At 30.1% G+C, this 72,089-nt stretch overlaps 2 protein-coding genes and 1 long non-coding RNA gene across 3 annotated transcripts; 2 read left to right on the top strand and 1 right to left on the bottom strand.

Annotated features, from left to right (window-relative positions):
- The first annotated feature begins 26,365 nt into the window (after positions 1-26,365).
- Positions 26,366-28,291, top strand: LOC126896159 (uncharacterized). The gene is made up of 2 exons (XM_050668673.1): positions 26,366-27,158; positions 27,301-28,291. Exons 1-2 carry the CDS (start codon positions 27,117-27,119, stop codon positions 28,081-28,083), a joined length of 825 nt encoding a protein of 274 aa, XP_050524630.1. The 5' UTR covers positions 26,366-27,116; the 3' UTR covers positions 28,084-28,291.
- A 35-nt stretch (positions 28,292-28,326) lies between these two features.
- LOC126896179 (uncharacterized) lies at positions 28,327-36,350 on the bottom strand. Its single transcript, XR_007701792.1, has 5 exons — positions 36,117-36,350; positions 29,675-30,294; positions 28,784-28,912; positions 28,667-28,715; positions 28,327-28,439 (listed from the first exon to the last, which is right to left on the bottom strand). It is a non-coding gene; the product is annotated as an uncharacterized LOC126896179 (long non-coding RNA).
- On the top strand, positions 33,098-50,362 carry LOC126896141 (polycomb group protein Psc-like). Its single transcript, XM_050668638.1, has 8 exons — positions 33,098-33,376; positions 36,921-37,070; positions 39,992-40,079; positions 43,633-43,736; positions 43,816-43,912; positions 45,956-46,019; positions 46,372-46,491; positions 47,425-50,362. The coding sequence occupies exons 2-8, from the start codon at positions 36,938-36,940 to the stop codon at positions 49,942-49,944; spliced, it is 3,126 nt and encodes a 1,041-aa protein (XP_050524595.1). The 5' UTR covers positions 33,098-33,376; positions 36,921-36,937; the 3' UTR covers positions 49,945-50,362.
- The last annotated feature ends 21,727 nt before the right edge of the window (positions 50,363-72,089 follow it).

The following is a 72,089-nucleotide window of genomic DNA, read 5'->3' as shown; positions in this document are numbered from 1 at the left end:
GAAAATTCAAATACATTATTATTTAGTTTTTATTACATTCAGTTTAAGGTAAAAATTTTATTCCTAGTATTAATATATTTTATTTGTGTATTTTTTTACAGCGTATGACATTAAAAGAGAAATGTTTTTATGATAATTTATAGAGTTTATATTTAAAGACTGACTAACTGATTTGTCGTACCAATTTTTGAATATTAAAAATAGTTAACAAATTATGAGATTATTGTATGGTTTTTTCTTTTTAATGCAAACTATTTCTTATTCAATTTAAATTAAGCTAAAAGTCTATTATAGATATTTCATCACCGTAAATTTCTATTTTTAAGTGTAACAAATATTAATATATTATAAAATTACGTTTACATCATTAAAATAATTATGTGTTCATATTTGTAGATTTCTAATAAATTATTCATTATTATAATTAATAATGAATGAAAATGATGATATGTACGATTGACAAATATTAGACCGATAAACAGGAAGACTTAAATTAATAGAAATCAGTCCGTTTTTTTCACATTATAATTCAAGATCAATAAGAACTAAAAAAAAAAAAACTTTAGTAATTAATAACCAATGATAATTAGTACAACTACGATTTTTTTATTTTTAATAGGTTAATTTCATAAAATGTTATAGATTGTTTTTGTTAAATAGATTTACTGTTTTAATATCTTAAATATTGTATTATTATATCTAATAGTTTTATATTATTTATAATATTGTTATACATGTTCTGTTGTATAAATTGTCAAATTGAAAATGGAGTATTTGCCGTCAATATAAATAAACAAATGAAAAAATATTTCAATAAATCTGAATAATAAATTTTTAATTTACTAGCATGCGCAGTAAATAAGAGCAAAAATAATGTGTTAAACACTTAATACATTCAATATGAAACAAGTTAAATTAGAGTCATTGATTGTCTGTTTTAAGTTTAGTTGAAGTCTAATAATAGACATTTAATGAGTTAGTAGTATAATTTTTTTATTACTTTCTCACAAAGCTATTGTAAATTAATACTTCTCGATTATTGTAAAAATTGACGACCGACCTTGAGTGACACACATTTTATTGAAATTTTTTTTTAACCAGTCATAAATTTCATGTACTTAATTATAATAATGAGATACTTTAAGTATAAACACATTTTTATTTTTACTTCTATAATCGTTAAAGTTTAAAATGAATGAATTGTTTTATTATAAAATGAAACCTATTATACGTAGTAAAATATAATTACTCCATTAGTTTGATTATTATTTTATTGAATTGAATAAAGCAACTATAAATACATATACCCTCAATAATTTTGTACAAAAATCTACTAAGATTATAACAGTGAAACGCTAATTAATAAATATTCTTGACTTTTGTTTATTAATAATATTATTGTGTAATTTTCTAATAGTGTTATACTCTTATAATTATGATCTAAATTTTGTATTTAATACATTTTTTTTTAAATTATAAAAAAATAATAATTAATTATAATAGGATATTTAAAAATAAAAATACTATTTTTTTTAATAAAATATGACATCTATGAAAAATTGTCAGCTTAAAAATCGTGATAGCCTTATTTTAATGAATAAAAACTTGTGTAACATATTTAGAATTATAAAAAAAAATATAATTTTTTCGTTTCAAATGTTTATAATAACCCACGTATATAATTTCCAGATTATATTTCGGTTCTATTTCCTCTTTTTGCCCTTAAAATTTGATTAACTTTATTTTTGTAAATGTAAACTTATATGTATTTAACAAACTTACGGACTAGATAATTATTTATATAAAAAACTGACTGATCGATAACAACTTGTAGAATATTATTTAAAAAGATATTAGTATTTTTATAACAAGATAGGAGTAGTAGTGCGGTTCATAAATGTCTATAAATAAAAATTAATAGACCCGCATTTCACCTCCAGCCATGATAGGCTGTATACTTATGTATTAATAACTTAAAAATGTTGGTCCAGAAGTTGTTATCGACAAGTCATTTTTTAAGATAGATCATTATCTAGTTGATTAAACATACAAATTCATGTTTAAAAAACTAATATTGATAAAAATTTTATGGGAAAACAGAAGGGTAGAAAGAAACATTAGAAAACATACAAAGAAATCAAGGATATAAAGAACATAAGAAAAAAAAATTATATATAATAATTTTGAAGGTAATGCATAAGTCATAGTTAACTATCAATTTTCTATTTTTTCTTAGTTTTTTGTTTGAATCTTTTAAGTGTTTTACTTGTCCTTCATTTTTCATATGATATAAAAGTAAGTATCAGTTCATTAAAATATGATATATCATATATTTTTAATTGCATTAAGTGTATACATGTATACATACATTTATGAATATTTGCACACTCGAATTGTTTAGTTATGCGTAAATATTTAATTTGAAATGCTTTGTTATTTGACTCCCATATCCCTAATTGACCGTGAATAACTCCATTTTGAAGTATTAAAATGTATTTCGACCCATTACCGCGTGGTGCGCCAGCGGTCAATGCATCTACGCTCTTGTGCATTGTATCAATTTAAGAGTATACAAGAATAATTATATTATTAGGACTATTGTGTGTATGAACTACGCGTAGTCCCGGCCATTTTATGAGGGACCATTCACCCCAGGTCGCCAATCGATGCGTCATCGTGCGCACCCTCCATTTTATATTATATATCCACACGTCCCCTTTACGCACCGACCTATTTCCCGTGTGCTGGACACGACGTGAGCACTACTTTACCCCCTCCTACAGATCACCTCATCCCTGGTAAATATTCATACCATAACAATGTTCCGTCGTTACACCACCTCCATCCAATAGGGGGCATTAGTTGTACCGTTTATATGTGACTACTACAACTCCTTTTCTATTCGTGCCAATGGGGCAGGTGTTTTTCAATGCATTAAAGTGTATGCTGATTAAACTGTTTATCAATGTCAAATAAATGTCAGTGAAACTAAGACATTAAAGGGCGTAATTTTTTTTTTTTTAATTATACGTTTAAATGTTTTTATGAAGAAAGAATTCATTAAGCATTGGAAATTATAAACTTTTTTTGTAAGATTAATATTATTTGAAAAGGGCGATGTGAAACCCTTAAGTCTAGAATGACAATGCTATAAAGAAGCCCATTTATGAATTTTAAGTAATTTTTAATTTTTTTTATTATTAGATTCATTTAACAAAAACAAGCAAATTAATTTTTTCAATAAAAAAAAAATACTAGTCCATAATAAAAAACACGCTTTTTGCTGCTCAAAATTAAGAAATTTGAAAGTTAAAAAAAAAAAATAAAGGGCATTATTTTGACAACTTTCTGGCTACACAATGCTTGAAAATAGCGATTTTAAAGGACACAGGTGGTTGTGTTAGTTTATAACCCTGTAATCAGCATATCTACCGGAACATTGGAAAGCAGTAGAATAAAATGGATTTGGTGAGTAACTAGACTAATTGATCTAATAGTTGTATATAATAGTATAATAGTAGTATAATCACAGTTAAATTTATCCTGTACGATAGATTTTAGAGATATTTGGAATCATTGGTAATAAAAATTTGGATGTTATAACAAAAGATAGATATGAATAAAGATCTTTATTAATGTGACATTAAGACTACTACTAAGCAGAAAGAGAAAAGAAAATACTTCATTTTGAACACATTCACAACTCGGACTAAGTTAACTATTAAAAAGTTTATAATTTTTAATTGATTTCCTTTAAGAAGGCAGATTTTTTTATTTAAATATGTTATGTATCCAGATATGTAGTTGCAATTTTATTTGCATAACAAAAACAAGATGAATGATAAATAGACAATAAATAAATATATGTAAAGAAAAATTTACTTTGTGTTTACATTATGACAGTGACAAAATAAAAATTCATTTACGTAAATGATTCATAGTCAGGCAAATATATAAATCAACAAAGCTCAATGCTTAGAAAATATAAATAAACAAATATTAACATTTTAGGCATATGCCATTTTTTTTTACATTTTTCTTTAAAATATTAATAAACATTTTTAATGTTATTATCAGATGAAGCTTTATTATTTTTAAAGAGTATTAATAGTTGGTAGTGTTAAAACAATGTGATTGAGCAATTGAATAAAGACCTCATATTAATGAAATAGTATTTTAAAAGAAAAATAGTTTGCAAAATAATAAAACCGGGTAGCTTCTTTTTGCAATTGATTTTTGTATAATTAACTAATAGTTTAAATTTGTACAAAATGCTACACAAATTTCTAAAGGCATTTTTTGAACAAAAAAAAAAACTTTAGATTACTTTAGTTCAGTCTCTTAAAATTAATAATTGTTAACATGAAAAATATATGGAGATTTTGTTTTGGTATAGTGATTTTAATAAATCGGAACATCGTAACTAAAATTATGTGTCTTACAAACCTTATTTAAGTTAAATAGTACTAGGTGGGATTTTTAAATAATAATGAAAATATAAAAGTTGATTTTTTATTATAAAATTTTAATATATTATATAAATATACTTATTATTTAATATAGTATATTATAATATACATATAACTTTTCTTTTCTTATCAATTAATATTAATTAATGAGCATTTTCCAACTAATCATTACCTATCAAGTAGTTTTTTACTAAATTTTTAATTTTATGGAGAATAATATTTTTAAGAAATTCAATTAATGTTATAGTTGACAACTTACCACAACCTTTCCTCCAACATACTCTCTGTAACCCCATAAAAAAGATTAACTTTTTTAATTCATCAGTATATTTAAAATAAATTAAAACTGTATAATTTTCTGTTCTATTGTAAGTATATTTATTTGTAAATGTGTTAAAGCTTTTGTGAGTAGTTGTATTATTTATAATTTTCAGATTTATCCATGTTTTGAATTTTATGCTGACATTTCATATTTTTACATTTATTAATGTAATTGTTTTTAGTATAAAATAGCCATGTGCAGTAATTTATAATATAAAGTTATTACGATGAATCATATTCAATTAAGAATTATGTACATTAAAATTGTTTGCTAAATTACTTATTATGCAAATTATTACTGATATATAATTGAAGATTTCAAATTGTCACCAAAAGTTGATTTTTAGTTGTATATAATTCTCTGAAATCAAAAAAATCTTATTATATATCTATTATTATGCTTATATGTTAAAACTAATGGTATTTAATAAATAATAGATGGTATCATAAATAATATTAAAGTCTTCAACTTTAAACTATGCTAATGCATTATGAATTTGAATGTTAAATTTTAACATAGGTTTTTAATCATAATACAATATTTAATATTTTTTAGTCAGATAATTTTTATTTTTTTAAATTAAAACAATTTATAACAATATATTATTAAATTAATTTTGTTACCAAGTAATATGTTATTAAAAATTTAGTAAAATAAACATATCGTTTGTAAATTAAATAATTCCAGTTAGTTCTCTGACTTCGTTAGCTGAATAATTTACGCTCTCTGGAAAAATTAATGTTAAATATTTTCAATCATTTAAAAACTTTTTATAATTAAGTAATCATTTAAAAATACAAACCATTAACACAGTTATTGTAAATTTCGAGATGAATAAAATAATTTATCATCCGTACACCATGTCAAGAAGACAAAAAGGTTAGTAGATTTAAATAATTTTGAATATTAATAATTAAATGTATTTGAATTATTTAATGAAAACTACTATAAACCAATATTAATTAAGTTAAAACAATATTTCTTAAACGTGTAATTTATTTTTCGAGCATATTATAAGTAAAAAAAATGTTTTACACTTAATTAAATTTATTCAGGTCTAAGACACAATAAAACTGGCTCTTCTCATTTACCAGGCGTTTATAATCAGAAGGACTTAATAACAAAATTTCCCCGCGTTAGTCGCAAAAAGTATTTCGAATCATTTCAACAGAAAAATAATTCTGCCATTGAAAATTTAAAACTTATTTTGAAAGTTGTCTACGGAGATCATGTTCGTCGCCAACATTGTGTCTTTTATGAAAAAATGGAGTGTGATCCTCCGACATTGGTTGAAACTGATGAAGTTATTCCAATGGATGTGGTCACTGAAGAAAAAGAGATGGACTTTGAAATGACGTTTTATAATCATGACGCTCTTATTAATTCAAAGGAAAACTATATAATACCAAAAAAACCTATTTTACAGCCCGCCAGATTAATCTTACCTCCGGTTCGTTTTCAATGTAGTAAAAGTATTGAAGAGTTACACAAATCTTAATATTAAAAATTTTTTTTTTCGATTTAACATCACCAAAAACTTATATTTTAACTATTCTCATTACCCTAAAATATTGTTCCTCTCCCTATGTTGTAATAAAAAAAACTCTAAAATCAATGCTATAATTATATTGGTCTCGTATGCAACTAATTTTTTCTCCCATAAAACTGCAATCTGTTTTTACCACACATTATTTATTTAAAATTTTCCTTTGCACAATACTTTTTTGGTACTATCTATATAAACTGTCCTTAATTAACAATAATTTTTTAAGATAAACAATTTATTTATTTCTAAATATTAATTGCTCGTGTTGATTTTTAGTTACCAATGTTACTGCCCTCATAAAAATAAAAATAAATAGTTTATGACATTTTTAGCCATTTTTTTAGTATCATGTTATAATATTTCATGTATAATTTTAGACTATTATTTAATTTAATAGTATTGTAAAGTTTTCTATTTGTAACTACGAATAGTTTTATTCGTAGTTAAATTTTCTTTTATTTGAATAACATATTTTTTTTGTTCTTAATTTTTATTTTCTTAATTTTGTCTTAAAATTCTTAATTGTCTACGATTTTTTGTTAATAAATAAATATAATATTATTTATTATATTTTTCAGGAGTTTAATTTATTTTACATATAGTTATAATATAATATAAATTCAATAATTAAAATTTATCGAGAATAACTTGATACATTGTAAAATTTTCAATATTGCGAAATCGACAAATATTATTTAGAAATTCTTCGTGATATTGAAATTTAGAGGTTAAACTATACAGATTCATTTTATGTATAAAATAATTCCCTTTAATTTAAATTAGTAGAATTTGTTGTGTATATGAATTTCCACGTTCTAAAATATATAACTTACATATTAACACTTTTTATTTTATTTTAATGTTACTAGGTGGCTATTTTACCTAAAAAGTGTAAAAATTTCACATCGTAATACGAAATTAATATGATGCAACGAAATTATACTGTTTTGATTTATGAAAATTCAACACAATAAAATTGATGTTCATTTATTATTATACATATTGTATGTATTGTTTATTTGCGATAATACTATAAAACTAATTCTACTTATACGTTAAGACAGTGTCAACTCACAAAATGTATAAAGTACACTACTCTAGAAAATATTTTAGGACCGGCACTGCCATTAAATCTTTAGTTAATATAACAATTAGAATCAATTACTTTATTACATTATAAAAACAGCAGAATCGTTGGATTTGATTAGTGATATATTTTATGGTTAAACTTAATTTTTAAATATTTGAAGACTTAATTATGATAAAATTGCCTATACAAAACCCCTTGATTCATATATTTATTAAATTTGGATAGTTTTACTTATAACTATGTTATTCCTCATTTTGTTTAGTGAATAGATGACGGAAATAATATTTCCAATGTCATACAATACAAATTGAATTCTTGAATTGTTTTCCCCTAGAGCGCAGCTCGATGTTCAATACTGTCGTGACGCCGTACAACCACTCCCCTATTACAAACGAACCCACTTCCGGTGCGTAATTACTCGCAGTCGAGGGCGTTTTTTGTTTTCCTGCTGAGCGAGCTAGACGAAGCGTTAGAGGGTCATGTTCAGCAGCGGCTGTTGCGGGGCGCGGGTCCGTTATCCCCACTGATTGTGTCGCAGCCGTGCAATGCGTGACGGCAGCAACAAGGACAACAACAATGCAATCAACGGCGGCAACCAGCAGACGGTAGCAACGTAGGGAAGTAGCGCGTGGCCGGGTGCGGGCGACGTTGCCACGTTTTTGTTGCCTCATCGTCAACTTGTGCGCCTCAATTACGGACTATAAACACTCTAACCTCCACCACACCAAAAACGGATCGTCGGCCGGCAATCGACCTCGATGCGACGCCGCACGTACGCCATTTTGTGTTCAATAGTTATGAACCGTAAAATTAACGATTTACTCAAGACACGATTTGTTTACATGATATTTTTATCATTTTAATGATATTTTATTAACTTGATTGTGTTTCTTGAAAATTATTCTCGTACCATTTCAAGTTCGGCATGTGATATTGACCACATACCATAGGTCACTAGTTCCCAAATTTGGGCACATAGAAAGCATTTTTTATTTATAATTTAAACAATTTTTATTATCATTTTATTTATAATGTAATATTAAATGAATGATAATAATACGCAATAAGTGTTATTTTAATGATTTTCCCCCGTTTTTCACATAGTTTAGTTAGAGAAGTAGAACAATGAGTGCCTGATTTATAGGGTACAGAGTGTTTTGAACAAGGCAGCTAGACCGTATGACGGCTAGTTGTGCACCGCACTAGAATGTCGTTTTACCTCAAGTCTGTTTAAATCGCTATTATTGAAGCGGGAATGGGTCCCCTGGGGGATGACGGATAATGGTACATCATATAAGTAACGACAGTTGACAATAATTAAATAACTACATATACTAGAAGTTCTTCAAAGAGTATCTTAAATTTAAGGGGTAACGGGAGGCCCTTAAATGGACGGCGAAGCGACATAAAACAAAATAGTAAAACTCAATTAAAACAAATAATGAATAGCATTGAAAAATAATGTAAAACTTATCTGAATAGATGAGGTAGTTGATAGTGATGACTGGACTGTATGAGATCTTGTGTTAATGGTGTCGAACATCTGAGTATGACGAGTCAGAGTGTAGATCCATCACTTAATGGCAGATGAGAACAGACGGCGGAAAAGCGACTAAGGTAATGAATTTCTTTAGCGATGGTCAGAGCCCAATTACTGGTGGCGAGCAAGAGTACGAGAACTTTGAGCACAAGGGTGTAGTAAAAAAGTAAAATAATAACGGTGTACTATGGCCAACCGATTTACCAATCAAGTGAAGGCGCTCGCTACAGAAAACAAGATGACACATAAAACAATTGACTCACTGACTTACGACAATGGATTGTACACGGATAACAATTAACACGAAGATTGTAGATTTGTCGTGCTAGGTGTGCAAGGGGGCGAGTAAAGCAAAGACGCTAGAGATCAGACGTCACATGATATAATTTAATCAACGATGTTTGCAACACCTGGTCCACTAGATTTTTGCTAAAGGCGTTCTGTACCGAACAGAATGTTTTGAGATTTAAAAAAATGACTGGCACAAAAATAATATATTAATATTCATATTTATCAACTCGTCATATGCAGTGTAACCTGCCTAAAATTGATCTCAGATTTAGTTTCCATTTTATTATACCAAACATAAATTATAGGTCGTCTGACGGGATAAAAAAGATTTTCGATGAGGGCAGGTTTACGTTTTCTTTACCGAGTCTGTTTTAGACAGGTTTTACCATTTATACTCATTTATTAATTATTTAGTACAATGAAATCTCCATCACATACATTAAGAAATTTTACATGGAAATGTAAGTTATTACCTAAGTATTTTTTAAGGCATTCAATACTCATATTGAAAGGACTCTAAATAAAAGATTTGTGACTCAATAAATAATAATTTTCTCATCAGTTAACTTTAAAAATGGTCTGAAAAACATTTAAATTAAGTTTGTTAATATAAAGTTTCTTTATAACTAAAAATAATATCTAAGAGGATATATAAACAGCTATTAAGATACATTAATAAAATAATATTTATTTTTTTAAATTAAAACAATTTATAACAATATATTATTAAATTAATTTTGTTACCTAGTAATATGTTATTAAAAATTTAGTAAAATAAACATATCGTTTGTAAACTAAATAATTCAAGTTACTTCTCTGACTTCGTTAGCTGAATAATTTACGCTCTCTAGAAAAATTTAAGTTAAATATTTCCAATCATTTAAAAACTTTTTATAATTAAGTAATCTTTTAAAAATACACTTCATTAATACAGCTTTAGTGAATTTCAAGATGAATAAAATAATTTATCATCCGTACACGATGTCTAGAAGACAAAAAGGTTAGTAGATTTAAATCATTTTGGATATTAATATTTAGTATTAATAATTAAATATATTTGAATTATTTTATGAAAACTACTATAAACCAATATTAATTAAGTTGAAACAATATTTCTTAAACGTGTAATTTATTTTTCGAGCATATTATAAGTAAAAAAAATGTTTAACACTTGAAAACTTAAATTAATTAAATTTATTCAGGTCTAAGACACAATAACACTGTATCTTCTCATTTACCAGGCGTTTATAATCAGAAGGACTTACTAACAAAATTTCCTCGCGTTAGTCGTAAAAATTATTTCAAATCATTTCAACAAAAAAATTATTCTGCCATTGCAAATTTAAAACATATTTTGAAAGTTGTCTACGGAGATCATGTTCGTCGCCAACATTGTGTCTTTTATGAAAAAATGGAGTGTGATCCTCCGATATTGGTTGAAACTAATGAAGTTATACCAATGGATGTGGTCATTGAAGAAAATGAGATGGACTTTGACATAACGTTCTATAATCTTGATCATCTTACTATTTCAGAGGACAACAGAATGCTTAAAAATGTCTTAAAAAGCCCAAAGAAACCTATTTTACAGCCCGCCAGATTAATCTTACCTCCGGATCGTTTTTAATGTAGTAAAAGTATAGAAGAGTTATACAAATCTTAATATTAAAAATTTTTTTTTTCGAACATCACTAAAAACTTATATTTTAATTATTCTCAATACCCCAAAATATTGTTCCTCTCCCTATGTTAATATATCAATGCTATAATTATATTGGCCTCGTAGGCAACTAATTTTTTCTCCTATAAAACTGCAATCTGTGATGTTAATGTTTTTACCACACATTAATTATTTAAAATTTTCCTTTGCAAAATACTTTTTGGTACTATCTATATAAACTATCTTTTAATAACAATAATTTTTTAAGAAAAACAATTTATTCATTTCAAAATATTAATTGCTCATGTTGATTTTTAGTTACCAATGTTACTGCCCTCTCATAAATAAAAATAGAATAGATTATGACTTTATTAGCAATTTGTTTTTATAAATTATATTTTAATATTTTATATGTATTTTTACATTATTATTTAATTTAATAGAATTGTAAATTTTTTTTTTGATACTGCGAAACATTTTTATTTGTATTTTAATGTTGTTAAACTTAAATAAAATTTATTTTTGTTCTAAGTTACTACGTTTTTTCGTTAATAAATAAACATAATATGTTTTGTTATATTTTTCAGATGTTAAATTTATTTTACGTATAGTTATAATATAATATAAATTCAAAACTTAAGAGTTTTTGAGAGAAACTTGGTACATTTTTAATTTTTGAACTCGACAAATATTATTTAGCACTTTTTATTTTATTTTAATGGTAATAGTTGGCTATGTTACCTAAAAAGTGTAAAAATTATGCATCGTAATACGAAGTTAATGTGATGCAACGAAATTATATTAATAACTCTGCGCATTGTTTCTATTTCTAACGAATTAGCAAGAAGCCTTTTATGTTTTTCTATTTGAGGCCAAATTTGTATATTTATATCACAGCCAAAAATATTAGGAATGAAGAACTTGCTTTTGTACTGATTTGCGCAAAAAATCACATTTGTTTAAAAATAACAAAAATTATTTGCTGAACGAGTTGAACTTGCTTTTTTGATTCATTGAGCTTTTCAATTATTCAATTATATTGTTTTATTTTACCTTTTATCTCTTATTTGTTGATACAGGATAATTCCAATAACTTAGCTAATCTTTCACTCAGTAAAATTAGTAGTTTGTGATCGAAATTTGAATCCATGACAAGGCGCATCAGACATTATTGCGCAGCCGTCTCAGCCACATGCACCCAGAGAAAAACCTCGATCTATATAATAAATTCATTGTTCAATTTGATAAATATATCATTACTATTGAATCTATGATATATTTATCAATATGATAATTTTTTTTTCTTGCCTTGAACAATAATTATTTATAAGAATAATAATTTTGTTCGTATTAATAAAACATTATCATAAACCCTTGATAAAATTTCTCTATCAAAATTGATTGTGGTTTTTCTTTGGGTGTAAATTTCCGAGTACGGTTTACCACCTTCTGATTATGCGTTTTAGTGCAAATTTATCTATATTGAATAATTATCATAAAATTAAATGTGAAATGGCGCAATACTGCAGTTTATTAGTGTGTGTGTACTCATTATGTAAAAAATTATCATTGCATTGTGATATTTGAAAGTTGAGATGTTAATAGGAGAGCAAGTAGTATGACTTGAATGAAAACAAGTTTTTTCCGTGTATTTTAATTTCAATTATTTTATATTTATTAAAAATTAAAATAATTTAAGCCATGCTGGCATTAAGTTAGCAGCAACTTTATGCTGATTTTTTAGCACGTGCGTACCTGCTCTGTTAAATAACTTTTATATTGAACTTTTATATTTTATAACTTGTTTATTTGATCTTTAGTAAAACTTAGAAATTAATTAGTTATTATGTGTATAGTATAGTTATTTTTTATCTTTTGTACATTTACAAAAATCAACAGCTGTTTGTTATTTCAAAAGCTCATTCTAAATATATTATTGAAAAGTAACATCAGAGATTGTCTTGTACAAGACTTTAATGTACATGTATATATTTCATAAAATAACTGTATATCTAAACGATATACTTTGCACAGACGACTGCACCCCATTACACCGATAGTATTATAACTCTCCTCCTCCAGTCGTCAACATCCCTTTACAAGCAAACCTCCCTGACAACCACCTCCCCTCGCTGTCACCTTCAATAAGCCGGCAAAACGACTAACCACGCGTGTCAACAACACGCTCAAAAGAATATTACACTGTGCCGCAACGACGTTATGTGGTGTACACACTAAAACACACCCCAACTGCTATCCTATTTTTACCACAATGTTTATACTTACATAATTAAAATGGTCTCCGTATTAGGGTGAAGAGATTATTTTTATTGTACCATCATTTGTTTTCCGTTCCTACACAAACTTAAATGTTAATCCGTTATTTTTATAACCTGTAAAAACAAATATACTATAAAGGTTTTTATGTCTCACTAATTTTAGTAAAAGAGTTAGCTAAATGTATTATTGTAAACATATTGTAATCTACAGTATAAGTAAAATATAATCGAAAAACACAATACATTTTCCGGACCATCAAAAAGATCAAACGCCCTTTCTTACAAAGGGTAAAAATCATAATTTTTTTACTTAAAAAAATAATGTAAATCACTTTTAATACGAATTAATAATCATGTTAATTAAAATATTAAATCTATATAATAATTTTGATAATTATAAAAACCATTAAATATATATTATAATTAATCCTGAATGGTTTTTATAGATCCGACTTCGGAATAATAACTTGCCTTAAGGTAAAGAGACAACCTCTTTGGTAGAAGCAGAAATAACTCTTTCACGTCTTATAAATTCGAAATATATTACCATTGCAAAAGTTATTATTACTTTCAATAAGTTAGTAGGCTAACATACAAATGTATTTTTAAAATTGTGTATTAAGTCTATTAAGATTTAATACATATTATTTTTAAATATATATTATTTATATTAAATCTTAATAAATTTTAGTCAGCGATTTCAAGTCTATAAATGATTTTAGGGGTTTTGGATAGAAATTATTTAAATGCAAATAAATTTTATCGATATAATTCATCTTCAATAAAAGGTAATGTTATTTTAAATAACATTTTAAGATACTTTTAATCAATTTAATAATTAAAATGATTTTACATTGTTACACAAGGCATGTAACGCAAAATGTATTAGTACAGCAATAATTATTATCAAGAATATAATGATTTAAAGTGTAGGGTATAGATTATATTGTATAATCTATAAGTGTAATTTATTTATGCATGTTTTGTGTATAACATATCAAGTTATAAAAACGCGCAATAAGTGTAGTACATAAAAAGTATCTTATATGCATATCACCCTTTTAAAACGCAGATATACCGTTAGAAGAAATAATCCAATTAGAAAATGTCAAAAGGATTTTTATAAGGGTCGTTATTTAATACCCTCTTCAGTGTTTTTGTTCTGAATGAAATGGCTTGCAATCATTTGAAATAAATAAAACTTGTATTTATTGGGTTCTAAATTAATCATTTCAGTGAACATATGGGGTGACCCGCATTAAAATCTATTAATTTATTTGAAGTCTAACAAATGCAACTATAAACTTTTAGGAATTCGTGAAATATTATTTTTATATTAATAATCAATTGACAATTAGTAATTTTTATGATGTCATATGCAAATATCTAGTAACATATTTTTAGTTTTTGTAAACCCAGCGATAAATTTACAATATTACCAAATAAATTTAATTAGAAAATGTAGTCATGGATACATTCTTGTACGTATTTTTTTGCTTGTTGACTTAATGTTAAAAATACGAAAAATATTGGAAACACATATTTTGAGAATATATTCGCAGAAATATAGAAAAAATTGATTTTCTAATTATAATTTAATTTAATTTTTAATATTACAGTTCTTATTCATTAACTTACTCAGGTTAAAAATTAATTTGTGAATAATTCACTTAATTAAAGAAAAATCATTTTTATTTTTGGTTGGTTAGGTTTTTTTATATTTAACAACAAAATACCAATACGTCTATATGATGGCATTTTTATTGATTGACACTTAGATAGAAAATTTCTTTTATGAAAGTTGTTATTCTATTTGTTTTTTATGTTGTGGGTCGCATACAAACAAGATTTGTTATACACGCGCGGCGTTGTTTTCGTTTTCAAAATAAGATTAACTTAATTTATTAAAAACAATTATGTGATTTTAACAAATTTTATTGAGGGAGCTCCCATTACGAATTAATCCAATTTTTAGGATTTAAAAAATACTATCGAATCTTGAAAGTTTTCATAAAATAAACAAACAAATTTATTTATGGAAAATACTTAATAAAAAAATTTTAAATAATAACTTCTCAATTTATAAATTATAAAATATAGTCGCAATACATTTAAAATACACCATTAATAATTTTTAGACGGGTAGATGAAAGTATATAACAAACTGCAGTTCAATAATTTTAATAGTTTTATAATTGAACGGAATGTTCCTATTAACTACGTGTATCTATTAAAATGTCAAATCTTTGCAATTAATATTAAGTTATTTCACGCATTATAAATTATGTCATTGCTATATTTCACAATTTGTATAAATAAATTGCATATTGTATCTGTAAAAACTCAAGGAGTACATTAATGCACCGTTTGATTTTTTAAATAATATGTACCAGATTTTAATATTCATGAATATTATATATATATAGATTTATTTAATGTTCGTGGTATAAAAAATCTAGTTTATATAGTTTACCATACTTTATATTATTCAATTTCACTTGCTATCATGGGAAAAATTGAATATTTTTACTTGTCTGAATTAATAGCGAAGTACTAATGAGTCATAAATTATCTAACTCTAATAATAAACCAGGGTTGTCTACTTAATGAAATAAAGCTGAATATAAACGGGTTTGCGCATTTATTTAATTATGAAATCAAAATATAAATTTCATTAAGACGTATATGTAGAAGGTGTCAAAATCGTTAAAATCTTTGATGGTAAAAATAAATAATGATATACAACTTTTATATGCAGCTTATAGAAAACTACCGAATATCTTCTATAAAAAATTTAGTGATTATATGAGTCTTTTTAAATCTTTGGTAATTTTAAAAGTAAGAATGAACAAAAGCTGTTTGTAATGAAAATCGCCTTTGTCTTCCGAATCAAAGATCAAATATTCAACTTTTTCGATATTAATTGTTGGTTTTTGTAATATTAATATCTTTATTTTTTTATGATATAAGTTTTTCATTGACACGATTAAATTATTTGGATTTTATTCATTATTATTCCGTTCCGGTTTGATGACAACTAACGGTTGTCTTAGCTTTCTACTGGGAACCACTGATCGTTAGATGCTAATTGAAAACATGTATCAATTTGAAATCTTTTGATAACTTTCCAATTTAGCTGATATGCTCTAAGATTTTTGGCAACAAAAACAATTACCAATCAGAAAAGATTAAATGAAAAAAACGTTTTTATTTTAATACAATTTAAAACTTTTTTATTTTTTTTAGTAATATTTAACTAACTACACATAATACACTAAAGACATGTTGTATATGAAAGTATAAAATTACCTGTATAGTACCGCAGAGTTTAATGTTGTATACCCTTTTATTTTTTTTTATACATAATAGTTGACATTGATGGAATACTATAAGAACTTTACAAAAATTACTTTTGATTGAAAATGTAAAAATGACAGTCGATTTGCATTAGATTGATAATTAAAATCTTTTCACTTCCCATTGATTTATTCAAATAAATATATTTTAGTATATTGGATTCAGTCAAAATAAAAGAATTATGTATAGCTTACATAAATTTTATATTATTTTTGGTTTATTAATTACAACAAATCTATAATTTGAAATGCAATGTGTTATTTAAGTATTGAACAACTAAAACTAAAAATCATTATTTTGGTATATTGCCTGGTAGAACATATAAAAAAGGATTATGTTAATAATCGGTATTATCTTATTAGTTATTACAAATGACAGTAGTGACTCAATTTTTTAAAATGGATCGAAAATTAGTCGATATATAATAACAATTAAAATTTCATTAGTTGAGTTATTAATGTAAATTTAACGAACTGTACATAGTAAAGTAGTAGTAAAACAAGTTAATTTTTTCGACAGGAAGCTGTTCATTTGTTTTGTTGGAAATTATTTTGTTAAATAAATACAAAACTTCTGAATAAATAATTAAATTTCCGAATTGATTAAAAGTTGAGCGCAAAATTCAAGTGTTCAAATTATCTTGTAGCAAGTAGAAGGCCAATAGCGTAAGATAAAAAAAAAAATAAAAATCGTCAGTGTGCCTGTCAGTTGTCCCCAAGAGTTATTGCTCTCTGATTACAATGTCATTATTATTACTTCATCGTGGCTCCGTACAAATGATTTAACTATGCACAGCGTGTGCCGGTAGCGCTCGACGACGGCGGTAGTGGTAGTCGTTCCAAAAACAACTCAAGGTCGCCGCAATAATAATGATAGTAATAATAATATAATGCGGATTTCGTAGTATTGCTGCAGCTACCGGAACTATCGCAGTGTTGCCAACTTAACCTCGTCTGTCGGCTGCCTACATAGACATTGTAATGCGGCTATGCCCTACGTAATTAGGACAACTGCAAACGTGACATCTCGACACTGACGTCCAGTCAGAATATTTCTACCAGTTAACTGACAAATTGTTTTCTTTAACGTCTACATTGTGTCACTTTAAAATATAAAAATAATTAATTATTGGAATGTTGTTTGTAATTCAAAAAATGATATTTCAAGCATTGGAACAAATAGATTTTTTCGAACATATTTATTAGTATCTGAATTGATATTATTTAGTCGCGTAATTTGGGTTTCGTCTTGGGGAGGGTATACATAAAAAAAATTTCACGTTCCCTCCAAGCGAAAAAAATTGTATTAACACCTTATAATTTTTTCGGTTATGGCAGGATACGACACTCCCTGATAACACTTGTATTATTTTTAACGATTATTCAATTGTTAAACAATTAATTAATTGCACATTAATTAATACTAAGAATGTAAATGTTTTCAATTGCAATGTTTTTAGAATAAAAAATGTAACAATCGAATATTTATTTTATGGGAAATTAATAGTCAACGATCTTTGGGACTTGTATTTATAGATCATTAATCATTATTCGTGATAAATTATATATTGTTTTATATAATTATATATAAACTTCCATCTTTGATTTAGAAAAAATAAAACACAAACATATTTTTTTTAATTTGTAATCATCAAAATAGATACAAAGAATTTAATTTATTAAGCAGTAAAGTTATTTGATAGTTAGTAGGGTCGGGTCATACTCCACTGTTCATAAAGAATCGCATACATCTATAGTTCAAGTTTTAGGCTTTGACAATAATAATATCGTATTATTGATACGACAATCGTTATATATTGTTGTAATAATATTGTCACAAAACACTAAAAAAATTGCCAGTACATAGCTCACAAACATTATTGATACTACAAAAATGTCGATAAAAAAAAAATTTGGCAATCGTTACCGATAGTATTTTTTTGACTTTAAAGTATGTATTTACATAAATGTATAATAAAATTGTATTAAAATGATCAAGTGCATTTTATATGGTGATCTTACATTAAATAAATTGCTATTCGACAATAAAACAGGAACATGTGTAATTTTGCCTGTGAAAAAGACTAATTTATAGTTGTCATGGTTTTTTATAAATTGTATTTAAATATTTATCCTATGATAGACACATCTGTATATATTATTATATGGGTGGTTTTGAATATATAATCTTCCTCAATTATTTGGATCTATTTGATTATTTATAAAAAATAAAAATATATCTAACCCCTTAAATTCCTCTGTCTCTCCTTCCATACGCAAAAATTGCATTAGAGTCGGAAATATTGTATTGGGATATCGTTGAGTTTTAATTTTTATAATGTTTTTTTCAATCAGTTTAGCAATTATTTGCAAGAAAAAAAGTGAAATTGAGTGATGTACAAAATGTATAATTAAGGATGTATAAATATGTAAATGTATATTAAGCAATAGGCTTAATTGGGTTTCGTAGTAATGAACACTGTTGTTAAATGAATAATTTTGATATAGTAAAAATATATCAGGGGGCTTGATTTTACCCTACAAATTCTCTAGTTTATGTCGTCGATACAAATAGATGTTGTTCACTGTGTACTTAAATAATTATGTATTTGAAATTCATTTGAAAATTATGTTGTTAATTTAATTGGACGTTGTAACGCTTCTTATACGGATGCCTTTGTTTCGTACGAACAGAAGGACCGGCAACGTGTACTAAAAAATATATATAAAAATAAGGTATACCGTGTATTGTAAAGAGAAAGAGATAGAAAGAAAAATATCAAGTCTGCGTGCGGAGGGGATTAATGTATGATAGGAGGAGGGTGCGGGCTGTCATCTGCTAGAGCGGCTTGTCTTATTTCCGTTCACGGTTCACCCCGTGACAGTAGAAGCGCGTGTGCAAGGCACACGTCCTCTTATATATTGTGTCGCTACAACATATATTATTATATATGTGTGCGTATATAAATACACGAGTGTTATTATACTTTTCCCCGCCATTCAACTGTAATCGAGTGACCGAAAATCGATCGATCGACGCCCAAGAGTGTATAAAACGGTTGTCGATGCATGTGGGGTCGTTTTGGTAATATTTCACCGTATTAATATCCTAGCACGATCACGAGGGTCCGATGTGCCAATTTTGAAGACGTGCATCCTTCTAACAGTAAGAAAAAGAACTGTTGGAATGATAATAGTACGTGAGTCATAAATTGATAAGTACGAAATTCGGTGCAACACTACCAAATTTTACAAAACGTTTCACAGTGATGCTAACATTACGTGTTAAAATGTTTTATTTTGATGTTTCTGTTTTGTTCATCATTTTTAGTATTATTAAAATATTTTTTTTGCACATTAAACATTTATCTATATGATATTGAGACGGTATTTAGGGAATTCCAAAAGTCCTAGAATATCAACCTTCCGTAAGAGCCTCTACTTATAAGTTTATATCTCTTTTAAAATAACGATTGTTTGCATTGTGAGCGAAGGCGGGAAAAAAAGTTTTTAAAACTCTTCCTATACGTCTATGGAGGGCCATCCAATTTCTAGAACTGAGCATAGGGTTAATAAACTGCCAACGTTTTGATTTATTGTACTTAGATCATTCATTTTGAATTCTAATTGTTTAGTACTTCAAACTTACGTTTGATTATCCATATAAACATAAAAGATTCTTATACAAGTAGCATCTTCTAAAAGTCGTCCCAAAATTTAAAATAATTGTATGAAATTTAATATAACTTCGGTAAAAGTTAAATAATATCAAGCCATTATATTTTTCATTATTGATATTTATCTCCAATTATCTGTTATAAAATATTTTTTTCTCCTATGTCTTATAAGGGTAATAATTTTATTTTTTTATATGACAACATACATATTTAACTAGCTTTTAAAATAGAAAATAATCTAATTAAAAAAATACTGGTATAAACAACTAACGGGCCAATATTTCACAAGTTATTAACATTTTTATACTTTGGTGAACGAAATTTTAATGAGAACCCCTTTAACTTTATTATATACATTAACAAAGACATTTTGTGAAAATTGCTGTCAAATTTAATTCAAAATATGGACTAAAAATTAAATTACAATGGCATTTTACGTAAAAAAGTTAAATGTTATACCTAATATTATAATGACCACGAGAAATAAAATTATAGTTAAAAATTATTTAAATATAACTAATAAAATCAGGTAAATTTGTGACTTCCCATAGGTTTGTGGATTTTTCATAATTTTCAATTAAATTTATACGGTATAATTTTATAATAACATAAAATAGTATTCTTATATTCTTTATTATATTTAAAATAAATGAAATGTTTATTAAAAAATATATATTTGAAAAGTATTCAAAAATCAACCGTCATGTACTAATATTTTCAAGAATATCACATATTTTAATTTAATTTATAAAGGTATCAGTTTTTAAGATATAATATAATAAAGTTTAAAGGATTGTCTTTAAAATTTCGATGATCGACTTTGTGTGATCCACCCTAATGTACACATATAATGAACATGTAACTAATAAAAGTAAAAAAAAAATTACTATTTTAACAGAAATTGGATGGCTAGTTAAAAGAAATACTCTATATGCTGACATAATAACATCGTGAATTTTTAAAGCACCGTGTCTAATAACATTCAAAATTATAAATAAAAATTGTTTACTGTGACATCAACCGTTTTATATTTTGAAGATTAAGGTTGACTAGTGTTTATATCTTAGTAGAAAAAATATTAATAATTAATAATAAACACCGATCTCAGTTACGAAAATTCATATCGTAAATATGACACTTTGATCTCTTTGTGATTTTCAATAATTCAACATATGTATCAATTATCTACTTCGTATAGAATATAATACAGACGCTACATTATAATAAATGTGTATAATTCGTTTTTCTTTATAATGTAATCATATGTAAATACACCATGTAATTCGATTAGATTTTTTAAATGAAAAAAATAATAATAAATAATTGAGTATATTCCGAGTTGTACACATTTTGTATTAAAAAATATACATGTTTACTAGATGTTAACGATAAATTTGGTATACACATTTTGAAACTATAATTTTATTTCACTTAATATTACACAATTTGAGTAATTTAAAAATTCGTGTATACTGTAAAGAAACGTTTGTATTCGCATACATACGATTTTTGTCTTTTCAAAACCTGCTAATAGTTGTAGTTCATTTTGTCCTTCGGATGACGGCGACAAATCATTTGATAGATATTATCTCTTTAAAGAAATCACTGTATTTCATGGCGACATAATATTATCATCCTAATGCGCATCCAGGTGGTCTAAGCGTCACGTTTGGTCGATAAAATATGTTTTCAGACAATTCAATATACGTATTGTATAGATAATCTTACTCGTGTAATATTTAAATTTCCTGCATTATAAGATAAGTTACTAAACGGATGATTTTCCTGGTGTATAATCGTACGCTTTATTCTTGTTTATTAGCTGTGTTTACACTATCTACTTATGAATTGATGAATTTAAAAAGTAAACAGTTAGCATGAAACGCTGACGCGATTGTACATTTGTACTGCCATTATTTGATATTGAAAATAAATATAAGTAACTTTAAACGCACAAAATTAATCAAGGTCATTATTAGCATTTCATTCATTGACCATCAAAGGTGCTCTCAAGGTTTTGTCTTGGGGAATATGCATAAGACATTTATTACTACCTTCTCCAAAATGCATAAAATTATCATTTGTTTAATTTTTGTGGAGTAATGAAATGGACCAAAGAAATAGTCTTTGAATATTTAGACGGAAGTTTAGCGTTTTGCGCTTTTCTGCGTTGAGTGTTGAGACCAAGTTAAATGTTTGTCAAATATCAAATCCAAAAATTTTATTCGATATGATGGAGGAATGTGAACATTATTTATTAAAACGGGAGAAGAATTTAGAATGTATATTTTAAATGTGACATGTACTGATTTAATTTTATTTACTATAATTTTCTAATTTTTTAACCATATTTCAAGAGTGTCAAGGTGTTCCTGTAAGTATTGTCTTGCTGTTATTGATCAGGATTTTAGTGATGTTAAGATTGTGGTGTTTCCTGCATATGTCCTAATTTATGTTTGGAGTGTCATTAGTAAATTTGAGGTGAATATTATGTAGAAAATTGGAGTTATATCAACTTATACCTTATATAAGTTATATCAAGTTATACTTAGGAGAAAACCGACATGAATGAAACTTATTTTTGAAAAGTGGTAGTTGGACGTTGAAGGTTCGATCTTCTGAGTAGGACATTATTAAAATGTTGAATAGGTAAAATTATCTTTAATCTTCATTCAGTATAATATAATATAATAAAATACACGTATCAGACGGGACACAACTCACACACCCTTGGTGCCACCTCTGATGTTTAAATTTTTTATAATTAATATTTCATTTGTAACTTTAAAATAATTTATTTGTATAACTTAATTGCATTAAAATGTGTAATTTAGTCTCTTTCGGCGGTATTTAATTTTTTTTTCGGTAGATTTTATATAATTATCGTTTAACTAGATGTATGCGGTTTATAATACAAAAAATAAACATTATTATTATTAAGTAAAATTAAAACTATATTAAAAATATTATTAATTTAAAAAAACTAAAAAATATTAAACTTAAAAGCCACAAAAAATTTAAAATACACTTATGGTGATTNCTATCACCATTTTTAGCAGAACTTTTTATGAGTAGGTTTGAAACAAATTTAAAATACACTTATGGTGATTTTCCAAAAATTTGGGTTAGGTATGTCGATGATATTTTTGCAGTTATAAATAAAGATTTTAATATGGGGGTTTTCATACAACATTTAAATTCTTTTTACCCATCGATTAAATTTACATATGAACAAGAAATAGAGGGAAAATTGCCTTTTTTGGATTTATTAGTTAAAAGAACAGAGGGGGAACTAAATTTTGAAATTTATCGGAAAAACACACACACGTTCAGATACATTCCGAACACATCGAACCACACCTGGCAACACAAATTGTCAGCTTTTAATAGTATGGTTTACAGATTAATTAATATTCCGATGAATAAAATAGATTATGATAAAGAATTGGTGGTTATAAAAGAAATAGCTAAATTTAATGGGTATAACGAAAACATAATTTTGAAATTAGTCCGAAAACAAAAGTGGAAAAAAGAAAGGAGGGCAGCTAGTACACTCTCCAGCGAGGGGGAACAAAAAGTAATTAGATCACCAATTTTATTTTATCCGGGCATCTCAAATGGATTAACTAAAATATTTAAGAATTTTGGTATTACTTTGGTAACATCTAAGAGTAATAATTTAAGAGATTTATTAGGTAACCCTAAAGATAAGGTAGATGAAGGGGGGAAATCAGGCATTTATAAAATACAATGTGAAAGTTGTAATAAATGTTACGTAGGACAAACAAAAAGAAATATAGGGGTCAGGTTTAAAGAGCACTTAAGAAATATTAAAAATCAAGAAATTGAGAAATCTCCAGTGGCTGAACATTTATTGACACATAATCACTCTATTAAAACCATAAAACTAATTAAAAACGTAAATAATTACAAAGAACTTAATATCAGAGAAGCAATAGAAATGTTTAAAAATAAAAACAATTTAATTAATTGGGATCTTGGCCCACTGAAAAATTCATTATTAAACTTGTGTAAACTGGCAAAATGTGATAATATTACTTAGTGATAACGTCACTAGGTGATAAGGTCACTAGGGGTATATAAGGGAGTTTTTTCTAGTCGGGGTGTCAGTATGTGTTTAGCGTTGATAATGGTAACATTGTTTCCGAAATACGTATACGCGACTTTTCATTAATTTTTTTGTGGCTTTTGAGTTTAATATTTTTAATATTTTTTAGTTTTTTTAAATTAATAATATTTTTAATATAGTTTTAATTTTACTTAATTAACTAGCCACAAGTGATCAATTTTTATTATATTATTATTATTATTTGATAGCATGTAAATCATTTTTCCAGATCATTAAAACTAAACGTAATATTAATATAAATAATTATCCTTAATGGTGTATTTCTATAAACATAACTTAAGTAATAAAATTTCTTTATTTTCCTATAGAAAATATAATATCTAGTAACAATAAATTATATAATGGTTGTAAGAAGTTGCAGTATTTTAACAATTTTTCATCTATATTTGCTAAAAGTTGTCAGAAAAATTATTTCACAAGATATTCTTAATTGCTTACAAATAAGTAATAAGTCTAAACGTTTTTATTAAATTTAACTTTTATAATCGATAATAAATCTGTAAAATTATATTTTTTATTAGATATCAGGTTAGATTGAATTAAAGTTTAAGTTGCACAGATGTGCCTACATTTTTCAATTAATATTATGATTATTGAGTAAATATATTAATTTTTGTAAAATTGGGTCAAATTCTAGAGTAATGTAAAAAAAATAATGTTTGCTAGAAATTTTTTATTTTTATTTACAATTGTATGCAGAAAATAAAAATTAACAATCAAATAAAAAAGTAAATTTTACTTTTGCATTGAAGTTTAAGTGGGATTTAGATGTATTATGGTCTAACTAAACCTTGCGCTCATTTTTAGCTTTATGCTATTCCAATGTTTATTTCTCACACATAAAATGATGTAGAAATAAAAATCACAATTTTATCTTACACTTAAAATAAAAAAAAAAAAAGACTTATCACAAATATTACAAATGTATACAAATGATATACGTTTATCTTGTTTTTACTACAGTTATGTGTTTTCAGTATGATTATCATTTCTTGTAATATATACAGTAGCACAACCCTACGCTCTAGTACCTTCCCTAAATTTTTATACCTATAGCTTCAAAAAAGTACTTTTATTTATAAAAATTTACAATTTGTTTTTTTGCATTATATTACTATTATAACAAATCAAATCGTTATTTTGCGCGTACTGTGTTCAATATTATATCACACGATTAACTATAATTGTTAGTTCAGTTATACGGCTATCTATATTAATCTGGTGGATTGGGTTGTAAGGGACTCATGTTCACAACGGCTTTGTGATCCTTACACAATGTTAGTAATTCTTGAATTTTTTCTCTAGTTGTTTATGCCACTACTAAAATCTCTAATTTTTATAGCATAGAAAAAAAATGTTTAACCCCTGAAATAAAATACTTTTTACGTGCCTGCTTCTATTTCTTAAATAAACTTTGTCATTTTTAATTTTTTTTAGAAACGATCAGTAAGAACGTTTAGAAAAATCGTTTAATTCGTTATAAATTACTATTAAATTACATAAGTATAAAATGTTGGTTTGGAGAATAAAATTTAACAGAAAAATTAGTCGAATTTTTAACAAATGGATTTGATGTGGTATAATTGATTAAAAAAAATGTATAAGCTTATGATATTACTATGATTATAAAAAATATTCTTAGTATCAGTTTGTGTTTAATAAAATTATTTATCAATGTGATTTAAAACTAGGTCTTGGCGATTTATACACATGATATTTTTTTTCTTTCCCTAAATAAAATTTTATTTTATTATATTCAATAACTGTTGTATAATTGTTAAGCAAGATATTTTTCAAATATTATTAACAGATTTTGTATTAATTGTTTAAAAACTTATCACGTACAAAAAACACATAAATACATATATTTAACAGTAATTTTAATTAAATTTATGTGGATTCAATTTTCCTATGTCTTATCTATAGTTTTTCACTCTTGATTTATGTGTCAAATATAAAAGCTTAGCTATAGAAATTCGACACTCTGCTTCCGTAATTCAATCCATCGCCAGTCAAAACACTCCAAACGCTAATTAGACATTTTTATTTCTTTTGATTTTTCACCGTATGCTAAAATAGTACGCAGAGAAACTATCAATAGATCACTTATACGGTTTCTAACAAAATAAAAGCCAATAACTGTCATGGATCGAGTGGACAGCGTTAATGTTTCGTAGAATTCCAAGCGACCTACTTGGTGGTGATTTACTGCAGTGGACTGTACGAAACGCTATGATAGTAAGAAAAAAGTAAATCGGTTCGCCGTCATAGCGCGTTTGCTGTTAACACACATTCTATAATGCATACGAGACAACGTTGTTAATACCACATTCCAAGGAGAAATCGACTCGATGTACAAGCACTGTAGTCTCAATAGGTAGGTGTACCTACAACATAGTTTGTAAATTATATAAACATAATACGCATGCAGCGAAAGAACGATACGTTTTCCGTTGCACTGTTGATTACAGCAATTGCACAAAACTGTACCGACTCGAAATGCTAATAAATTGATCGTTGTCGTATTATGTCGGAAGTTCGCACACAAACGTGCGTTGTATGATACCTAATATTGTGTAATGTAAATTATTATTATTGAACACGAGTTATTATCGAGCCGATATGGCTTAATCGTAAGATGAAGATGCTTAGTCCGTGACGATACGTCAAAACACTAGCGAATTTTCTGAAGTATATAAACTATTGTCGCTACCGAAATATCATCAATCGTTCATCATGAATTCCTTCGGTTTTGTTATAGCTTTCATTGCCATTCAGGTACGTTATGAATAATTCAACGTTTAATCAAAGCAACAATAGTTATTTCTAATGATAGTTATTAATAGACAATTTTTATAACAAATCTTATGTTCACATTTTTTGTAATTATCAAACTGATAATCTATGATCTATTGTTTAGGTGTACGCCTCTTCGGCTTGTCTATCTTCAGAATGCCTTTTCCCAAAACCATTATGCAAACCGTACAAATGCACAATTCCAGTACCCGTTTTAAAATCTTATTATGATGATTCATCACTCGATTGCTGTCTTGAATCTAAACTGCAAAAACCAATAAAATATTCACCTTTATTACTTGCCAAATTGTTATATCCACTTCTTAAGAATGGCCCACTACCAGTTTCTATTCCTTTCCCAGTGCCAGCTCCATGCGAATCAGCTCCAGCACCAGCACCAGCTCCTTGCTCCCCAGCTCCAGCACCAGCCCCAGCACCAACACCAGCACCAGCTCCTTGCTCCCCAGCTCCAGCCCCAGCCCCAGCCCCAGCACCAGCACCAGCACCAGCACCAGCACCAGCACCAGCACCAGCACCAGCCCCATGCTCCCCAACACCAGCTCCAGCACTCCCTGCTAACCTGCCAGCAGAACTCCAATTGCTTTTAGCAAGTGGCTCTCCAATCGCTTTGCCTCCAGTATCTTTTGCAACAAATACACCAACCATTCCTCCAGCATTATTAATTGCTTTATTAAGTGCAGCTTGTCAACCGTGTGCTACTTCTTGCGCTACACCTTGTGCTACTGAATATGCTCCTTCTTGTTTTACCGATTGTGTTCCTGCTTGCCAACCAGCTCTTTGCACCTCACCATTTCCAGCTACCCTATCTTTGTCACCCAATGACTTGTTGAGTCTTCTATCCGCTGCTACCCTAGGTTGTGCTGCTCCTTGTGCCCCATGTTGTTAACTTTTAATGTTATACATACTGAGTATAATTTTACTAACAAATGTTAATAACATTATACTTATTTATAAAATATCAGACTAATATTTATTGTTAATTAGGGTATTGATATAAAAACACATGTATAGATTTTACCCAAAAACTGTACTCAAATATTATATACTATTAAACTGATAAATGAAAACTAAAAATATATTTTTTAATATTTTTATTTAAGAGTTTTTATTTAATATATTCTTATCTAAATCTTCTTTAAAAATCTTGGCCTACTCTCCTGAAAAAGTTAGAATGTTGCAACTCCTATAAGATGAAACTTATGATTATGTTTCTTTACTTAGCATGTATGGAATAAACAAAACCTAAAAATATTCATTAATATTAAATGTAAATTATATAAATCTAACATTATAAAAGAAGATAAATCTAAAAGATGTATAAGTAGGATTTATTACAAAGATAAGTCTAAACGGACGTGAAATTTGTTATATCTTATCTTATTATGCATTTCTTTAAATTTAATTTCTATCATTATCTTCTATTAAAATTATTTAGATCATCGTAATATTTATGATTAATTTAATATTACTTTTGGCTGTGTTTTGAGTATTGAGTATTGAGTTTTGAGATTGTGTCTTCTGCAAATATATTAAAAATAATGATTACCATTGTTATGATAATGTTTACCTCTTTCTCTTCATCTCACCTTAATTTCTACTACTTGGGGTCAGCGACCGATATCCTAAATTTTCCACTTTACACGATTATCTACGTAATCTATATGCAAATCATATGACACCCAATTACATCCAACCACTTTACTTACTAACTTTACCTGAAATATAAACTATTATGATGAATAGTAATGAGCAGCGATGTATTTTCCATCTTGGAAAACTATAATCATTTTATTGGTGCTATTAAAAACGCAAGCTCTAAGAAAAGTAATAAGCTCCCGATATAACTACAAAAAAAGTGGCAAAGAGCTAATTTTTTTATAGTTTACTATTGTTTTTGTAAATTAATCTTGTTGTACTTTTTTGGATACTACTTTTTCAGTATCGCTACTATAAGTAATGCGCTATTTTCAATCATTGCATATTATACATATAATTTACAAAAGTATATTTTTCTTATAACTATTATTTCATCTCATTGCAATCAGACGTGTGATTTTATATGTAACCAAATTCTTTTTCCTTGGATACATGTCAATAAAATATAATTTCTCCATATTATTTGGGATAAACTTCTCAAATACTATTTATTTAGTAATTATATAAAAAATTATTACATTGAATTGTATACTAATTTTTGAATTTACTTTCCGCAAATGGCATGACACGATAAAACAATTTTGTTGTTTAAAAATGTCAACTAGGCAGATTAGACCATATGCATATGTATTACATATACATTATTGTATTTTTTCTTTGACCTTTTATCATTATACAAACGATTTGTAATGAAATACTAAAACCATAGGAACGAAATAGTTGCATTAAACTAACAGATAATTTTCTCAGAAATATGAACAATTTACTAAATAGTGCTTCTTAAATAAGTTTAAGTTAATAGACTAAATACAAACGCTGACCAGTAACTATACTGACGCAGCCGGCGACGGGCCGGTAAATGGAATTAGTATGCCACACAACCGCATCCGTCGTATGCTAACTATTGTACACTGTCACGGCGCGGGAGATCGGCGGATTGGAATCGCACACATTTTGATGAGGAGGTCAGAACCAGCGGTCTTTGCAGCAGGAGGTCGATTTGGTTTTTTCAATGGATCCATGCCCGTGTTTGTTTGATGATTCGTCACCATTGGGTGGTTTCCATGTTCCATATTAAAAAAAATATTAATAAATATCTATTTCAAAAGATTAATACAATGGCTAAATAAAAAATTGCATTAAATTATCCAGTTAAAAATTTTCGGCTAAAAAAAATTAATGCTCTTATTTCTAATACACCATTTAATTTACCAAAACGTTTATCCAATTTTTACATCTAATAAGTTTATTTTCGAACTTTTACCATAAATTTGAAGTTAATTATATTGTTTTTCAAAATGCTTATAGTAATTCAATTAGAATATAGCCATGATAATGACTTTATTAAATCATTTTAATGGCGATTCATTATGAATTGTCTATAATACGGTTTATGAAACAATTTAGTCATGTTGATATATTTTTCCATACATACCTGTATCTGAAATAACAGATGCGATTTAGAAGACATTTTTAATACTTTAGTAATAAAATTATTTGATTTTTATACAAGTTTTGGTTTATTTATGTCAAAATGTTACTATTTGTTTGTAAATGTAACTAATATTCAAATGCCTTCTTTAACTTATTTACGCCTATCAGAATAGGAATGTTCAAATTATTTCATATAGTGTGGGTAAAATAAAAATAACGTCAAACCCATGTGACCAACCCATTTTTAATTTTATTTTCGATAGATAATAAAACATTTTGTTGAAATGATATGAAGTAACCGGATGTCATTATAGCGCACTAAGACTGTGTAACGGAGGCGTTAGTGGCGATAAAACTACGTCGAGAATGCATATTTTTATGATTTATTACAGAATAAAGCTTGGTATTAAAAAGAAAAAACCTGTTAAGCAAATTCGGTGAAATAACAAAATCTTATGAACAATTGACATGCGTTCATAAATGAGAAATTCAGTTTAGTATAGTAAACTGAATGCTATTTTGTTTTAATTTTTATGGATAAAATGCATTGTATAATAAAAAAGGGTATTATTAGTTCAAAACCCGTAAAACAAAACTAACAGTAGTTTTATAGATTAAAATATCTATTATACTGATATAACTCTTTATGTTACTGGTGTGCTCATATATATTTAGTACTTTTTGATTTGTTTTACTGGTTAACTAGCAGCTAAGGGGTCACAAAAAGTATAGCAGAATTGTGCGCTGTAAAAATAATAAATCAATAATGACAAAAACCCTTCAAAATTTTTTTTACAGCTTGACTATTTTGAACGTCAAAACAAAAAACATTGGTCTGGAAATTATAATAATTTAGCCTCCAATAATACTGTTACGCTAATAATATTCTATATGTATATGTACACGTGTTCTCCACGCGTAAAAAAAAAAATTAGTTTGTATTAAAATAAAAATAATTAATTAAAACACAGCTCATTACATAAATATAGTTAAATAAAACTGTTTGTTTCGCCGAAAAGACCTGGCCTTTCACAGTTGACGGCTCTATTGTCAAATGTATATAACAATGAAGGCTAAAACAAAAAGAAATACGTTTCCACTCAAACACGGGCAATGACAGAAAGAATGAAGAAGAGCCAACATTTATCTAACGGCGATTTTAAACTGATAATAGTCAATCTTTTGGGGAGGGATCAAAGCCAATAACAATTCGTTTTTTATTGTATTTATTCTCCCCTTTTGCTTTATAAACTAGTAATTTGCAAAATAATGAGTTGTTGACCTGTAGTGTCAAAAAAGTGGGCCCAAATCTTTCTGTACCGTTGCTTTCGGTGGTTGGGGGACCAAACCGGCCTCCCCAAAAAGCAAGAGGTTTGACACTTTTAAGATATTTATTTTCCCTGCTTGCCTTATATAGCGGTCAGTGACAGAAATAGTGAGTTGTTAATACTGTTATGTCAAAAAACGTTCACTTGCGCATTCTTTTGTATGATTAAAGAAAAATAACAAACATTATAGACATAACCCAACGGTCCACCTTAAAAATTGTGATAGTACAACATAAGTCAAAAATATAAGTAAAAATGACACGTTATATATACTTTTTTCTTTAAAGGGTACATTTATTTTACGTGTATCTCACAGGAAAGATTTTATATACGATATAGTGTTTATCATTGATCAATTGGTACTTAATACATGTCTTACATTGAAAATTTTAATTGGTGTAATTAGTACTTTTTCCTTCAGGATTCTTCAATTCATAAAAATATTACAACATAAAAAACATATGCAAGTCGAATTTTATTTGTAAAACTTGTAAGAATATTATAAACAATACATATAATTCTCTTTAGAAAGTAATAGTGTAACTTTGATTAACGGTTAATAAAATAATTACTTGTCTAAAAAAATCTTGTAATAATTTTATGTGATTAAATTTAATAACTCTTAGGATGTAAATTATATGTCCCTCCTCGCTTTAAGTTTGTATGTATCTTTTTAACCAGATAATTTTCCAATGCGAGCTTATAGTTATTCCCATTATATTGATTGTCTATTAAAATAAGCATCGAATTCTGTTAACATATTCATGTCTCGATAGATTAAAAAAAAAATTTATCTCAGAATTTTATTGTGTTCTACTAGTATTACTTTATTAGTGAATGATTAGTTATTTTTTAAGCCTAGCACTTCTACTCGGAGTTCATTACGCAAACTTCAGTTTAATCAGTTGCGTCTTATTAAAAGCATTTCAAAATTTTTTTATTATAACTCAGCATTTTGTGAAAGTAATGTAAATTGACGAGGGACCATGTGAAATAACTTTAATTCTTATGAATAAGATGGGTCAGTTTTAATGTCGCCATTTCATAAAATAGTACAACTCATCAATTTTTAAATAACGCGGTACGACCAAATCGATGTGTTGTACCTTTATCACTTATTAATACTGTTCTCCGGTAAGTACTGTCATGAAAAGCCGATTTTTTATTCATTATTTTAGGATACATTCACCGATGGACTATTAAAAATAATAACAACGTTACAATAATCGATAGAATGGTAGGGATGTCAGCTGTACGCCGAGTATAAATGGTGTGGGGCGAAAATCCCAACGGCTTTGGTGAACCCCCACCGTATTAACAACCACGTTCATCGGTCGATGACGTCACTGAGCCAATACCGACGAGCTGTCCAGGCGGGGCGCTGAAGCCGGCATCCAATGAGACGCGATTGACCCCTTCCTTTCAGCCCCAGTAGCCGGGACCCGTTTCCCAGCCGTCGCCGCGTCGGTCTGGTTCGGCGGCAGCCTGCGTCAGTCTCTAGCCCGGTGCCGCTCGTGTCGTTCGCGTTTTTTGCCTTTTCCCGTCAAGTGCATTTCAGTTTGCCGGCGTCAGCTGTGTGTGTTCGCCGACAGTTTCGTGTGCGGAGTAGTTAATTTTCGAAATGAAATCTGTACTGTCGTTTTGCCGCGCCGTCGATTTATCGTGAAAGTGATAACTCTAGAAACATTATCGTAGTTATCAATGTGCACGGCCGCGTGTAGTGCGTACGAGTGCTTGTTATGAACGACCGTTAATACTTTGGTAAGTCAGAAAAATTAAATATTTTAATTAGACTATTTGTGCAAATGGCTCGTATTGTAAATGTGTTGATAAAAGCAGAAAATATTTTGTTGACTATAGTCGTTCACAGGCAGCAGTGGTCTATTTCAATAGTGAAAATCCGTGTGCGCATGAGGCGGCAACGTCGCACTCAGCGGTACGGCGGTTCCCCTCTATGTTTTGGATTTCGTTGTCGTGTGTATGTGTATATGAGCGTTTGTGTTGTGCGCAGCCCATGTGAAACCCCGACATTGCCGCGTAACATAATGCCTCCACTGCTGCCCCTACCCCTCCACACCTTTCCCATTCTTCACACCCGGTCGCTCTCGCACGCACCGTCGTCCGTCACCCGTTATTATCCACACACACACAAACCCGACTGTCGTGCCCATGGGTTTCCTTCCCCGCGCGCTCTCACCCTGCCTATTCTATACCCGTCAGTATCCATTCAATGAAGACCAATTTATATATCCCCTTTTTCTTATTTCTCTCCCCCGTTTCCCCCGTTGTTACCCTATTTTTTTTTTTTTTTGTTGCCCGTTATCCCCTCTAGATTTTTTTCATACACTATTGTATTGTTCACGGCCGACCTGATATTTTCTATTATTATAATGTATTGTATTTTTCATTCACATTTTTTATTACTGATTTTTTGTGGCCTATTGAGTATCGGTGTACAAAATTCTAAACGGTTTTTTTTATTTTTACTAGATCTTTGTTTGACATACGCGCATCCAAAGTATCTATTTTCAAAAACAATTCAAAATATACACATATGGATTTTTAAGTGAATGTATGTAAAAGATTATCGATAGTAATGATTTCTTCTTCTACTTTTAAAAAATGATGGACGCAATACAATATTTTCATAACAACACGTATGCTCATGTTATAAAGTGAACCCTCATACTATATACTTCCCTCGGTTAGATGCATGGCGAACCTCGTGAAACTACTCGTTTTTCCGACCCACAGAAGTGAGTATGAGAAGGGGAAGAATCATAATTGCATCATATTTGCGCAAGTGGAAATAATTGATAATTGCTAAGCTAGGTAAAAATTGTGTAGGCTGTTTGGGGGAGGGTAACCAATGAGAAGTCTGATGGGTTTTTCATCAGTCTCGTCGTCGTACAAAAAGCTGTCGCGTCATTAAAATACAACACGGAGTGACCAGAATTGTTTACTATCGAATAACATCTGAATGTACACAGCTCTTAAAAACCAGAATTTTTGTCGGTTTTACTTAATGGTAGTATGCCAAAGTTAATGTGCAATAATGGCCATAAATTGTTTTAACATGTAAGGTATTTTGACACTTTTTTTATAGCTGACCACACGCAGGGTGGCGTAAATCATTGATTAATCCTTGTCGTTCAGATTGAAATTTACCCAGTAAATGTTATTTTAACGAAGGCGTTGCTTAACATTGCGTTCAATTTGCTTTTTTCACGTTATTTCATCTCAATTTCGTGCTACGAACATTTTTTATTGTATACATATATTAATATTACGAGTCCCCCCCTCCGACCAAGTATGTGTTATGAGCATTCTTCGGGGTCCTAAAAACAACCGGTTTCCCGTGCTTATAATACACACATCCCACTCTGTCGCAGCGCACGCATTTAGCCGTACGATCCCTCTATATATTATGTTGTTGCATAATATATATATTTTCTACGGCACACGGGCTCCGTCTTGTTTGATATAAGCGCCTGTATGCATTTACATTGAGGTTTCTACGCTTCCCGTTCCGGAATTTACAGGCGTACTCATTTTGTATATATGAGATAAACAAAAGAGCCCCTATTTTTTTTTATACACGTGAGATACACGTATACCGACACGTTGGGTTCGAGCCGGCTGTGGTAGAGAGGAGGAGGAGGAGGTGTGTATCGAAATGCGTGCGGTGATCGGAGGGAATAAAAGCAGCTGCAGCTGCTTGTGCTGTCGGCGGCGGCGGCGGCGCTCACGTAGAGGAAAATCGCATTTGGAAATTTCGTCACTCAACAATGGACGATTTATAAAAATAAAAAAAAAAATAAAAAACTAGCGCGCGCACATGTCGGCGGAGGATCACTATTACTGCGCACGTATGTAACTCGGGATGAAATAATAGGAATTTCGCGGTACGGGAATGTGTAGTTCCTCTACCCCTTTTCACATGACAACGAGAAAGATTCGTTGTGATCGAATTTCTATTGACAGTGGTCAAATTTTCCGTTAATACACCATTGCATTTCGAGTTCACATCACGTGAAAAGACTCAGCTAATCGCAATGATGTCCTGTACGGCATCCAGTATTATTCGAATTCCGGTCGGGGGCGGCATGTGACGACATTGAAAAACTGGCCTTTTTCGCGGAATCGTAATGGACTTGTGCAACGTATCGATGCACACACATGGCGTGCCCAGTCACAATTGTCGAAAACCGCCATGAACAACAACAATGCGTCGTAAATCATGTGCGTTTATATCGCGTGAAAAAAATATAATAGAAAAATATTTTCGACTTTTTACAGCCGCTTAAAAGAAATAACGAAATAGTAGTAACGTTACTACGTACAGAATTTCGAGCATCGTGAGTAAACCGGTTTTTATTCGGTCTGATAATAATATCACTCTGGCCGATTTTCTGCCGCGAAGAAAACCTCTCCTCTCTCTTTCCCGCTCTTTAGTTAAAATTTTTCCCTCGGTAATAATACTAAATCGGTTACTACTTACCGTTATCCGATGTTCGTTCATCACGAGTAATCCTCGTTGATAACACATAAAAATGTAACGTTCAAAAATAACGTACATAATAAACACGGTAGACGTACATGATAAACAAAGACAATCGTAAAATGGTTCAATATATTTTTATTTATAGTAGATTAGCTACTGCGTAAGTGTTGCCGCCGACTAAATTAAGTTGCTAGTTTAAAGGTCGCCCGAAACGATTTTCCGTATTTATAAGATGTCTGAAAAAAAAATATTTACTACTTGTAATCGCGTAATTTATTATACGTCCATGTCCAAATATATCTCTAGTAGTTTTAATTTAATTCATCACTTATTGAATAACGAGAGAATATTGAAAATTCCGTCCCTTTACCCTTTTTCTTTTTTTACCTCGTCGAAGTAATGCGCGCACAAACGTAGTGCTATACTAATACTACACATATACATGTTATACCTTTTTTCTCCCCCAATACGGTACAGCCGTTTGACCCTTCAGTCGTATACGATCGCCAACTTTTCCCAATCTGTTTTGTTTGCCCTTGGTGCCATAAGGAGGTTTACCTGATAGAAAACGCCCGAGTTTTTCTTTTCATCTTTCTCTGTCCGTCCACCCTCCTCCTGCCGCCTACCGCCGCCTTTATTATTATCTCGACCGCCCCGTGTGCAGAGTACTCGAGTCCCTTCGGTCTGAACGCACGCAAGAGGAGGAAACTCGCACACGGAATCATATATGTACTTGCATTCCTATCCCACGCGATTGATTTATGAAACGTGTAATTTATTATTATGATGTTTTATTTACAGATAAGAATATTCGCAACATGTCGGCTCTTCAGTCCTGCGTACCGCCCAAAGGTCGAGTGAAACTCACCGACGTTAACCCCCATCTGGTATGCGTCTTATGCCATGGATATTTTGTAGACGCTACCTCAATCGTGGAGTGTCTCCATTCCTGTGAGTACTAAATTCAATAAATTATATTTATTAAATGATTTTTTTTTAATTGATCACAACTATAGTGGATTCGAGTAGTTATTGTCTATTGAAAAATGCAACCGACAAAACTAGTATGACGACTTCAGTTGCATGGCATGATGACAGTAGGGGACATTATTTGTCGAGGACGCGCTTTCTACGTGTCAAAGTGTGTCCTCGCCGTATTTTCAATGAAACGTCACACATTGATTTGAAAAACTTAAAACAATGAAAAACGTTATATTCTAGTAGCTATAGACGAGAGTGTAGAGTAATAAAATTTATTCATGTAAGTGTTGTGCACACTGTGGTGTTTACTCTATTGGTCGGGATTTGAATAGTTCCCGCGACACAACAGTGTATGTTAAACGAATTCGGTACACGACGTGCATATTTTTTTTTATCGAATACCGTGTGAGAAAATATTTAGTGCGTATAGCCGAAAAATACTTTAAACACGCCGCGTGCGTATAGAAAAATCGGGTCAACGCCACGTTAATTATTACCATTCCTAATATGCCTAATTAAATTTGCATAACTATTTCCAGCACTAGTTTAGTTTTTTTTTTTTTTTATAAAATTTTAATTAATATTAAATATTAATATAAATTTTATGCCGTTCGTTACGCTCCGCGATAGTGTGAAGAGAAAATTTAGCAGTTCGGACGATAAAAAAAAAAAAAAAAANAAAAAAAAAAAAAAAAAAAAAAAAAAAAAAAAAAAAAAAAAAAAAAAAAAAAAAAAAAAAAAAAAAAAAAAAAAAAAAAAAAAAAAAAAAAAAAGTGGTGTTGCACCGGTGGTCGGTTTGGGCACTGCACGCACGACGTGCTGCCACCGCTGATGCGACCGGTCGCGTGAACGTGTGATTGATTGCCGCTCGGCAACGACTGTGCGGTATGTTTGATCGGGCGGCTCGTGTTACGGAGTTGTTGCGACGCTGTGTGTGTTCAAGCATGGGCGGTGGTGTTTGTGTGTGCGAACGCACGACGTTGCCGTTGTGCCGGCGTGTTTTGATGGGCAAAACGACAACGGCGCACCGAGGAAAACACAACAACAAAAACCATCTGTGTGACGTTTCGTCTGTGCACCGCCGCCGTATACACTTCTTCTCCCCACTACTCATTGCTGCGGCTATTCTGTAATGCTGCCGCCGCCGCCGCCGCCACCGTGTACTAACCTACGGCTCGTAAATCCGTCACAAGGACCTACGCGGCGGCGGCGTCTGTCCCGTACTACTGCGATAATGCTCTCGCACTTCTTGTCGTCCCGGGGGCAATGTGGGAGCGTCTCCGTCGCTACCATGTCCGCCAGCGGGTAGTGGACCTCTAATTGGACGCCGTCGGAGGGATGTTGAAAATATTGTACCGCCGCTCATCACGACCAACGATGATGATCCTTTACAACAACGGAGGGGAGGGAAAGTAATCCTTAACGGATGTTACACGGTTGAGGATTACAACGCCGCCCTTGAAGTTTCATTTTTAGATCTCCCCCGCGATGCTCGTTTTTGTTGCGCGACGAAGATTTTTAGATTCAACTCTACTGAAAAATTAATAGCTGATGACACTCGAGTTATATTTTTGAAGGTTGAACTCGATCGATTGGCCGTCTAGTTTAAAAAATTACACGAGTTGTAATGTGTCAGCCGTTTGCAAAATACAATATCTCGTGTTAATATTCTCATGATGGTAGCTGCTGCTGTCTCATAATTTTCTAGGTTAACTAGGCGGTAGATGCAAATATTATATAAAATAATTTTTTATATTTTTAACTATTATGCTTATAACAATAATGAAATATAATGTACACTTGTAAAACGTGGTTTTTATAGGGAAAATTTATTTATAATTTTTTTTTTTTGTGTTATTTTATATATATATTTTACATAGATAAAAGAGGGGTAATGTTTTTAATCGTAAACTCGGCTCTATTTTGAAATTATGTTTTAATCTCGCATGCTTAACTTGAACTATTTGTCAGCATTCTTATTAATGCCAGAAATTCTTATTGTTTTCTTGCGCTAATCGATTGTTTTTATGTAATATGACAACATTGAAAATGAGTATATTTTACATGACTGGAAAAAAAATATTCGATAGGTGATGAGTATTTATAGTTAATGTTGAAGTAAGGGTTGTATTATTTGACATATTGGGCCTTTTCTACGAATGAACAATATCTCAATTTATTTTGTATAATTTAATTTTGGGAATAACACTAATATTCAATTTTTGATATGATTAAAAAAAATTTAATTAGAAATAAAAAGGTAATGAGCGCTCGGTTCGATATCTCTACTCGAGGCAATGAACTCCTCTGCATGTTTGACATTGCAATAATCAACTAAAATGGTAAAGGATTATTTTGATGCATTTTGTGTTTGACGACGTCTTAATAGCAGCAGCTGACCGGGAAAAGTCTCTATCGCCCATGACGATTTAATACCAATAGTGATAATTTCAACTATATATATATAAAAATATTTATCCCATTCGCTGGCACGTTAATAATAACAGTTAAACTTAATTTAGTTAGTTTGATCGTGAGCATCATTGATGAGGCCCAATGCGCTGCTACTGTATTTTTTACTAATCATTACTTGTACACGAGTTAATCAGCAGTCGATTTATTCCGTTACATTAAGACCTCTATTATTATAATTTTCTTGGCATCTTAGACGATAGAATGAAAAAAAAAACTGCCTTTATTGTTGACATTCAAATGTACCAGGAAATGGTGTGCGGTCTATTACCATATATATTTCTGTTCATCGCCCCAAAGATCATAATATGCTAATGAGTGAAGTTTTTTCGTTTTGGACGCTTTAAGCTAACATAAAACAAAAAATGCTTGGATGTAAATAGCTTTACTAATGTTTTTCTTTCTGATTTTTGTTACAGTTTGCCGTAGCTGCATAGTGTTGCACTTGGATAAGAAAAGCTATTGTCCGATATGTCAGGAACAGATCCAAAACAGCAAAGCACTCAAGTAAGCTTATTATAATTGATTTTGCTTGTACTTTCCCTCCAGCGAATCGTCACATCCCTTTTGACATATTTTCTCGCTCTCTCGCTGCTCCCTATTAATTTGCAGCATGAAAATATACGTCGTGTATACCGTTAACTTATACACGTAATTGTTATTATATAATATCTAAACGAAAAAAGGGGGTGACGTTTCTATTACAACATGGCGCGTGTGTCATGCGTGTGCTTCGTAATGATTATTAAACTGATTTTGTTGTTGTCCATGGCAAAATCAATCATAATCAAATCCAAGCTGGTGCAATATTAAAAAAAAACTCGTGGTTTATTTTTCCGTTTAAACGACTTATCATTTAACATTTCATAAAAATTTCATAAAATTTAACATTTCATAAAATTGCCACTACGTCTCGTTTTCAGCTTATAACACGAAAGATAAACACGCGTGTAACTCGATTATTATACATTTTAATGATAACACGAATAAAATTAAATATAATAATATTTCAATGTTTTTTTTTCTTTGTTTAATTAACAATAATTTTACTATTCAAAAATTAACGATATATGTTTATATGATCTAAAAACATACAAGGCAAATAGAGAGATAAAAACTTTTTATCGTGTTGTGTCTACTTTGTATCAAAAAGTTATGTACACCAATTTTATTTTCATAAAAAAAAATTCCTTAAGATATAATTACACGAATAAAAATATAATTTTGATAAAATTTCCTTCTTTAAATTTCCGAGTACGGTTTACCACCTTCTGATTATGCGTTTTAGTGCAAATTTATCTATATTGAATAATTATCATAAAATTAAATGTGAAATGGCGCAATACTGCAGTTTATTAGTGTGTGTGTACTCGTTATGTAAAAAATTATCATTGCATTGTGATATTTGAAAATTGAGATTATTAATAGGAGAGCAAGTAGTATGACTTGAATGAAAACAAGTTTTTTCCGTGTATTTTAATTTCAATTATTTTATATTTATTAAAAATTAAAATAATTTAAGCCATGCTGGCATTAAGTTAGCAGCAACTTTATTTTTTAGCACGTGCGTACCTGCTCTGTTAAATAACTTTCATATTGTGCAACGCATAATTTTACACAAATACGTTTGTTTTAGATAATAAAATATTAATGGAACCCGTTTAAATGATAATAAATCTGGAATAATATTTTTAATATGCTTAAATGTTATATACCACTGAAGTTATGTTGTCTTTCAAAAGTTTTATATGTGCTATTATTCACACCATATCGACTTCGCTAGAATGAGTCGACTTTGACCGCAAAAAGAAAAGAAAACTAACACAATATGTATTTGAGAATACCGAAGGGAAAACTAGACAAAGGAAATCGCTGCCAGCGAGACAAACGTAAAAGGAAGAAGGGTCCCTGGCGAATGACAGAAAAAAAGTTCTAATGGTAAAAGGGATTGGATCTTCTTAGTTGGGCTCTCGTATGATTCTGCTCGGAATTCTGTGTCTTTGATTGAACGGCAATATTGTGATGATTTCCCGAGTAAATATTTACAAAAAGATTAAAATAAAAAACGTAAATTGTTGCAGTGTTATTTCACTTGCCATTCAAGTAAATATTTTATTACCGTTTTGTAATAATACCGTTTAATTCTGTGAAAGTTTCTTTTGAATCCTAAGATCCCATAATTTTTGTATTTTATATAATCAAAGAGAAATTTTTTTGTTGTTCTCTAGGCTATAGTAGTTATAGCCTAAAGAATAACAAAAAATTTCTATTAATGCAATTATTGCACTTCGAGAATTATTACTCAAATGTAATGACGCACCGTAAAATATTCACTGGATCCAAAATTATTAAAGATGTGAAAACTTGGTGGGATATTAAGTGTCGGTATATTTTTTAAACTATCGATTGACTCATTTTTACACAATATGCATATAAAATGTGAAAATGTTGATAAAATGTAAGTAGTTAATGCGTAACACGTGAAATTTTTATTGAAGTTAATTATAAAGATAGCCTTTACGGTAAAAATAAAATGTTATCACTAAGCTTAACATTATGAAAGTATCTAGATAAGCAGACGGTAAATATTTTATTTATTTTGGAGAAGTTTTTTTATTGGTTAGTTTGATAATCGCGAAACTTGTAAACGGCGGCACACATACCTATGGGAGTTTTCTCGTAGGAAAAGTATTCGGCAAGGTGACGACGACGTCGTGTGTGTGCAATCATCGCCGCCGGCTTGAGCGGTTTAAGTCGAGTTTCCTCATTGCCGCCCGTGTCAATGGCCTTTCTCTCTCATTGCTTACACTGCACACACAATGTTGTTGCCGAATTCCTCTTGTCCGTTTAGACCTATAGAATAGCAACGTTTCTTGTAACAATTTGCGACCAGCGCATATTGTGTACGGTTAAGTTTTCCATCTGATAGCCGAGTGCATTATTACTAGCGGCACACTAATACAATGGACGTTTGTATCCAGTAGAGCGTTGTAGCTGTGAATCGTGTAACGACCCCCTGAAGTGTGAACGGAGGAATTGATGCTGTTCGCGTTGCAATCTCTGGTCGCGTTAAAATAGCAAAGCGAAGACGAATGGACAATAAATCAGATTTTCATTGAATAATCGACGGCTGTTTTTCCTTTACCAAATTAATTCTGATTGGGTGACGCGTTTGTGTTTGTTGAAACAGATGTAAATACTACTACACAAGGCATTTATAAAAGTTATTTTTAGTTCGTTATTGTTTTTACCACGACCGTTGTGTGGTTTATTTGTCGGTTGTCGTCAATACAAGTCACATTTACACTCATCGAGGTGTGTTAGTGTAGAAAAAAAAAAAAACCATAGCGCGTTATTGTTTACCGGGCAAAGAGTGTCGCGCTCAGATAAGAAAAGCCAGTCCTTCCGGAATTATGTTCAGGTCACCATTTGCGTCGTTTTGTGTAGTATTATATGGATCCGGCACACCCTACACGATTATGTAGTAAAAATATCTGGATAGGCTCTTGTTCAAACTGAAACGTACGCAATTCGATATCTGTAATATTTTTGGCACAATTAATTTGATATGAAAAAACTGTTTTTGTGATATGGTTGTTACCGAAATTTCCTGTATGCTCATGAGGACAGCTTCTTGAATAGACAGTTATATTTTGCCCTACAACGGAAGATCTATCTATCATTGCAGTACACCCTATTAAATTTAATGTTAGAAAATTTCAGTTACAAATTTCACGGGATGGGGCGACGGCTGCGATAAACACTAGTGTTTACATCTTTGCCCGAGATGAACAGTGACCCTCGTTATTCTCATTGTGGTTTACTAAATGGGAATGTGCGCATCCGCTTTGTTATTAAATGCGGCATCTCCTCGCTGTACCCCACATTTTATACGAGACGCTATCCTTTTTTTTAATATTTGATATAAGATGGCGATTTGTACTGGTTGTTTAACGGTGAAATATATAAAATAACATTATCTACCCTTAAAATAAAAAACGAAAATGTCACCGCTATATGTTTGATATGAAAACTCCTAACTGTTATTTTTATTTTTTAGGCCCGACAAAGCTTTGCAGGACATAGTGTACAAGTTGGTGCCTGGACTGTTCCATTCGGAAATGAAACGCAGGCAAGAATTCTATCAAAAACACCCGCACAGGGGTGAGTACGGATGCGATTAGCATTTGTTTATTGCAAATTAATAATATTTTATTTACTAATAATTTTTATTTTTGCGTAGATATGCACCTACATCCTGAAGCTCGGGGCGTGACAGTCGATCGTATCGTGTACACGGCCGATGAGACGATTAGCTTGTCGTTGGAATATTATGATAAGTGAGTACAAGATACATGCAATTTTTTTTTTTTTTTTTTTTTTCATAACATTGATTGTTTTTAACGACTCGAGTAAACGCAATACGCGTTCTTAGATTTTTATCGCCTGCCATAAAACACGTAGTACTAAGCGAAAACACTACTTCTTTCCTTTAAGTTGGTAAAAGATCATTTATTTATGTCGGCTCGAATAGGTATTTCAAAACCGGTTAATGAATATTTTCGACGCGAGAGGAGGTGACTTTTCACAACGCTGGTTTATTTTGTAACCATTCGCTACGTAACCCATTTCGAATAGGTTGTGGGATTTAATAATTGTTGAAGGGGCAAGTAGTTTTCCGTCTCGTTTCTTCTTCCCCTCCGCCACTGCTGTCGTTCAAGCCGGAAGCCACAGGTCTTCTTCCCCGCTCCGCCTTCACAACTGCCCTTCAAACGCCCGCGGCAAAGAGGGGCCCCCAAATGCACTTGGCATTCGCACACCGGCTTTTATACATGATATCGATCTGAAAAGAGAAACCCAGCGGTGGCATTCTAGTCACCTTGGTAACCGCGCGACAGTCCGGAAAAGCGTCATACTAACATCTCCCAGTTGCTGCCTCGTGCGTCCCAAAGAGAGCCGTCTCGAACTGAAAAAGAAAAAAAAATATGCATAGAAACTGTATAGAAATGAACTCTAGTGGTGTTCAGTGCGATGAGTTGAGTAAATTATTTCTACTGAACGATCGACTGAGCAAAATAATGGAAATATTTTGAAGCGCGTTGAAAACCGGGATCATTGTACTATCTAAGTAGGACGACGACGACACGTGAAATAAAATTATATTAAAAATTTGAAAGTAATCTAATGGGAGATTTCACTTCTGCACGCGTGCGCACACACTCCGTTTGCAATGTACATTCTCTATTTGCTATTCCTCCCTCTACTGTTTTCGGCGGCAAATATGATTGACGGCCGTCGAACCTTTTCCTACACCCTTTCCACTTTGCCCATTCTCGCCCCGTCCGCCTGTATTTCGATCAAACACTATATATCCACACATTGTTGTTTTCGACCCTCATCCCCGACGTCTCCCCAACATAACTTTATTGTTACTTAAACGCCGTTGAATACATACATATGTGTGTGTGTGTGTGTGTGTGTGTGTGAGCTCCGTTCGAACCCCTTCATATCTATTGGCAATGAGCCGCGATCACATGGCGTACGTAATATTATCGAGTAGGTACACGCTGAACGTGTTTTTTGACATGTGGAATTTCATAATTCGATTGTCGTCGTAGGGGCCACTTAAATTTTATAACCCCTCTCCTCCCTCCCCAGAACGTATGCCTACGATTTAATTGTGCGCGTATATTGATAATACATATCGGTTCTCATTCTTTTTAGTGTAAACCGCCAGTTACCGGGTGTCTCTTTGCTCTCTGTTGTACAGCACGCAAAATGTAGGTGCATCATGTATGCATTATATTTAGTAGTGTGCAGCTGTTGCTGCTTATTAATGCCATGGCTACCGCCCCGTTTCGAAATATACCTTTTTTTAATATAAGTAACGGTAAAACGAATGAAAAAAAGGGTCTGCGTTGGATAGAAATGTAATATTAATGAATATGATTAGATAGTGGGCGGCGCCGTTATGTTGGTGGTAAAGCCACGAAAAATTAAGAAATATATGTATATCGATTATTTACTATAAAAATTATCGTTGTTAATTCTCGCGAGGTGCTCTTATGCGGTAAAAATTAATTTACTTTTATGAATGGTTTATATAACTATGTATTAATTATGATAACTGAAATGCCTATTTTATTTTTACTTTTCGCGCTGATTAGTACACCCAAACTCACTTTATCCTTGAATCGATTCGTATCCTACTTGGTGATATTACAAATAATTTATATATGTTTATCCGTCTACCTCGATAACTTTAAGTGATATACAATAAAAATTGATCACTTGTGGCTAATTAATTTTACTTAACACTAAGTGAAATTTTTTTTTTATCTAAAAAATACTTTGTTTCAAGATGTTTTATTTGATTTTTCCAGGGAATGTGAACAAGAAATTTGGAAAAATGCAAATGACAATGGCGTGCAGTGTGTAATTGAAAAAGTGAGTAATTTAAATTTTACGGGTCACTTAAAATTTTTCAGCTAATTTAAATTATTAATTAAAGAGATATTTGTATGGTAATATTTACGAGCTTTTATAACACTGACCATAACGATATTATCCGTAAACATCTACGGGGGCACACAATGATTTATAACAAAGTTGTTCATCAAACAATATCGATAAATAAACTTTAACGAAATTAATTGTGTTCACTTTTGTTTTTGTTCCAACACTCTTTTGCTGTCTACTAACTTTTAACGATCTACCAATTCGTTAAGCTTACGTAAAAACTGTGTTATTTTTAATTTATAAATTACTAAAATGTATGTCTTATTTGTTGTTGTTGTAGGTAGAAAAATCACAAAGGAGTGTAGTCAGAAAACGATATTTGAGATGCCCCGCTGCCGTGAGAATGTCACATTTAAAGAAATTCATCCGAATGAAATATAATCTGAAACCTTCTGACTTGGTGAGTTTTTTTTTTTAAGAATTATTTTTCTAAACTGTAAACATATTATTATATGTATGTGTAAGTATCATGTATATGAAATAATAAAAATCAAATAATCTATTCTCCGAATAGTACTTGAAAAACAGAAGGCTAATATCTCTCGGTTGATATTTGTTTTTTTAATTTTCAATTCTGTCTTGCGCGACCTTATTGCTAGTGTCTTTTTTTTTTTTTTCCTCGACAATCGCCGGAAGTCAATTTACCTCGACATAACGCGGTGTGGCCGCCTGTCCCCTCTCTCATTCCGTCTCCCTATCGTATGAATGACGTCAACAAAAACGTCTAACTGACTAGACAGTATGAATAGTGGAAAATATTTATCGAAAATTTAAAAAACCTAGACTAGAAATGACCTCTCTTTGTGTTCTAGTTTAATTATGCGATAAAATTCAAAGAATGTGTTTAAATGTTTTTTTAATATTGTTTCAATAATTTCTTACTTATCAATAACAAGTTTATAAACAATTTTATGGAAATTACTAAAATTAACTTCAAATTAATTTGATGCTTTTCTCATATATCCTAAGGTTTTTTTTTTTAATTTGGAAACTAACACAAACATTATTATGATTTTTAACAGTCAATTACTCTACATCGAATGCTCTCTATACAAAATTATAATTTACAAAATATACACTATTTTATGAATTGTTAGACTGTATTTGATATTTAAAAGGTCTCAATTTTATTATTTATAATAAAATTTATAATTTATATTTTTTTTTATATTTATTAAGTTGACCATCTATTTTTTATAATTGTATAATTAAAAAAATCTTTTCAGAGAATTTTCACGGATGTAAACAATTGTAATAAATTGATTTGTCTAAATTAACCATTGTGTGGTTTAAAAATAACGTAAGAGTAACTGATTTGTATGTATATTTCCAGGTGGAATTACTGTATAGGCGGGAGAGTTTACCTGAAGAGTACTCATTAATGGATATTGCATACATTTACACTTGGAATCGGAACGAACCGATGCGTTTTTTTTATAAGATAAATGCTCAAATGACGGTTCCAGTGTTTTCTGTAGCAAATAAAGACCGTATCATAACAGAAGCGAATGATCGTAAACTTCTTGACAATAAAAATACAGTCGCCAGTATCGATACTGTCATAACTACTGCATTGCCAATTCCGACACCTGTAGTGCCGACTATTCCTATTCCCGCGGTTAATGATAACTGTGTTACTGGAGATACTAAGAAGTCCGTACCTGAGTTATTGAAGTTGCCGGCAGTAGACGAATCAAAATCCACTAATAATAGCAATAATATTAGTACTAAAGAGATGACTTTACCGTTGCCTCCAGTAGTACCACCCAATCCTCCGATATCACCAGAGGGCACATCCAGGAAGGAAAACGTTTCGGATAATATTCGAAATAGTTGTGCTAATGAACTCAAATCGACAGTAGTAGTTCCAACTGCTGTTCAAGCTAACAATGTCAACAAATCATCAGCAGTACTAAACGACAAGAAGCCGGCAGTCAATGACGGCACTTCGGATGTTCCTATGAAGAAATTGGAAAAGCTTGTCGATCAACAACAACATCTAACTTCTATTCCTGTACCAATGGTTTCTTTGGCGAGTACAGTCGCTTCGAAAAGACCGATCAACGGAGAATCAAAACTTAATTTATCCATCTCTAAATTGCTTATGAAAAACCGTAACGCTGTCGTCACTACAGCAAGTACCGCCTCTCCAAAATTTATACCTACTCCACAACAAATGCAACAAATTGGCATGCACACATCAATACCGAACATCCAACCGCAGTCGCCAACACAATCGCCTCTACCGCAATCGTCTCAGCCCAACGCTTGCGTACGGCCGGGTTACCCCGGAATGCATGCATTTAAACGATCCCCATCGGACACAATACCTATTCGTAGTCAGGCACCCACTAATCGCCCGCCCTTTATACCGGTGCGTAAATCGTATGAATGGAACAAGGCGAGGAATAATAACAATAATAATACTGCAAAACCCGCAGTGTCGTCTCCTCGTGCAGGCAAAGACGTCGCAGTCAAATCGACTGAAAAACTATTGGCCCCGAAAAAATCGCCTTTGCCGATTACGGAAAAACTTTTGGCGCCCAACAAGACTATTTTACCAGCGGCCGAGAAAGCATTGGTACCTAAAAAGTCACCCGTACCAGTTGCTGAAAAAGCCGTCAATTCCAAAAATTCAACTGATGAACTGAATGCTGCTCAAAGCTTACTACGCGTCAGTCAAGATATCAGACTACAACCTACACCTAAACCGCCGACGGTCGACAGTATACACGATCGGTTCAACTGCGAATCTTCGCTACAGATCACCAAAGTTAGTGATCCCGGCGATGCCGCTCATCAGCCGGCAGCAGTAGTTGCCAATTTGGGTTCTGACAAAACTAACTGCCCTCCTAGTCTACAAATAATGCGTGTACCGCACCAACAAGCGCCCGTTGAAAAAGTCACATCTTCCAAACCAGTCTCTGAAAGCAATAACAGTATCATCACCCCTCAGCCAACCGGTAAACCGATCAATAAAAAACCGGTACCTAGTCTTTACAGTATGCAACCAGCCAAACGCAAGGAAGAAGGAGTGACCGTGGCACAACCAGAGAACGGTAAGAGGATGGAAAGGCGAGTGGACACCGAAAACGGTATACTTAGCGTTTCGCTTTTGACTGAAACAACCAAACAGGACATGGACGCCAAACGTCGTGAAGTTGTCCAACCGGACGTGTCTATTAAGCTCATGACGTTTCCGAATTCACCTGCCGGGGGGGAACAAGGGACCGCTCCGAAAAAAGCGCCCGAATTAAATCCAATCAAGAGGAAGCAACAACCCACAGCGGAGGAAAGCGTACCGGAACTAGGTAAACGGAAGAGTACGCCGCCTTCTCGACCTAAAGATGATATTCCTCAACTCATCGAAATCAACTCGTCTCCGTACGCAAAGCTATTGCCAGCAGTGACAAAAAAACCTACGACCGGCAACAAAGTTTTGGATTTGTCAAAGTCTCCTCCTAATGGTGGTCTCGTTAAACGCATCAGTCCACCCAAAACGACATTGGTAAAACGGCCCAGTCCAGAAAACGCAAACGGTCTGAAGCGAGTCAGTCCCGAGGCAGGCGGTGGATCGCCTAGCAAGAAAAAGAACATAAACCCTATTTTACCGTCAGTTTCACAAGCAGTCCCGATATCGCCCAGTGCCGCCGCCGCCGCCATCAATTCCAACTTGTTGTTTGCGGCCCAACGTCAAGCCGCTGCGTTCTTATTGAAACAACATTTCGATTCGCTCAACAACGGTTTGTTAAATAGAGGCAAAAACGGAACAGCCGCCTCTGTCGAATGGCCCCGTGCCATGTTCAACCCAGCTCTGTTTGCTCGACCACCTCCGACCAACCTAAATAACTAGACCATCGGATTCGAACGGTTGAGTCGATTTATCAATAATTTTATCTTATCGAAACGCAAAAACATTTTAGTTAATTATTTTTAATATTTGTTATTTTACTTATTTTTTTTTTTGTTAATGAGTTCATAACTCGTGTTTGTACATAATTAAAACTGGCTGTATACGAGTACTACGGTGTAGTATGTAAATTATATTAATTATCACGAGCATTTGACTGTTTAAAAGTGAAAACATATTAATTTATGAATGCGTATGTACATATTATAGTTGTATTAAGCTCTTAAAACTGCATGTATTATGTACTTTTCAATGTGTATGTAATGTAAGTCTCATATGATAAGCGCACTGCTGTTGTACATAAAACAAAAAAATTATTTTTGTAACTAGAAAAATAAACGTCTATTATATAAAAGAATAACCATTTTGTTGATTTTATTTTACTAAAGATATTTTCACCTTCAGATAATATTTTGCTGACCACGCAGCAAGTGAGCAGAGCTCTGAGGTCACATCTGCTTTTTTTCGATTAGACGGATGACCTTTTTTGAGGGTTATCGGGAGTCTTTATACTTTTCAATTTAGTTATTACACCATTAATTACCGATGTTAAAACTTATCGTGTTTACATACGGCCTTGCATTTGGCGTTTTTTTTTTTAACCAGTCTATAGTAGCAGAAATCACATAACAAACAAAATTTTTTTAATATATTACTAAGGATTCAACGGTCGTTCTTTAAAAAAAACATAACTCAATAAATAGAAAACCGTCATTGCTCACCTGTCGGTGAACTACACATCTGTTGTCCCTCTGGAACTTGACTCCTCGACAGATTTTTTCATAAAAAAAAAAAATACATAATATAGGTAAACTCATGCAATGGGCGTGCTTGTCTCGTCTATAAGTTTTGTGACCCTCCGACCACAGGTGTTTTACTTGCTGATCAACTCGAAACTCCTAACACATCCAGTAGGGTTATTGAGTATTAAAATGAGTATGATGATTTTTAGAAACTACGAAGAACAACGTTAAAATTGACAACGTTAGAATAATTTGCCGATGTTGGTAGAGCACAGCGTTTTATAATAACACTGTGGTATACTGATTGAAACACAATTAAAGGGTAAGTGTTAAATGGTTTTTATTAATATTTTTTTCATATGTATATACGAGGAACATTATTATTTTACAAATCATTGTATATCAATAGTCAATAGCCGGGAGCATATTTGGTTTGGATGTTATAGTTGAAGTTGTGCGTTAATATTGAACGAGAAATTTTATGAATTTCACTAGACCAATCAAATTCTCTCCGACGTTTTATTTGAATTACAAAACAATAACTTTTCGAACGCATTAGTTGTGGTGACAAAATCGTTTCTCAAAATTAATTTTCATAAATCAAATGCGTAAAAAAAACATGGTACTAAATATTCATCAGTAAAATTAAATTTATTCAAGTTTTACAATTAGCTCGACTTATATACAAATGTACTATTAATTTTATAATTGCGATTAGCAGTCTGCTATTAATTTGATCATTGATTGTAATTTTTATGTTTGTTTTGAACTGTAGGTGTAAATAAGACTATTCGTGTAATAACACGTTACTTTAGCCTTGAGCTATAAAAAGTAATTATTTCTGTGCAGTAAAACATTTCAATATTCGCATTCAAGCATGTTGTGTATTAATACTTGTGACATTATTGGCACTGCAATGCTTGCCAAAATTCAAACCGTTGTACTTGAATAGTTTTTTTTATTTAAAAATACAGTTTATACTATTATTGACATACTAAACGATTTTTTTTTTATTTATTTAATCTTTATTTCAATTAACATCTTCTAAGTCTATTAATATAAGAAAATGTTTTCTAATACACTAGGCCATAGAGATATTTAAGTTATAAGAAAACCTACAAGTTCGTTATTGTGCTGCTCTTTAGAACTTAAAACAATAATCTGAAAATTTTCCTTCAAAATCATTCGTGTTGGTATAACGACTTTTTGAGTAATCAAATGTCTGTATCTAATAATTGACAATACTTTTTTTTTACCTCTCAGTGTAATTATCATAAAGATAACTATCAACTATCTTATGTAAATAGTATATCTAAATTACCTTGCCCCATAGGCTGTTAAATTCTCAACTTAACCGGTCGGCTTAATTTTCGTTATTATTTCCGATTGTATGAACATAAGCAGGAATAGATAAACATTTATTATTTAACCGTAGTAAAGATACAGAAAATCATGTCATTGTTTTTCCAGTAGAATAGGATTTTTTTTATTTTTAATTTGTTTAAATCGGTCAGTTAAAACGAAAATGACAAACAGTATTTATTGCTCTATCGGTACGGCTAACTCAATCCTCAGGCTAGTGTGTAGTGTCGTTTTTTTACCCGCCGTTTGTGTTGTGCCGTGTTATTTATACAAGAACAATAATTATATTATATCTGTGTATACTAATCGACGAAACCTCCTCTCTTGCTGCGCAGTCGGACCGATCACCGGCAGGCGCGGCAATGTGCACACAGCCAACGCGAGATTGTTATTATCATAAATATATTATATACTTATAAGTGTATACAATAATAATTTACACGTGTATTAGTTCGATGTTAACCCTCGACAATGGCCCCGGAGAATTCCATTGCATTAATCAAATATCACCATTTCTGTATACGTGTCTAATATTCACTGGGAGCTGCACAGGAGGAGGAGTACACGTTCAATCGATACTATTCCCATATGATTGTATAATAAAATACTGTGAAAGTATAATGTGTTTGTGGAAATATCGAGTTATGACTTTTTTCTACGGCCATGCGGGTAGCCTTCCCCAGGGAACAAAAATACTCGAGTAGCCATCGTTGTGTGTGTGTGTATGTTCTGAAATCACTCGCGTAATTTTGGACGTTTTGCTGGTCGGAAACACTTTATAAACTCTAATCTCTATTTTAATTTTGAACCACGTGGATAATTTGTTTTCAATGAGTTTAATCAATTGTTTAGCTGATATTTAAAACTTTTAATTAAACTAATTAATCCACAAACAATATCAGTAAAAACGAGCGCTTAATTTGTATGAACGCTGGTTTAAAAGTGAAGTAGTTTTACAATGTTATTTTTGTAACAATAAGCAATCGACAATAGTGAAAATGATTTTTTCTAGGACATAAATAATATTAACATTTCGACGACGTCAAAACTAACTGTTGATTAGCTGTACAGCAACTTTTGAACATTGTGATTCCCAAATCAGAATATTTGTAAATAATAGTTTTTAACTGAACCGAAACTGTCATCGTTACAGTTTATCAGGTAATTAAATATGAAAAAAAACTCATTTAAATTCAATTTATGTAGTAGCAGAGTAAACAAAAATAAAACATATTATCGCATCTACTTTTTTAAGTAATGTTAAATAAGTTTAATGGTTATAAACAATTATATTTAAAAATTATTAGATCGTATACTAACATTATAATGTTAGTTAGTATTGTACAATAATAATATTAATACAATAGACGTCTAATGTGTTAAATAATCTAACAGTGCTGTAACTAATTTAAATTAAATAAAACTATCAGACACGCAAGTTTAATTAAAAAAACATTTTCCTAACCATTTTAATAATAACACAATGGATCATTTAGAATATAATTTTTTTTTAGTTTACAAATTAATTTTTTTTTACCGGCCATAGTTCATCACAAAATTAAATTAGTTGATTATGTTAAAACGGAATATTTTAGACGACTATTGTTCTGTAGGCACAGCACTTTTTACGACTTTTGGATAATATTTTATTTGTACTAGCCGACGACAGTGTTTATACGGCGGCAGTTATTTTTTTAAACGAACATCGCACGTCTTACATTTATGTTGCGGATTTGCAATTATTTAGCCAAAACGATTTTTCACCCCCTAATCGAAATGATTACATCCATCAAAAAATTGTGAACGCGTTGGCAGGAAGTAACGAAAACTGGAGGGGTGAAACGAGAAACGGCGGAAAAGGGATCATAATGGTTATTGCTCTCAAGAATTACCTTCTCTCGCATCATTTTATTGCAAAACGGGGCGGGCAGCATTCCCCGAAGGGTAAATTCGACTCGGGGAAATCCTCGTTCATTTTTCAAAGTGATGATCCACTAATATTTCACACTCCATAAACACCAAGAGGGTCGCATTATAAACCACGTTACTATTTATTCTGTTTGCATCCGTTTCGGCAAACAACACAATAATCAATTGTATCAAAAGCACTTTGTTTCGACGAGAACGTCTCATTAATATTTTTAATTGATACTTCATACGAGCCAATAGACTCGGTGGTGGTAAATTGCAGTAGCAATAAACGGATTGTTTGTAATCCCACTTGGTTTTCCATAATAATAACAATCGCATTTACTTACGTTGGGTTCTAAAATAAATTCCATTTAATCCAACGTAGAAGTTGAGGTTTGTTTGTTGGCCGAACAATTTTAGATTTTTATAATATTAAAAAGAACATTTTTTTTCGATAAATTTTACTTTCGCTTAATATTATCGCGTGTGTTTCGTTTACTATTGTAAAATCATTTGAGCGCACAGTTTATAGATTGCAGAGAAATTGTATAAATTTATGACATCATAAAATTTGCTATACCGTAAATTTCGAGATGAAAGTTTAAATTACCACTTTATTATACGTTAATGATTCGCGTTAAACCGTTTTTATTATCTTGTTCGTTAAAAGTAAATTTGCCATTAAGTATAAACTTGGTATAAAAATTCATTACCCCAATAGTTACGAGTCGAGTACGTTATTATCGGCATATAAATTGAAGAGAATAATCGAGTGAAAAAAAAAATTTCATCAAATGTTTGACGATTGCCTTGAAGTAATAGCATTCTATGCAGAGGAGTATTTAGCTTTTTGTAGCCTGTATACTAAATTAATTTTAGTTTCTTCCATAAAAATTATTAAATTAGGTGAGGAAGGTAGATTAAAACTCTTCAAACCCTATTTAACTCTAAATAAGCTACTGGATTTATAGTTTTCATTAATTATATCCCGAAATGTTTTTTGAAATAGTTTTACAAATACTTTAGATCGGAAATTATTTTACAGACATTTAATGTAATAAATGATATTTGGTTAATAAAAATTAAAGGTCGGTTTAAACGTTGATATAAAAATTGGATTATTTCGACTGTCAACTAAAAAAAACAAAGTAGGTAATTTGTATTTTTTAAAAATAGAAAAAATATGATAATATTTATTAGCATTATTTGCCCTAAATCATTTGCGTGTAAATAGCACGAGACGGTTAATTATGAGTTGAGAGTATAATGATACCGTTGTAATCACCAAAAAAGAATTAAAAATAACATACACGACACAATATACGCCCACGCGTTACGGGGACAATGGGAAATAAAATATTAAAAACGTGATCATAACGGACAAAATGCACTTTTCGTGTGAGTCGCTGAATAAAACAGATTTTAAAGTTCTTTTTTATTACTAAGCACATTGATATATATAATTTTTTATGTAAATATAAATACGGGTTAATAATGAAGTAAACATTTTTAAAAATCAAGTTATCTCGAAAGTTTGAGTAACTTAATAAAAAATATGAATTATATTTTTATTTTTGAAACGATTTTGTCCATACATAAATAAAAATTAGTATCAAAAGTTAATGTTTTAACATTATCATAGTACATTAATTACTTTAAATAAACAACTCTTTTTTTCATCCGATAATCAGTCGCTTTAAGTAAATAAGATAACAAAATAACGATCGATTATCACACATAGTCTAAACATAAAATACTACACTTTGATTATTGAAATTTAAAATTTAAATTTTTATGAAGTTATGTTTTGTATCAAAGGCAACGATCAAATCTCAATTGTAGTATACAGATTGTCTCTGATACAGAACTTGAAACTGTTTACACAACGTAATGGCTATAACGTTATTATAACTACCAAAAAACAATTGGAATCGTAAAACGTGAAAAAAAACTTATAACGATTAACGTAAAATGTATAATAATGACAAACAACTCATAATTACAAACGAAATAACAAAAACTAAATTAGACAAAAACATAATGATGATATGTTATCATATCGTTAAAATTTATAAGATACAATGAATTTGGGGAAAAATAACTGAGAACAACTCAGTGCTCTCAACATAATAATATTGAAGGAATTTCTTACACGTAAGCAATGACGGGTTAAAATAAGGTAAAAAATTATCAAAAATTGTTAAATATCGAAAAACATAAAAAACTGATAATGTTAAAATACCCAAAAAACGGAAAAAATTATAAATCCATAGCGTTTCAGTTATTTTAAACATATAATCCAATAATATCGTTAACGTTTTAACTGTTATGATCGTTTCCACCAAACTGTTTTCTACCTGACTAACCACTATAAAATTTGAGAACCATTTAGCTTTATTTATGGGTCACTACGAGGCAGTAACGGTTTTACTGTATGCAGGGTAGGTATTAAAATTTTGGGCATTTATTTTTTCCACCTTAACCACCTCCTAAATACGGCCTTGTCATGTCGTTTTAAATAATTACTCATTTTATTACGCATTGGTACACCTTTATAAATAAAATATGACACTTTTTCGAAAGATAAATAAATTATAATAGATAACTGTATGAATATATATTTTTGTAATAAATTATAGAAATATAGTTTATGAGAAAATAAAAAGTCATCAAGATATTGAAACAAAATTCAAATATTAACATTAAGCTTAAAACATATCTAACACGTATAATAATATTATAAAAAATATATCTATGATTTATACAATTTTTTATAGTTGTTGGAAACTAATTCTATAAATTCAAATCATGTAATTTGAATTTTTTAAATTTATCAATTGCCTCTTTTGTTATTTTGAAACGGATTTAAATTTTATTCCATACGCATTTCAGACTGTATTATCATGACTATATATTTTAATATAATTATGAATATTTTCTATTGAAATTGTTAAAAATATATTAATTAAAGGATGTGCCTTATAAAATTGTCCATTAAAATGTCAGTGAAGTGATTCACAATGATTTGTTGTCCCAATAATGAGGGATCCATCAATGCCCAAGTTCTTTAATGATATTTGCTTTCCTCAGAAATATCAATTAAGTTATTTTGGCAAATATTTTTAACCAGTGGTTCTCAAGCTTCTATTTGTAGACAGGTATAAAACTATTAGTTTGGCGAAAACGAAAAACCGACCTTATTCAGATTTGGCGGAAACAATAAACGCCCACTGTTATAACGTGAAAATAAAATAAATTATTTTAAATTAAGCTCTGCTTTGATATCCAATAATTTTATCCTGCATCTATTTAAATATTTATTATTTACAACATTTTTACCCGAACATACAGTGAAGAAAATTTAGTCTTAAAAAATTATATTTTCATATGCTACATAAAAAATGTTTTAGCCTTTGTATTTTTAAATTAAGATTAATTTAAAAACTAATTTGAAATCATCGACCTTTTGTAACGTCATTAGAACAAAGGAAAACTATCTATGATGCCCGTACAAGTGAACGTTTTTTAACACAACGGCGTTAACAACTCATTATTTTTGCAACCGACCACTTGACGAGGCAAAAAAGGAGAACAAATATAATTAAATCAAATTGTATATCGGTTTTGATCCTTTCCCAAAGATTGACTATAATAGATTTAAAATCGCTGTTAGATGAATGCTGGCTGTAATTCATTCTTCCTGTCATTGTCCATGTTGGAGTGGAAACGTTTTTGTTTTAGTCTTCGTTGTTATATAATATTTGATAATAGAGTAGAGCCGTTAACTGTGAATGACCAGGTTTTTTCGGCGAAGCAAACAGTTCAATTTATTTATAATTATGTAATGAGCTATGTTTTTATTAATTATTTTTATTTTAATGTAAATTAACTTAATTTTTGTTATGGTGGAGAGCACATGTTTCCTCTTTCCTCTAGCCAACACTTAGTAGCGGTGTCCAGGCCACTCCTGTTGTTCCTCATTAATTTCAAATTAACATTAACGGATGTGTTTCAATACTATCTGCAATGTTCATTATATCATTTAATTTTATTTTTTTGTCAGTCTTTTTTTATATATAGACATAGTTTTTGTTACTTTCGTATTTTTTTTATTTGTAACTTAATTTTCTTTTTTCAAAAATTAGGTTTCCTTCTTAATTTTAATTGTAAAATATATTTTTATTGGTTGTTACCTTAATTACTCGCTTGAATTATATCGAATTTAATTAAAAATAAATACTTGCTTAACTTCTAACATATTTTTTTTTGTTAGAAATGTTGTAAAAAAACTACATGTTTTAACTTCCCTGATATTTTTGTATGTTATGGTATTAAAATAACGCTAAAAACACCAAGTAAGCAATACAACAAACTTCAAAATGTGCATCATAAAATTTCATATTTAGTTTATTGCTTTTCTGAAACAAATATTTAACTTACCTTTTGTAATAATATTTGACGATAGAATAATGAATAACATGTTAAAGATCCCAAAATAACTTAACCTAACATTATAAATTGTTATTTTCTAATATATTGCAAAGGCGCATTGATTAAGTTATTAAAAATAATAATTAGCTATTGTAAAATCTGTTGCACAATAAACTACAAGATATTTTCGTCTAGTTGAAAATGGAAAGTGAAAAAAGAGTTAAAAGATGTTAACCATCGGTTATTTTTTATTTTTAATCTGGTTTAAAATAAATGAATAAATGTGTGTTTCCATTTAATAAATATAAATTGATTTTTTTTTTTTAAATCGTGGAACACTGAATAGTATTTGCTTCCGAAAAGAAAACAATACAAAATATTATACACTTTTAAAGATAATAATATAAATATATTGATATTAATTTTTATAAATCGGCCAATATGTTAACAATATATTAATTGATTGTATAGGCAAAATAGTTATCGTTTTTTTTTAACTGACATTGTTTCTATTCTTGTTTTTAAGTTAACATTGCTATGTTTCGTTGAATTTCATATATTCAAAAGAAAGCATTGAATGAAACAACACACTTTTAAAATTGTGTGACTTTTAATTTTCAAAACTGGTTCATCTACTTTAATATTACTAATTATTCAATTTGAAACATTGCAAAGAGTTATAGAAATAAATCAAAATATAATATTATTTTTAAACCCAGCCGAAGAATAGTGTCTTTTAAGTATGACTTTTTTAATATCGGTTTATTAAAACCGATATTAATCGGTATAAAAAAGTATAACCATAGAAATCGTTATCGGTTGTATATCGCCAATCAATTATTGTTAATCAAATATGAGAAAAATATTAATTGAATATTAATCAATGCGAGATTAAGTAATTTTACTTTAATCGAAAATCACACTAATTTTTTTATATATAATGTTCTTTATATAAATTTGTGTGCAAAATTTCTAAATCTTAACTGCGCATAAAATTTGAACCGAAAATAAATATTTGCAAGTGCTTGAAATGCTTTAAGTTTTAGACAATTGCATCGTTATAAATCTATACTGTCGGTTTAATTATTATTATGTTGTTGTTGACCTTCATTTTTTTTTCGCCGTACACAATCAACAGTGTACCGAATCGAATTACATATACTCGACGCGTGTTTTATTGCATGGAGGTCGTTAAACAACTAAACACAATACTGCTAACCGAAGTCATTGTAGTATATCTAATCTGTTTACAAGCAAAAGTCGGAGCAAATTTTTAAAAAATATTCAAATAACAAAAAATACACATAGAAACGATGGACACACGTGTTGAAGGGAACCAACAAACGGCCAGCGAGTGTCACTTAGTTGTCTGTCCCCACAACCGAACGTGCATTGAAAACGGATCCCTACCGGCCTCAAAATGGTCCACTGCCGTCTACATCAACAATGTTTCAGACATGTAAAGGAAATGGATACTTTTTTCTCAGCGGACATCGACCCTTAACAATAATTCACTTCAAGTCAAATCAATGGCATTCAAGACTTGAAACTCGAATTCTATAGCGTTTTTGTATCTTATTATTTTAAGTGAATCATATTTATTGACACGTATTGAATAGTAGTTATATTATACGTAATAATACAAAAAGTTTTCTACCGAAGATAAAACAAAACCATTATTATGAATAAATTTATTGTTAATTTTTTTAATACATATTTTTATTATAAATAAATGTACCACATAGTTAAAGATTACTATTATTTTTAATAAATAGAATATATACAATACAAACCATTAGATAGTTATCGATGTACGAATTCACTTATCTAACGAATCGTTCTTGATTCAATAACTAGGTAGAATAATGAGCATAACATTTTTACAAAAGGAAACAAATTTTTTTTTTTTTTAGTTTTGATTATAATATAAAATGGTCATTTATATCCATAAAAATAAAATAAAGTTTATTAAAACCACTGTCACGGGGTCGATTTCCATATATACTCGATATGTATCATTTATACAATCTGCTTTTTTAAAGTATAAAAATAATAATAAATTGTTAAACTAATAATACTACGTGTTTAAAATTAAGTTCATTTGTTAATATCACCGCATAAAAATTGGAAAAATATTTTCAAATGTACATATACTATATGTATACATTCACTTTTAACACATATTGAAAAAAAATTCATTTTAATAAAAAAAAATTAATTAAAAGCAATAAAATAGTCACGAAGAAGAATAAATAAAGCCAAATGTAATAATAAATAGCATATGAAATTCTATCATCTTCTTTTATCTATTTTTAATAATTAAAAACTGGCATATTATAATTAACATAAAAAGTATCAGCATATTTCTCTACGCATTAAACAATTGGAAAAGATTAAATTCAACCTATTTGTTAGTAAGAACGTTTCTGGGACAACCATACGGAGCGTTGAATTTTGCTCCACAAGACAACTATATCAACCAACATTCGATAAACACATGTTATCATGAATAACAAAAGAAAATAAAAATTATTTTCAATTGATATTAATCACTAACTCATCATACATTGTACATTGTTCAATAAAATATTAGCATGGCTAAGTCTATGGGGGTCACGTGCCCCTGTGCTCCCTTCTAAATACGCCTCTGGATATTATATTAGGAAATATTTGATGTAGAGATAATATCTCTGCGAAAAATGCATTGTTTACATACTATCTCGTATAATTGTGTAATCATTTAAAACTTTAAATATTAACAATAAGTTTATGTATTTAGTTCATAGTCCTATGTATTTTATAATACAATGTAAATTTTATCTATTAATATGTTAAGTGTATGGGAATTTTTTTTAACAATAAAAAAAAAAGAGTAATTATTCATAAACTATGAATAATTTCTAATTAATAAAATAATTCGTTTTAACTGGAACGAGGACATTTTTCGGTTGTTCTAGTTAATGTTTAGTATTATTTTTAAGTACCATTGTAGCCTTTATTCTTGGCAATATTACATAAAATCAAATGAAATTGAATATTTGGTGTTTACAGTTTTATCATTTATTCTTTTAAATAGTAGAATGGCTTTCCTTCGATGTAGCGAGTGTTGTATTTTAAAAGGGTCGTTGTGTCATTTGTGACTATAGGAAAATAAAATATTCGGTAAGCTAAACTAACTTTAGCGCTAATTATATTAACTAAAACTTTAGGTGATATTGTTAAGATAGCCCTAAGAAGATTCTGTGCCGTCGATTAAAGATAACAGATGGCACTGGATAGTTGTTATTTGGAACGCGTTAAGAACAACACATTTAGAGGCCTCTAATCAATACATCGGCTGTAAATATTTCAGACAACAATTATTATTGATTTAGGAGCATTACTGCAATTGATTTGTGTTAATAGAGTACATGTTTACAACTCGACACTGATTGGCAACCTATGGACGTGCATTGAACAAACCTGAACGGATAAAAAGTGGTGTACGTGTAAATTAACGTACACCGTGTGACTATCGAAAATCAACAAAATGTGTGTTGCCGCCAGTGTCCAATGTTTGTTTTGACAACTGCTCGGCGGCAACGGTGTAAGTCTGTACAGTGACAGTGTAGGCGCATCGCAACGGTCACGACAAGGGCACTGAGCGAACACACGAATCGTTCCGATAAACGTTGTCGTGTACTAATCGCTTATGGCAACTGATATGGAAAATCATGTCATTTTTGCGCGTCCGTTTAGTGCGAGTCGACGGCAAACACCAGCGCGCAATGATTTTTTAACGTTTTGTTTGTTAAATCGCGAACAAATATACTGTACCTCGCCGAAACTTCTTCAATAGACGTAACGCATTTGTTACGTCATGCTAAAGACAGCACATCTAATGTTTAATCGTCTCGATGAAAACGTAAAAAAAACATTCGATAATGTGTACGTATTAACCGCACGCGTAGCCACTGATAAAATTAAAAACCGGTGCGACTGTGGATAAAAAAATGCTGACAAGTGCGTCGCGATACCACCGGCGTTTGTAGAGTTACCCGGTCGTGGTTCTGTTTTTAACGGGTTATTATGACTGCGGTGTTGGAGCATTAATTGTTACAAATTTATAAATGCACAAGTATTTGCTATTATTCTCGTATCTAGACAATTGCACTTTATCGAAATATACTTACGTAGCGTGGGAATTACCTTATAATTATCATACAAATCGTTATTGAAATTTGGACTCCGCTTGATAGAATCACAGTTTAATAATAATAGTAAAATAATAGCAACACATCTAAGTGTGGATACTTTGTACCTTTCATCTATTTAATTTGTTTATTTTTTAAATATTGAATCAATACATAACGCTAAAAGATAATTAATAATAAAATAAATAATCTTTGACGTGTTGGTTAAAACTATTAAACTTGTTAAAGGTTAAATCAAATCGAATTGCGGCCTAGCAAAGGCAACGAGAATTACACAGTGGACATTTTTAATGATATACCACATAGTAGTAGTCATATAACTACACGATGGACCAAATCGTGCAGTTAGAACGACGAGCAAAAATAGAAATTGGGGTCTAAAAATAATAATTATCAGACTGTTTTGAGATTGAAATTATTCCGAACTCGAATATTTCTATTTTTGTACTACTAAAATTAAATATTTATACTTGAAAATTGAAAACGTTTATCAACTCTAATTTTGTCACTTGCCGTCTCACAACTTATGAACAGATAACACTAAAATGTCGTATATCGTTAGGAAACTTGAAAATTTAACATACTTTCAAATGATTTGTTTAACGCTAGCTACTCGATTTCTCTCAAAATAATAATTATAAATATTATTATTGGTATTTTTAAATTACATATATTTATTGATTCATCAGCTAATATTTATTTTTTTAATTCATCCCATATAAGGGTGTTCACTTTATTTATTTTTTATAGCAACATGCATAATGAGCTAGCTTATAAAATAGAAAATTATATAATTAAGTTTTAATGATTGATCGATAACGACTTTTGATCTATTATTTCGGAAGTTATTAATTTCTTTAAATATAGACAGAAGAGGAAGCGCTGATATAACAATATTTATCATTAGATATTTCTCGGTCGCATCTTTCCCTCACGTCTACGGATGGAAATGTTAATAACTTCTGGAACAAAAGATGTTATCGATCAGTAATTTTCTACCATATTCTACTTTCAGAGCTAGTTGTATGTATGTTGTCATAAAAAAAAATTGACACACTTATAGATATAAAGGATAAATTAAAAAACCCGACAAATTGGGTTGCGAGAGTATTGATGATATCTGAACAGTAATTAAAATCATTCTCATGAAAAACGCTTCGATCCTAATCTGTTTATAGTGTTTAATTTTTGAAGAAATTGTTGGATTATTCCAATAGAGACATCGAATCCCATTTCTTTAAGTATACACAAATTGTATAATATATAATTAGTACTATACATGAATTAATAGTGATTAAATTTAGCATGAAATAGGTTTTTAAAAGTTAAGTATTGTAATTTTTATGGATAAATTATTAAAATAAAAAGGAAGAGAAAGTACGATTATAGTGCCTATAGCTAGTTAATAATAATTTTAGTTATGAATTAGTAATTGTAATTCATTATAAGTCAGACAGTAGACCCCTTCCTTTAATGTACATATTGGATTGACATTAAAAGATACAAAAAATCTCCCTGTAAATATTTACAACAAACTTTAAAATAATTTTTATAATTTTTTTTTTTTCGTAAAGTGAGGTTAAAAAAGGTTAATTACCCACTTCCGCTCATAGGATTATACCGTTGTCCTAAAACAATGACAAATTAATTGAAATAGAAAGTTAAAACAAAACAAAAAATGGTGATTTTTTTACACCAAAATCAAATTTTTTGTTCGTTTACTTATAGAAGACAAGTCATCGAGTAGAACTTTTTTTAGCTTATAGTATGTAACCCGAGTTTTAATTTAAAATATGTTTAAAGTACGTAGTATTTCCAAAACATTTTCAAAAATAAAAAATGTCGAAATTTTCCGATTTTAATATTCACAATATTTTGAGGGATTTCTCCCGTTTTATTGAACGAGGGAAAATTTTCAATTTATTAGGGTAATGTATTCATTTAAATGTTTGATCTTTTTACATATCTACTAATTATAGCTGAGTAAATAGACTCAAAATAAAACTCGAAATAAACTCGAATAACATTGAACTGAATTTTGTTGAAAATGTTTCTATAGAAATTAAAAAATTTTCACTTTTAAGTGACGTATTAGCTTGTAGAATAAAAGGTGTTCATAATATTATTATCACAAAATCTTAAAAATTTAACGGCAATAAAATTGTTTAGCTATTATTAAATTAACTCATTAGTCCGTTGCGTATGCATAATATTTATTGTAAAAAAACTAAAAAGGTATTTTTTATTTTATTTAATAAATTGTTATATTAGTATATACTAAAAAATTAAAATAAGTTTTTTTCTAACCTCTTTGGGAACTAGTAGGTTAATAAAAATATCATAGGAATAGTATAACTTATTGTTTTTTCTATTTAAATATATAACTCATATCTTTAACTATAAAAACTTATTTATTTACTTACGTATAATAAATTTATTAAAAACAAAAATGTTCGCAGTTATGTTCTAATGCTTTGTAACTATAAAACTACATTAATTAGGTAAATCTAATTAATGAACGTTTTTTCTGTATAATATAACATACATGACAACAACTATATTGTTATCTCTTAAACAAATGCGCCCCGTCGAGCTTAGTTTACTTTTGAAATGACATTACTTATGGAGAGGTATACGACAAGTAAAAGTCTAATAATACAAGTTTTACTGTAACATTTTTTATTCTAAACTCTTATTTATCATACAACGCTCTTTATGTGCCATAACTATTGACTTTAAATGAAATATTATGATATTAGATAAATGTCATTAAATTAATTTTTCTTTGTTGAAATTTTTCAGTATCGACTTAAACATTTTTACAAGTTATAGTAAGATTTTTAAATTATTTTGTGATTAATAATATATATTTATTTTTGTTAAAAGTTTTGGTTTCCATATTATAAATTATTTTAATTATTTTCAACAATTCGCTGAATGACTAAATGTGTTTTTGACATCGGTTGCAATACATTTTGAATTATTTGTTTTAATTTTTTTCATTTTCAAATTTGATAAAACAAGATTCCTATTAACAATGATAAAATACATTTCTCTGGACATTTAAATTTCTACGAATTTTTTTTGGTAAGACTCATAGTTCTATTGATAGTTATGAATAGAAAATTACTTATATTGGAACGTGCATAATTTAAATTTATTTTTTTATCATTCTAAAAACATTGAAAGACTGACATACACACTGTCGCAGTATAAACGACGACCTACAATTGTTTAGGAAATGAGATTATTAACTTCAGTAATTTTTCAATATTTTAGACAATGTTATGTGCTCTTATTTTTGTAGTATATTTACGTGTTACACTGCATTATCTTAAAATGTCATTTTTTAATCAGATGAAATGTTATCCCATTGGCTTTGATGAAAACAGTAGTCCTTTGAACGTCATGACTGTTTGTTGCAGATATAAAATTATAAAACACTTTGGTAAGATTTGATTTCAATTTAATTTTTACCCAATCCTTAGACTTATGTCAGTTTCAGTTAGGGGTTGACAAGAGGACGTTTGGGGCGCTCTCATATCAAAGGCTCAATTTAAACGAGTGGTCGTATCATTGAGTTATGACAATTATTTTTCAAATTTATTAAAACTATTTGTACATTTTTTTTTTTAGTTATTTATTCAAAAAAAGTTGTTTTATTGATATAGAACAAACAAATTGGACGGTCGGGTAAGTTCAATTTACTAGCTGCATTAATACTGTTCTGATAAAATTGTATTACTTCAGTTATCACTACAATATTCAATGGTGTTTTTTTATTACAAAATAAATACATAAAAAATCGTAAAACATACTTTGCATTATTATGCACAAATTATTTTCCGTTAATTTATTTTATAAATGTTAATTTTATGCTATAGCTATATAACTATAGTACTGAGGTATAGAAAAATATAGTTCTATAAAAATAAGTATTCATCTATATTCCCATTTTAAGACCTTGGCCAACGTACATTTTGTTATACGGCTAACAACAATAAGCAAACAAAAAATTCTTTAGATAATAGTATTGTTTAGTGGTAATGTAATAGTATTTCATAAAAATAACACCCAAACAATTCATTTTTAATAATTGAATACAATGTGCAATCAATAATGTAGTTTTTTGTGTTATATAATAATGATTTTTTCAAGTACAATTTTGGACGGGTCCGATAACCAGTATTTAAATATTGACTAATTGGAAGTATACCATCCCTTATCTTATGTCAGCCCTGTCATTAAGGTATTTTTATTTTAAAATTTGATTAGCTTTTAAATTATACTATGTAATATATTTAAATAAATAATTTTAATTGATTAAAATTAATTATTTCATTGAGTAATCTTATATTTACAAGTAGAGGCTTCTTTTGCATACTTGAAGTCTGCCGTTGTAATTATTTTCAAAATTGTATTTTTCTAGCCTTTCTGTATCCAAATAAAAATACAAAAAGATAAATCAGCTTTTAGTAGATTATATACCGACTTGCTCGTGACGAAGTCATTTTAGAGCAGAAGAATATTTCAGTTATATCTCATTGAGAGGTACAATCTATTTGAAAACATGAGATGATTAAAATTTTTATTTATGTACGCAAGGTAAACAGTTCAACGATAAAAAAATATTTTTAAACAAATAAGCCAATACTAGTGATTATCGCAAAATGTTTTATCTCAAGATAAAGTTGACTGTCGACAAAATTATACGTACAATGTTCATACGACAACTAGAATAATCAAATTTAGAACTTATCGCTCGAGGGAGGCATTCCAACCCTATATATCTCTTTTTTTTGTAGACACTTTAGTAAAATTACATTAATGCCTTCAATTCTTTTTTAACAAATAAATACTGTTTGCATGAAAATCAACAAGAAAATTTTCCATTCAAGGCGTCAATCTACTTAGCTGTCATTTTAGGCAAATGTTTGGCACGTGCAATAAAGTTTAAAATTTTATATATTTTTTTTATCAAAGAGTTTTATATTTTTGTAATTGAGTCATAATACGGAGTAATTAAATTTTCAAAATAATAAAACGGTGACATGAATTCGCCGAGAACCGAGTTTCACGCAATAGAGGCGGACCTACGGGGGAGTTTGGGGATGTCCCAATCGGTAGTTAATATATCATCTTTTTTAATGTGAATACTAAAAAAAAGGATCTTTTATACATGAATTTTCATTATTATATTGTTTATCAATTGATATTTATAATTATAAGTGTTGATAAAAAAAGAAAAGGTTGAGTCAGCAGGCTATAATCAACGTATACCTCGCAGAAAAATTGTCTTAGACCGCCCCTACATACAGAGGTACATTAGATGCAGAGGCAATTAACTGTACTATTAATCTTTATTATCTAAAAAGGAATAATTCCGTTAAAAACAAAATATGTTAACTTTTACAAATATTTAGCTTTTTTTTCTTAGATTCTTCGAGCTATACGTCTTTTGCTTGGACAACCGGCTATGTTTTGTTGAATTAAGCAAATNAAAATATGTTAACTTTTACAAATATTTAGCTTTTTTTTCTTAGATTCTTCGAGCTATACGTCTTTTGCTTGGACAACCGGCTAAGTTTTGTTGAATTAAGCAAATAAACCTAAACCGTTGATCGGTAATGTATTAGTAATCAAAAGCCATTTACAATAGATAACAATTGTATGACACTAGCTAAACAAATAGCACGTGTTATTTTGTTTTTATGTATTCAGAATACATAATATTTTTATGTACGCATAATATTCGATTAAAACAAATTATAGAATAGAAATTGTTTTTCCTCTTAACAAAGTTTATAGAAAATGCACAGTTGATTTAGTTCATGGGAGAAATGTGACACATTGTAAAGCGCCTAATTATATTTTATAACAGGACGGCGACCGCCAAAATGGACAATAGGAGAAACCCACCGACCACTGTTGTATGAAGTGTATACATTTATACAACGGGACGCGAGTTACAACATGGCGGAAGACTTTGGTGGAACGTATAGCCGCGGCAGCTGTTACAACCGTCAGTGCTTTGTTGCCATTGTGAGCACGGAGGGTTCGTACAGCCAGAGAACGACGATTATTTTTATATATGTGTGCACAGAGTCTGTGCTCACGGTATTCTCAGAAAGGTATTACAACTCGTTTATTTCCCGCTTCGTTGGCAGTGCATAGGGCTCCCCTCCTCGTCAAAAGCGACGCTATTGCCTTTCCAAGATAAACGGGCGCAACCTACGCGCAAGTAGGACGCAAAAACCTTGAACGTTTGCAGTGCGTGCGAGTGATCGTGTGTCCCGCACCACTATGCCGATTGTGATGCAACGTTGCCGTGCAGTCACAGCCGTCGTCAACTCCTACCGTTACAGACTGCCGTTGGCAGCCGGCCAACAACGGAGCGGCCGCGGCGCCGTCACTGCGCTTGTGTACGTTATACGGCGCGGCGGTCCATTAGGGTGCGGTTATCCATTAAAACGTTGTACACGAGGGAAAGCGAAAATGCACCCGCAACCCCTATACGTTTTTCTAGTCGAACCCTCTATGTAACGCACCACTCAGTGATGCCAACAGCTAGGAGGGTAACTCACTGACAAACGAATATGGTTAACGCTGCACTGAACGACGCAGCATAACTACATAATTAAAAAAAGGCGTATCATGGCCTGCGAGTTTGTAGGTTCTCCAGCCTGTAAATATATGTATACAAATAAGTGCGATAGGAGGGGGGTAACGGCTCTCATACTTTTCTCCTATTTTATTGTTTTAGATTTTATATTAAAGTGTGTAAATTTAAAACGAATAAAAAACTAATAACACGTAATACTATACATAACAATACGATACGTATTAACATAAGAAAGACAATACATACGTACCCGTGTACTTTAAAATGCCAATGTTGAAAATAATTATTAGAACGTCTGTACATTGAAAAAATTAGTTTTTATGTGAAATTTAATTTTAGACTACGAATTATACGAAACTACAATTAGCAGTTATTACAAGATCTTTATTAAGCTCTCTTGATGATAGTTTATATGATTTTTATCTTTTTGGCTTGAAATCGCGAATGCTAAAATTATTGATTCATTATTATAACAAGTATTACGTAAAATCATAATTAGACAAATTAGTGTAAATAGAATAAATAAAACACTTAGATAAAAAAAAAATTTAATTTAACTTTTTTAAAAATATTGAGCTGTTTCCATCTAGGACTGTGAAGAAAACATCAACGGTGTGTTTAAGGTTTCCATCCTCCTTAAAAATTGTCGTTGAACTATAATAAAAAGTATTAAGATTATATGAAAAATGAATAGATATGGCGTATTATGACTTTCTTATCAACTTTTATTACAATGTTGGAGATTAATTGTGCTCTTCTAAAACATGTATATAAAAAAAGGAATTAATGTATATGTAAAAGAATACCGGTTTAGGTGGAAATAATCAGTAGGGGCCTCAAAAAACTGGTCTGTTTATTAATTTAAAGTGTATTAAAACCGAAATTTTTAAAACTATAATTAACTGAATAGCTGTTAATTTATTATTTATCATATTTGTACAATTAATGTATAACTGATATTTATATATGTTCAAAGGGTTTGTCTCGTATATTTAATAAAAATAAAAACAATTTAAATGAATTTGTTTAAATAATAATAATCTCAATTATTTATTTATAGAAAAAAATTGCCATATTTTGAGCGGCGCTTTAACAGGACTACATCCACATCTCTTACAAAGATATGAATTGTCCAAATTAGGCAACCGGTTGCTTAAGTCGGTTCACTCTGAACATTATTATTGAATAATCGTACAGGGTATTCAAGTTAGGACATCTAATTTTAACATAACGTATGAAATAATTAAGGTCTGCGAGGGCATTAGGCGGTCTGTCGCTAGTGCCAAATTTCGTTTTTTTATACCATAGTATATCATAGTAGAAAAAATTAAACCTCCCAAAATTATTATTATATTATTGAACAAATACCAAGGTTGGAACCTAATATTGGTTCATTATTCATATTATTTCGTATATTTATAAATTTACAGGATTTCCTTCCCCTGCAGGGGATAAGTTTATTTCTGATAACTGATATTATTCAACAGTTACGCTTAAAATTCTTAACTGTTTCATTTTAATGAGTAATTGTACAACTTGTTATGTACAGCATTATAACAAAATTTCATAATTCTTGTAATAGAAGTTATCATCATACATTGTATCGTGCGTAACTTATTCAATAAAAAAAAAACCTTCTCAGCTTCGCATCGCAGTTAAAATGTCCTCAAGAAGTTTTGTACAAACTTTTTGTAAGTTTAAAATTATCGATAGACGCTATTATAGGAATGATCGATATTTTGCTATAAAAATATTATCATTTCGAATTCATGACTTTATTACAACTGTTATTATATCTATTGAACAATTAACTGTGCAACATTGCTTGCGACCAAGTTGCTATGGCAACGTATAAATATATTGTATACGGTAATTGTTAGAGTTCCCGGATAAGCCACCGGTATTTTTTTGCCTGGGCCTTCTAATACAAACGGGCCAACATCATTGGTAAAATTTGGCCACACCCAACAGACCAATCGCCTACAGTCAGGCGGAGCCAGTACTGCTGAGCAACAGAGAGACAAGTAACCTAAACCGGCATCTGGAGAGACCATAAAGATATTCATTTATTAAAGAGATTCAATTGAAAACATGTGTTAAAACTAAGTAGGCGAGTCATGAAATAGTCGAATTTCCCTCGTTTTGAGTATACATAAGACTATATAGAGTGTATACTTCCTTCATATATTTTTATAAGGGTTTATAACGTGTATACCTGTTTTTTATTGGGTGAATTGGCATTAACAGTTAGGTTTGATTTCCAATTTAATTTTACATTCCTCTATTGCGTAACCCTATGTTTTTCTTATGACGTATTAAGTATTTTATTTCAAAAGATCCTGAAAATGAAAAAAATGCAGAGCGGTGGAGCTTTGTTTCTTCATATCCCATGGTTTTTTATTTCAATGTGGGAAGGGGTAGACAACCTGAATATCATCCGTAGGTACTACAGTGAGTAACGTTTTATTATTTATTAATTATTTTATTATAATTAATATATCCTGAGCAACATTTAGCTTTACCGGTATTCGTAATGTTTATCCTAAATAAATTATGTTATGAATCACAGTCATAACTAGCGCAATTAGATAAGGTTTTTTCTTGAAGGAGGTCGGTAGGAACTGATAAGAAAAATTTGTTTCTGTTAAATTTTCTTTTTATTCATAATTCTTTTAAATACAAATTTCGATCTAAAAATAATCCATCGAATGTATTTNATTTGTTTCTGTTAAATTTTCTTTTTATTCATAATTCTTTTAAATACAAATTTCGATAAAAAAATAATTCATCGAATGTATTTTGGGGAATGTTCCTATATAAGTAGGG

Source organism: Daktulosphaira vitifoliae, unplaced genomic scaffold (genome assembly GCF_025091365.1).
Source record: "Daktulosphaira vitifoliae isolate Bord-2020 unplaced genomic scaffold, ASM2509136v1 Scaffold_1, whole genome shotgun sequence".
NCBI classification, from domain to species: Eukaryota; Metazoa; Arthropoda; class Insecta; order Hemiptera; family Phylloxeridae; genus Daktulosphaira; species Daktulosphaira vitifoliae.
This window is presented reverse-complemented; position numbering and strand designations above follow the sequence as displayed.

Coding starts and splice junctions, on each gene's coding strand:
- LOC126896159 (XM_050668673.1), top strand. CDS start 27,117: ATGAATTCCTTCGGTTTTGTTATAGCTTTCATTGCCATTCAG. Junction 27,159..27,300: donor TAGCTTTCATTGCCATTCAG/GTACGTTATGAA, acceptor TCTATTGTTTAG/GTGTACGCCTCTTCGGCTTG.
- LOC126896141 (XM_050668638.1), top strand. CDS start 36,938: ATGTCGGCTCTTCAGTCCTGCGTACCGCCCAAAGGTCGAGTGAAACTC. Junction 40,080..43,632: donor CAAAACAGCAAAGCACTCAA/GTAAGCTTATTA, acceptor TTTATTTTTTAG/GCCCGACAAAGCTTTGCAGG. Junction 46,492..47,424: donor ATCTGAAACCTTCTGACTTG/GTGAGTTTTTTT, acceptor GTATATTTCCAG/GTGGAATTACTGTATAGGCG.